The sequence below is a fragment of the Mustela putorius genome, unplaced genomic scaffold (genome assembly GCF_011764305.1).
Source record: "Mustela putorius furo isolate JIRA1106 unplaced genomic scaffold, ASM1176430v1.1 tig00000580_pilon_pilon_pilon, whole genome shotgun sequence".
In the NCBI taxonomy this organism is placed as follows: domain Eukaryota; kingdom Metazoa; phylum Chordata; class Mammalia; order Carnivora; family Mustelidae; genus Mustela; species Mustela putorius.
The window spans coordinates 7,916,840-7,988,928 of record NW_025421423.1 but is presented as its reverse complement, the minus strand read 5'-3'; the positions used below and the strand labels follow the sequence as shown (position 1 = coordinate 7,988,928).

Here is a 72,089-nt window from a genome sequence, read left to right as displayed (position 1 = left end):
AGGATTATTTGCTCCAGCTCTTTGAAAAATACTGGTGGAATTTTGATCAGAATGGCATTAAAAGTATAGATTGCTCTAGGCAGTATAGACATTTTAACAATGTTTATTTTTCCGATCCAAGAGCATGGAATGGTCTTCCACCTTTTTGTGTCTTCTTCAATTTCATTCATGAGTGTTCTGTAGCTCCTCAAGTACAGATCTTTTACCTCTTTGTTTAGGCTTATTCCCAGGTAGCCATAGATACCATTTTAAAGAATCAGGAACCAGGGTGCCTGGGTGGCTCAGTGGGTTAAGCCTCTGCCTTCAGCTCAGGTCATGATCCCAGTGTCCTGGGATCAAGCCTCACATTGGGCTCTTTGCTCAGCAGGGAGCCTGCTTCCCCCTCTTTCTCTGCCTACCTCTCTGCCTACTTGTGATCACTCTCTCACTCTCTGTTAAATAAATGAAGAACATCTTAAAAAAAAAAAAGAATCAAGAACCATTAAATATGTGTATATTAAGTTTTAATTATAGCAAAAATTATTAGATTTTTAAATCTGATAAAGATAGCTCTTACTTAATTGGGTAATAATTCATTAGTAGAGATAAAGTTTGGAAAGAAACTGGAACCAGACATATCTCAAGGAGACAATGTGTGTCAACAAAAATAAATGTTGAATTAAGGTAGAAAATGGACAAGGGGGTGCCTGGGTGGCTCAGTGGGTTAAAGCCTCTGTCTTCGGCTCAGGTCATGATCCCCAAGTCCTGGGATCGAGCCCGCATTGGGCTCTCTGCTCAGCAGGGAGCCTGCTTCCTCCTCTCTCTCTCTGCCTGCCTCTCTGCCTACTTGTGATCTCTGTCTGTCATATAAATAAATAAAGTCTTTAAAAAGAAAGAAAGAAAGAAAGAAAGAAAGAAAGAAAATGGACAAGGGAATCATGTGACATGATGTTTACAAAATCATACTGGATTGGGTTGATAACAAATTACTGGGAGAGATGTGTCTAAATTGTTGATATTGATTAACAGGATTTAATATGTACTATTGTAACAGGTGGCCAGACTGCAAAGGGGAAGAATCAGATTGCAGGGGATGGAGAATGCAAGGAAGATGATGGCTATCTATTGTACCTATTGGATAAATTTCCAATCAGGCAATCCCTCTTCAGTGAGTAGTGAGTGTGGTGCTACGGATATATTTAGGACCGAAGAATATATAATAGGTGAGAGGATTAGAGACTAAGGACAGAACCGAGATTATATATATACATACATGTGTACACACACACACACATATACACACCTATGTATATATTATATAAGATCAGAGTATGTATGTGTGTGTGTGTATATCCATATATATAAACACACACACATATATATATGTGTGTGTGTGTATGTCTGTGTGTGTGTGTGTGTAAGTGTATAATATGTATGTCCATTCTGAGGATGCTCAGTTGATCTATCAATGATTAAGGAATAATTTTTAAAAGGAGATATGAAGAATTAGGACAGAATTCACTTGTGAAATCTAAGGGAAGAGGAGTTTCAAAATGAAGAGGACTATTAATGGAGACAAATTATACATTGTCAAGTAAAAAGAAAAGCAAAAATGAGGTCTTTAGTGTTGAATTTAAAATCTGATTGGTTATCTCATCAAGCAGTGATAACTGAGGAAGTAAGTCTTCTTTAATATGTATTCCATCTTTCCGGATTCATTAGATCTCTTGTCCATTAATAGAGTATATTGCTTGGTGTAGAAAGACGTTTCCTTAGCAACTGACCATATTAGCTACTAAAATGTGTTTGACAGGCCTTTGCAACTTTGTCAGAAGGGGAATGCCTGATAATCACAGAAAGGAATAAAATATAACCAGGGGAATATTACATTTTGGTACTATGCTTTTTTATGTGGTATTCATGAATAGCAGGTAAAATGTGTGTTATGTGTGTGTGTGTGTGTGTGTTCTGTAACCACACAAGTGTATAGCTTGCAGTATGTAATGGCAGTAGTGATGTTACCTTGACCTTTCATAAGTTTCCATATAATTTCCAAATAAAAGAAGTTTAACACCCAACATTTTGGGAGTATTTGTCCAAAATAATGGTGTCTTTTAATAGAGGCCATAAGCTGAATGCTCATTAGTAAAGCCCATATTTTATAAGTAATTAGAAAACTTCATCAGGGTAAGTTAGTTGATGAAATATCAGGGCTAAATACTGGTATCTTTTTCACTTTTATTTCATTGCTTTTTATTTTAATTATGTTAAATAAAGCCTAAGAGGAAGGCAATTGAATCCCTGATGTCATTCCAAATATTTTTCTGATAAACTAAACACTGCTAAGTGGTATTTGAAAACATATTTAAAATGATATTTATGTTTCCTAAGTGACATCTGAGATCAGATAATTTGTTGCAAGCAGAGCAGATTAGCCTAGGGGATAGTAGATATTTGTCTCCGAGGACATATTAGCTACAGAAATGAAGTTAAAGAATCAAACTATGATTTTAATTGAAAGAGAAACAAGAGCACGTAGCTTTTTTAAAAAATGAGCTATGTTATTGAATACGATTGAGCAATCTTGTTAGGGTTTTATTTTGGTCCCATAACTGTATCTTTATTGTATAATTTCAAAAACATATTCTAAGGCAATTAGATTAAGAATTATATGTTAGAGATTACTACCTGGATATTTTAGGATGTTAAACACATATGAACAAAACTATTTTTTTTCCCTCAAAACATCTAATGTATGCATTTCTTGGGTATTTCTGTTTAAATATAAGCATACATTAAATGATGATACTTTATGCATTTAATATCATTTTAACTTCCGGCAATTATCAGATTCTAGTTTCAACACTATAATTTTAAAATTTTAAAAATTTAAAAATTTTAAATTTTAAAAATTAACAATTTTAAAAATTGTTTATTTTAAAGAAAGGGCAGTTGTGGATATTAAAATTGTATTTTGTATCATACACGAAATTGATGGCCTCTTATCTGGTTAATTCACTTTGCTTCTGTTGCACCAAATTTTTCAAGAAGCTGTATTTAGGGTAGCTTACATTAGAGGAGATGGAGCAATAACATGAAAAAATGTTTAATGCAAAAAAAAAAAGAAAATAATAAATGAAGCATAGGAAGAGTGAAATGGGTGGCAAATAATACTGAGGTATAGTAGCGGACGATGGCTATGCAAATCTGTAAAATTTTAGTAAGAATAAAGGCATTAATATTTTTAATACAGATGTTTCATTTATACATCTCTTCCTGTTTTACAGACAATAAATGTAGGTACCCTGTGGCAGTGGTGATGAGAAAGGATTTAAATCAGTTAACCTGACACCAGAGTCAACTGCTCCTTCCACTGCAATGTGATGATTGTTCTCTCCTTTACTCATCTCAATAGGCTTAATTTGGCTTGCTTTAATATATAATGCCAGATAATTAATAGAGTTCCATGGTTGATAAAAACTTCACAGTTGCTGAAGAAATTTCTGGAAGCTTATTTCAACCTCTCAATTACCTTAGAGTATCAGGACCTCAGAAAATTGAAGCTCAGAGAACTCGAAAGTGACATGAATGTCACATGTGTAGATAGTGACTGAAGAACAGTTCTTGAATTTCTGATCCTCAGGAAAGTAGCTTATTAATAGGAATAAAAACTCAAATGGAATAAACCTGACAATCAGCTGGCATATTCTTCATCAGGCTATTTGATGCTGTATGTTGGTGTTCAGTGAAAGAACATGCAGGCATGTAGTTCAAAAAAAAATGACTACTTTTAAATGCCTAGAGGAAATGTTTATTGCATGAAATGATGACAGAGGAAGCAGGAAGATAAAGGATAAAGAATAAAGGTGATTTCTAAAGTTAAATATAGGTAAGTTTAATTGTGTGCAGAATATCTGAAACTTAATGTGAAAAGAATTTGGTTATCTATGACTATGTAACAATTCTCTACTTCCCTCAGCACACCTTTTTTCCTTGTCATTGCCTAGAAAATCATCAGACAGAGCTCAGAACTTTTCACCAAGTCCTCAGGTTTATAAAAGCCAAAGAAATTGATTTAGTATTCAGACGTATAAACTGGTATCTCTCCAAATCCCCTGTAAAAGATCAGCTAGATAATTCATGGGGCCCAGGACAAAGTGAAAATGCAGGATTCCTTTGTCAAAAATTATTAATAATTTCAAAAAGTGACAAAAAGACTCTACTATTCACAGGGCTCTGAGTGACTAGACAGGTTGCATGCCCATGTAGTTGGCCCTGTTCTTACATGAAGTTTTCCTTATTAACCAGGTTTTACATTTCCATTACACACAAACACACACACGACTTTCCTTACACATTACCCACCCTATAAAAGAGACATCTTTAGTGTTGGAAGATTGTTCATTTTACTGATGAAAGAAAGCAAAGCTGCATTCAAATTTATCATGTAAAGGGCACAGAATTTCAGAAAGTGATTACAGATCTTTATTCTCTCTTCATTCTAATTCAATCTCACACCTAGGTTCTTTAAGTTGTCATCTTTTTACAACACAGGCACTGAAATTTCCTTCATTTGGATCTATCTTTTCCTTTGTCTAAGGTCACTGTTTTAGTTGTAGAGCTCTTTTAATTCATAGTCAGCAGAAATTACCACTATGTTCAAATCTACTGTTTCTAGGAACACACGTCTTACTAATATCCTCTTCAAGACAGCTTTTCTTTTCAGTGACTGCATTTTTGTGTATTTTTGAGTTAACTTCTTGGGGAAGGAAATTGAAAGGGGCACACATTGATATTAATTACCGTTAATACTTTGTGAAATGGGGCACAGAACTACATGGAATCTGTAATAATCTCTTATGGTTTTCATTTTGATAGCTAATGGATATAGTCAGAGTAAATTATTCTAGTCTTTTAATGGGTTCTAATAAACCTAGAAAAATAAATAGCATATCAAAAGCAAAAAAAGGATTCCACTATCACCCTAGGGTGCAGAGAAAAATTGTTCCCATCATAATACCAAGATAAAGTAAAATTAAAACTATCTCTATTCAGTGCTCGCTTTGGCAGCACATGTACTAAAGCTATATTCATCATGACAGTGTGTTCTAAAGAGAAAAATCTCAAAAAATATAAACAGTCCTACTAGAGTGAGTAACTTTATCAAGTTAGTAGGAAAAGTAACTTTTATATTACTGATGAAAAGTTAGTAATTAAAAAAAAAGGCAAGATTTACTGCATTCCTAAAAGGCATGAAATAACTAGGTATAAACCCAAAAAATATGTACTATCTATGATGCTAAACTACAAAACACATATGAGTCACAGAAGACCTAAGCAAATGGAAGTACATAATCAGTTTATGGATTGCAGAGGATACCAAGAGTCAAATCTCCTCAAATGGATCTAAAAATTCAACTCTGATTTTGTTAATCTTCTCTTCTTTTCTATACACTTTTCATTTATCTTATATATATATAATTTCCTTTTCTCTACTTGCCTTGGGTTCAGTTTGCTCTTTATTTTCTAATTTCTAAGACTGAAAAGATAGGTTATTGATTTGAAATCCTTCTTTTTAATATAAGCATTTAGAGCTATAAATGTCAATTTGTACTCAGGTGTGTATATATCTATATAATCCAATACTACTTTATACTTTATAATATAATAAATATAATAATAAGTATTATAATATAATTAGTATAATTATTATACTATATAATCCAATAAAACTTTATTTTGTCTCTTAAGAAGTTGTATAAGGAAGGGGCACCTGGGTGGCTCAGTTGGTTACGCAATCGTCTTTGGCTCAGATTATGATCCCAGAGTCCCTTGTCTCCCCACTCAGCATGCAGTCTGCGTCTCCCTCTGTTCTTCACCTCTCTTGTGCTCCCTCTCTTTCATAATAAATATATATTTTTTAAAGTTGTAAAAGGCACTTACAGTAACAACACAGTATTGCCCATGTACATGAGGAAAACCAGAATCAATTGAAACTGTTCTTGTAGAAACCCACAAATTGAATTTATTAAACAAAAAGTTTAAATGAGCTCTTATAAATATGTTCAAATAAGTAAGAAAATATATAAATGATGTCTTATGAAATAGAGAATATCAACAAAGAGATATAAACTATAAAAATAGAAATCCCAGAGCTGGAAAGTGTAATAACAAGAATGAAATATTAACTAGAGAAGCATAGAAATGGTTAAAACAGAAGACAGAATCAGTGAACTTGAAAACTGGTTAACTGTGATTATTCAATCTGAGGAAGAGGGGAAAGGAAGGAAGAAAACTGAATCGAACCTCAAGGATCTGTGGGACACCATCAAGTGTCTGATCACATGCAGAACAGGACCTTCATATGGAGAGGAGAAAGAGAAAAGGAAAGAATATTTTAAGAAGTCATGCCTGAAAACTTCACAAATTTGAAGAAGATACAATCAACTACCCATCCATGAACTTGAATAAGATAATCCAAAGAGATCCACACTTAGACATATCATAATCAAATGGTTAAAAACTAAAGGCAAAGATACTGTCTTTTTTCCATTGGACATTCTTTCCTGCTTTATCAAAGACCAGTTGACCAGGGGGTTGAGGGTCCATTTCTGGGTTCTCTATTATGTTACACTGATCTATGTGTCTGTTTTTGTGCCAGTACCATACTGTTTTCGTGATTACAACTCTGTAATTAATACACCATGAAGTCCAGAATCATGATGCCTCCAGCTTTTTCTTTTTCAACATTACTTTGGTTATTAGGAGTCCTTTCTGGTTTCACACAAATTTTAGGATTATTTGTTCCAGCTCTGTAATTCAAAGGAGCACATACACCCCAATAATTATTGCAAAAATGTCCACAATCACCAAAATATGGAAAGAGCCCAGATGTCTCTCAACAGATGAATGGATAAAGAAGATGTGGTATATACATTCAATGGAATATTACTCAGCCATCAAAAAGAATGGAATCTTGCCATTTGTAATAGTGTGGATAGAACAAAAGGGTATTATATTAAGTGAAATATGTCAGTTAGAGAAAGAGAAATACTGTATGATTTCACTTATATGTGGAATTAAAAAAACAAAACAAATGAACTTAGGGGAAGGGAGAAAAAAACAAGATGAAAATAGAGAGGGAAGCAAAACACAAGAAACTCTTAACTCTAGGAAACAAATTGAGGATTGCTGGAGGAAAGGTGGGTGCGGGATGGGGTAACTGGGTAACAGGCATTAAGGAGGACACTTGATGTAATGAGCACTGGGTGTTATATGCAACTGATAAATCACTAAATTCTACCCTGAAACTAATAATACAGTGTATGTTAACTAAATTGAATTCAAATTAAAAATTTTTTAAAAACCCCTAAAGGCAAAGAGAGAATCTTGAAAGTAGAGATAAGTGACTCCTCATCTCACACATACAAATGACTCTTAATAACATTAACAGCTAATTTGTCATCAGAAATCTCTGATAATTTGTAGGACAGAAGCAGTGGGATGACATATGTAGAGTGTTGAGAGAAAAAGATGAACAATTCTATATCTGGCAGAACTCTCCTTCAAGGAGATATCAAGACATTCCTAAATAACCAAAACTGAGAGAGTTCACTGCTATCATACCTGTCTTATAAGAAACAGTAAAAGGAGTCCTTCAGGATGAAAGATAAATAAGTTAGACAAGGGCACCTGGGTAGTTCAGTCAGTTAAGCATCTGACTCTTGATTTTGGCTTAGGTCATGATCTTGCAGTTGTGGGATGGAGCCCTGGCTCAGCTCTGTGCTCAGTGTGGAGCCTGCTTGAGATTCATTCTCCTTGTCCCTCTACCCTGCCTACTTGTGTACTTTTCTCTCTCTAAAGCAAATAAATAAAATCTTTAAATTGTATATATACATATACATATATATACACACACATACATATACATACACATACACATATATAATTATATATATATATAATATCTATATTAGATAGAGGCACCTGGGTGGCTCAGTCAGTTAAGCCTCTCTGACTCTTGATTTTGGCTCAGGTCATGATCTCAGGCCTGTGAGATCCAGCACCATGTCAGGCTCCATGCTTAGTGTGGTTTGCTTGTTCTTCTCCCTACATTCCTTTCCTGCTCATGTGTGCTCTCTTGCTCTCATTTTCTCTCTCAAATAAATAAATAAATAGATAAAATCTTTTAAAAAAACTTTCTAAAAATATACTAGATAGTACCTTGAATCCACTTAAAAAAATAAAGAATAATAGTAAAGGTAAAACAGCAAATAGTAATAGGTAAATATAAAATATAGCACAAATTATTTTTGTGTGTAAATTTGTTTCAATCTGATTTAAAAGACAACAGCATGAAGCAATAATTACATATCTACATTGATGGACACACAATGTATAAAGGTGTAATTTGTGATCATATCAGCAGCATAAGGGAAGGGGGAATATGGAGCTATATAGGAGCAAAGATTTTACATACTATTGAAGTTAGGTTGGCATTAATCCTAACTAGAGTATCATAAATTAGGATGGTAATTTTATTCTCTAGGGAAATGACTAAGCATAAAAAAAACCCTCAATAATATATAATAAAATGAGGGAATTAAAAAGTACATTTAAAAATCTATTACAAAATAAGGAGCAATGGAAGAAGTGAACAAAAGTACATAGGATATATAGAAAAAGGGGGCACCTACGTGGCTCAGTCAGTTTAATGTCTGCCTTCAGCTCAGGTCATAATCCCAGGATCCTAGAATCAAGCCCTGCATCAGGCTTCCTGCCCAGAGGGGGAGTCTGCTTCTCCCTCTCCATTTGCTCCTGCTCATGTGCTCTCTCTCACTCACTCTATCTTAATAAATCTTTATATATATATATATATATATATATATATATATATATATATATATGCATGCATGCCTGGATGGCTCAGTGGGTTGGGCCTCTGCATTCGGTTCAGGTGGTGATCTTGGGGTCCTGGGATCAAGCCCCACATCGGGCTCTCTGTTCAGCGGGGAGACTGCTTCCCCTCTCTCTTTGCCTGTGCCTCTCTGCCTACTTGTGATTTCTGTCTGTGAAATAAATAAATAAAATAAAATCTTAAAATGTGTGTGTGTGTGTATAATGACAACAAAATGGCAGAACTAAGGCCTCATCAGAAATTATGATAAGTAAAATGATTATAAAAGTAGCATACTTTTAAAAAAATATACTGTTTATAACAGATTTGACTTACATTCAAGGACATAAGTTAATTGTATGTGAGACTCTTCCTAATGCCTCAATCTTCAGTCAAGTTATTGAACAACTGCCATCAAAAGCCTTATCAGCTTTCTATGAAAAACAATAAAAAGGGGATTTCCATTGGTGGGTAAGAACCTTCAGCTTGCAAATTGTCATAAGCATAGAAATATACAAAGCTGACTATGAGAATGCAAGTTCAGTGATCCAAACTTTTTTTTTTAAGATTTTCATTTCCCCAGATCATACCTTAAATTTCCAAGAATCAAGGAAGACCAAGACAGCTATATCACACTTTCCTTCTGTGTCTTAGAGAATTTTGAAGATTTTTATTAGGTGAGATGACCATTTTCTATTATCAGAGAAATATATCTTCAAGCATTTGTTTAAATTAATATTGATAAAACTTAAAATGTCTCAACTATTGTGGTTGCGATGACATGAGATGTTTTGGAAAATAATAAGGCACAGGTGTCAGCTCAGTCATATTCTATATTTGTTAGAGACAAAAAGCGAAAGACAAAGGAGAAACTGATTCTATTAGGTGACTGATAAAAAGTAGCATTGAGAAGGGCACAATGAAGTAAGCAATTATTAGAGGAAGTGTTCTCTCTATAATACAGTTTTATTTCAAAATGTCTATATTTTTCCATAAGGTCACACTGGCCTTGATAATTTATGAAAATATTAATGTAGTTTAAACCCAGAATCTAGATTTTGAAGTGAGAACCTGATAGAAACTTTAAAAAGGAAGGGACAGCTGTATGGCTCCGTCAATTAAACATCCAACTCTTGATTTCAGAATTGGTCATGATCTCAGGGTAGTGAGACTGAGCCTCACATTGGGTTCTGAGCTGGTCATGGAGCCTGCTTTGGGTTATCTCTCTCCCTCTCCCTTTCCTCCATGCCTTAAAAATAAATAAATAAGAAACTTTAAAAGAGAAAAAGAAACAAGAGATAGTCTCTCTTTATAGGGCAGATGCTTGATAAGCTACGTACCTCAAGGTTCATTACATCTCATAAATACCAGAAGTAGTTTCAATTTTATTGGAAGTTTGGGGAAAACAGTTGAGGATAACAATTGGTCAACTGCAAGGGGCACACAAGAAATAGCAGGGATATTTAAGGAAAACAACTTATCTATTACGATAAGTAAGAGTCTATTCATTATCTTTCCATACATGTGGTCTACCATGACAAATTCATCATAAACTATCGTTGCCTTAGGAACAAAATGAAATCAATATTATTGATTTAGAAGGACTCAGTTTGAACTGTGGAACTGTGAAGCTTCTGGTGAGTTTCTTCCTACGTTGAGCCTTCTCAACGTAGCCTACATTGGTGGCAGTGAGGTTATTAAAGCAGGTGAGTAAATGCTCATCTTATTTAATAACTTGGCACTCAAAATGCTGCTTTATTAACATTTTCCTTCTCAAATCTGAGATATATCTTCAGGTCTCAGCTTATTTTGGAATCCCAAGGCTGAGATCCATAGTAATTTTAATTTTCTAATTCATGACGGTGCATGGACACAGAACAACATAAGCTTCTTCCTCAATACTGTGGATTCATAACCTGTCCTCTACTCATTTTCACCCTAAATGTACTCTTCCTAAAACATAATACTATACATTGTGCCTTTCACTTTTCCTAGTTCAGGAGTGACACTTCAGTAATTGTCTGTCATCCACCACAATTTATTTTTGACCATTGACATAAGGGCCACTTTAAAGACTGATCTCAGCAATTATTTATTGAGGATGTTCTATATGCCAGTCATGCTAGATACTGAAAAGTTTGAGCAGACATGACCTCCACAGTTCCCAAGCAATTACAATTTAGACAGAGATACAAGTACGTGCACTGGTAAGTTTAATGTGGTCAATAAATGCACCTGATATAGATAATACAGGGAGCACACAGAAAAGGCATTTAACTGAAACTACTGGGTGGGGTTGGAGAAATCTCAGCAGTTATGAAAGCTTCCTAGAGGAAATGCCATCTAAGTTGAAGCTTGAAGTATGAATTGCAATTAACCAGATGGAATAAGTTATAAAAAATGCATAAACACAGGAATTAACATGCCTGAATGCCTGGAAGTAAGAGAAAATGTTAGATGTTAGAGGAACTGAATATAATTTTATGTGATATAGCATGGTGTGTGTGTGTGTGTGTTTCATGTCTAGTCTGGGAAGTATAAAGGTAAATAGAGACCAAGTCAAAATCATTGTTTTATTAAAAAAATCACTGTTGAACATTGCAACAAAATGTCTTATTATTGCTCAGAGACTTCCTTATGCTACACATCCCAAAAGTTTTTTTATCAAATTTTAAGTACCACATTTAGTCTTGTTCCTTAACAACAGGATTCTAACACAGTCCCAGTCTCACCCTCTACAGGAAGCAAAACTTGAAAAAGGAAACACCCAGATGTTCATGTAAAAATAAAACAAAGAAAAGCAGAAAATTGGCAAGTACCTTCTGTTAACATACTATCTGCTCCTTACACATTACTAACTTGGCTTCTCTGAATACAGTATATTAAGAATAGAAAATGTTTTTGAAGGGTTTACTGTCAATTCAAATCATAGATTCAATTTCCAACAAGTTCAAGGACTAGAAAGTTCTGCTTAGTAGAAAAAGTTTAGTAAAACATATATACCTATATACATAATACATTATGAAATTATATGTGACATCTCTTATTTATTTTTTAAAAATCATTTTTAAGTACTATTATACTGTCAATTGGGTTATGGAACTAAATAAATGCTTGGATACACTTTTCTGGGTCCCCTTTATAAATCATTGTTTAAATGTCCCAACTTGCTTTTGGTGGGAAGAGTTACACTAATTTATTTGGATCTTTGTCTTCCTAAGAGGACTATGTCATTTTGACTTTATATATTCAAATAAGTATTTTTCTCCTTTTTGCAATCTGGGAAAAGTCACATTTCAAATCTTTTTGTGATTTATCAGCACTTTGGGATTTTCATTTATTTATTTGATAGAGAGAGAGAGAGAGAGAGAGAGCACAGAGTGAGAGTGCGAGGGAGAAGTAGACTCCACACTAAGCAGAGAGTCTAATGCAGAATTTGATCCCAGGACCCTGGAATCATGACGGGAGCCGAAGGCAGACAGTTAACTGACTGAGCCATCCAGGCACCCCAGGTTATTGCTGTTTCTTAAGGAAAACAAATCAACTATTTAGTAAACCTCTTAAAATGATAATACAGCTTTCAAAAAAGAGTCTAGCTATTCAATTTTGTAATTTAAGTTTATATTATAGAGGAATGTGGTAGGGACTAATAAAGTTGACTTATATTGTTTATTTAGTTCCCCAGACAAATTCAAGGTATAGGTTTACGGATATAAATTTTTTCTTTTTGCTCTATAGGATTGTTAGGAACTTAAATATGGGCTATTCTATTTTTAAACACTTCACTAAATATTTAATTATTATGGGTGGTTAAAAATGAAAGGATTTTTTTTTTTTTGCCAATTTCTAGCTTCTGTAGTAGAGAAATACATAGAGAATTAAAACCAAAACCAAAATCAAAACCAAAAAACAAATACTGTCAAAGCCCATAAGGTAATGCCCCTTACCTTAAAATCTTTAATAATTTATGGTCAACGTGGACCTACCTTTTATAGTTGCCCTTCTTCCTCTGAATCCTTCATTTCTCACATTCTCTTTATTGCAATCACTTTTACACAGGAAAAAAAAAAAGTCTGTACTCTAAAACAGTGCTCAGTATTTCAAGTCCTTTCCCTGAAGACTTAGAAGTACTCATGATTTCAGAAAAAGAGATCAGAGATCACTTCCCAAAGTATTCACTAGGCCAGTAATTTAAGTAGAACACATTTCTCCCCTAAAATAGCTGGGAGGCAGTGCACTTCAGTAGGAAAACACCAGGCTAGTTGGTCAAGGCACATGAGATCTTATTTCAGGTCAAGAATAATAGAATTTGTATCTTTGTTTCAACACTTTTTTTTTCTATTTTTACTCTCATGGGCTTTATTGGTGGAAGAGTATATTTCTAGCTTGTTAAAATGATTTGAAAATGGTTTAGTAGAAGTATCTATAAATATTATAGTTTTCTTATAGATGAATTTGAACACATAGATGCTGAGAGTTTTATTCTTGTCCTGATTAATCTTTGGGCTTCCAGAATAACTATTTTCTACTGTTCTGAAGCATTCGTTTCAGGCTTAGACTTTCTAACTTAATCAGTCATGAATATATGAGGGCTGTGGTTGACAAATGCATAGGCATTTTTATTTGCAAAGCACCAAAATGCATTCTTTCTTCATTAAGAAGGAATGTATTAATAGGACATTTAGAAAATCACTCAACTGATGGAGATATGGAAGTAAAGCTCAGAAGAAGGGCACTAGTACAGGGATGTAAAATTCATGCCATGAAATCAGTTCACCTAGGAAACCAGTGCCGCCAGTGGAGACTAAAACCAAGGGTTGTCTATTGTCACTGCTTTGCCTGGAAACTAGATGTGGCCACCACTGCTGCATCCTCCTGAATCCATTCTTTCTGCCTCTCTCATTACTGCCTCCTAATTTAGAGTCCTAGACAGTATAGACAAGTACTTGAGTCTGAGTGATGCTTGAAGACCTCTTGCTGAATTATGATGCCTGAAAATGAGGAAGCTGACATTTTTTCTCAATTAAGCAGCAGTCCTATTGCATAATTACAATTTAAAAACACATTGTGTCTTTAATTGTGGGCTGCTACTGACACGTTAGGGTACAAACTATGAAGGTATTGAAATGACAGTAGTTTGTAAGGCACTGAATGGCCTTGACATATGTCTATTGTATAATTTATATAATTAATATCAAGAAAATATGCAAATATGTAAGTTGTGTAAAGCAATGTGTTATAGAATATAAAATAGGAATGATATAATTTTAGCTCAATTAAGGTAACAAGTCCATAAGCTATAACACCTTTAGAAGAGAAAACACTGTTCATCCATTTTCCGTGTTAAATTGATAAGCATGGTATTCTTTCTCCTTCATTAATATTTGCCTTAATAACAAATCATTTTAATAGATATGATGGTTAAATATAAAAATAGATGTCTTAGTCTATGTCCTATGAATATAATTCTACCCTTTCACTTAGATGGTGAAATATCTAACTTTTAGTCAAAATTTATCTACTGCTGGTAGCTTTTAATCATTAGATCATGATATATGTTGAACGTAAGTAAAAATTAAGGTGTGACATGCAGTTAACGGTACTTCTCTAATAAAGAATATGGCATCTTTTCTACAGCAAAATACTAACGAAAGAAATGGAGAGCTGAGAGACAGGGAGGGCACTGAAAGATTCAGTAAGGATGAAAGGGATTTTTCTGTTTTCCCATACACAAGAGAATGGAAAGAGATACAGAAAAGAATTATGGACAAAGAAACTGAATTCCTTTCCTGCTGATTTAAAAAAGACAGTGTGAGTGAGGATTGTGCCTGAGTCAGAAACAGGCTAGATGAGTAATTGTAATCTGTGTTTTCCAAGATATATAAGTAAGGAAAACCAGCCAAAGACAGATCACCATCACCTGGAGGAGGAAAATGGAAGATAATGGTTCCTCAAGCACTGAGAAGAAAAAGAAGTCCCGATCATTTGATTTTTATCTATAGATTTCTAGGAAAGATAAGACACTATAAAGAGGAATAAGTTCTCATTGAGGTTATTTTTGCCCCTCTATGGAAATAAAGTCCTAACAGATTAGATAAATGGATTCTGTGGGATGGAGTTACTTAAAATTTTTGAATGTCCAGATACACAGTTGACTCTACCTTAAATACTTATTATACAAACTTTCTGTTACTTAGAATTTTAATATGTTTTTACAAACAAACAAACAGACAAACAAACAAATAGCACATTGCATTTTCAGCCCTTCCCAGAAAGGCCCAGAAAAAGGAAAAAGAAACCTAAGGTAACAGGAATTCCACAAAATTAATTTACTAGATCATTTATCAGAACTTTTAAGTATGATGTTGTGACCATACTTTGTGGGTTAAGAGGATACCTCAAACTGAAGTTACAGCTCATTCACAACCTAAGAATCGCGAATGAAAGGCAATCAAACATGACATATGTTATCAAAGACCAGGACTTCCCCCAAGTAGGAAAGCAGGGATAGTGAAAACAGAACAGGTGAACTACTGGAACCAGAATTAGGCCTTAACAAAATACTTGCTATGCCCTAACCTGCTGAGGTCTATTTTCTTGTAGTCTGCAGTAAGCAACAGTTCTATGTTTTTCCCTAGTATTCTTTGGCAGCCCTTATGGCTGGTATTCAAGCTGTGATTACCAATAGGTACGTACTAGCAAAGTTTTTGCCTTGAGGAAGCTCGCAGTAAAAACCAGATCAGATGAAAGATATATTATGTGATGTGAATTTCTTTTTTCTTTTCTATTCGTGTTTCTGTTAGACTCCATCCACTAACATTTTGGTTACTAAATAGCTTAAAACTACTCAGATATGAACCCCTCACAGTCTCATCATCAGGAGCTTTTCTTTGCCCCTTTGAAGTATGTTGCTATTAGCAGGTATTACCTTTGACTAAGGAGTGAGATGATACTCTCATTCAGCATTTTGAGTCCCAGGCCATACTTGGAATCTTCAACCATTAACAAACCAGAGAATTTTATTTTATCTAAAATTGTTTTATCTTGTACCCTTTTCTCGCACTTGAAAAAAAAAATTAAAAACAAGAACAGACTTGAACTCCAAACAAAATCAGATGGCCAAACTGAACTGCTGCATTTTAGAGGGGACCACAATTTTACAGAAGTATGGCATGTAAAAGAAAGTTTAGAGTTCATATAATGTGTTTCAAAATGACCACAGCTATGTAATCCCCATTTAGGTCAAGATACAGAACACGAGTAGCATCCCAGAAGTATTAAAGATGGATCATACCAATATCAACCATGCTTTGATTTCTACCATCATAAATTAGTTTTGACTAATCTTGAACTTATACCAAATGTTCACTTTGATATCGGTTTCTTTCACTTAAAGTTATAACTTTAAGCTTTGAAGTTATTCATTTATGTTTTATTTGTTGCAACAATTTGTTTTTGCCATTACATAGTATTTCAGTGAATGAATATGTGAATATGCCACATTTTAATTATCCTTTTTACTAGTGAAGAACATTTGGGTATGAATTACTACAGGAAATTATTCAATTAACATTCTATTTTTTTTTAAGATTTTATTTATTTATTTGACAGAGATCACAAATAGGAAGAGAGGCAGATGAGGGGGCGGGAAGCAGGCTCCCTGCTGAGCTGATTGCCGGATTGCTCAATCTCAGGACCCTGGGATCATGACCTGAGCGGAAGGCAGAGGCTTTAACCCACTGAGCCACCCAGGTGCCCCTCAATTAACATTTTTGTATATGTCTTTTGCTGCACATATGTAATTCACACAAAGTATGCAGATGTCAGTTTTAGTTGGCTTTGATAAACAGGTTTCCCAAGTAACTGCATTGATCATGCCAGAACAAGATGAGAGATCAGTTGTTTTCATTTTTATGTAAATTCTACTATTCTAATATTTTTTGTACTGCCCACTTTTACCAAACTTTTTTAAATAAAAGACATTTTTAAACAAACTGCACAGTTTGAATGTGTATGAGTGGATTACCAAAGGAAAAGTCTTTTAGATATGACTGAACAAAAATAGAGTAATTGTCGAACAGTAAATAAGTACTGTCAATCTTTGATGAACTTTGTAGCCAGAAATAGCCCTAGCTGAAAAGTAGGAAAAAACTCAGAGAGAAGAAGACAGCCCTGATGTAAGTCACAGTGTATTCTCCTTGTCTTATAGAAAATAATGGTCAGTAAGGGATTTAACATTTCATATGAAACTTAAGATAGTAATTATGGCCTTGGTTGCTGTTTGTAGTACAATGAGATGCCCAGAAATATAATCTATAATTCTACATTTACTCTATGACAGATATAAAAAATAGTTTCCTGTTATGTTTTTCCACGAAGCCTGACTATTGTCCTTCTAAGAAAAGACAAACAATGCCTATTCTATATTATCAATGAACATTCTGACTTTTTTAAATTATCAAAAGTGAGAAATAATTGAGAAAAGAGAAAATTTGAATTTATCTCAAATTTACAGAAGATGAACAGATGTTATAATAAAACTATAATAACAGGGAAAATCCTTGATATATTAAGAAATATTAGCATTTAATATTACATTACACTTTGGCAGTATATAACTAGGATTTACAAGAAATAAATCAACTATTGGTTTATAAAAAACTATTTTGAATATACATTAATATTTGTAAATATATATTTTTATTTGAAATCTATATAAAATTTTTACTTTTCTACATACAAAATTGAGATATCATATAACACCTCCTATTTAAGATATGACTAAGCTGAGAAAAAAGAGAAGATCCTCCATTTTTTTTAAATTTTTTATTTTTTATAAACATATATTTTTATCCCCAGGGGTACAGGTCTGTGAATCACCAGGTTTACACACTTCACAGCACTCACCAAAGCACATACCCAAGATCCTCCATTTTAAAGAGAATATATTTATGTTCTACCTAAGGATATTATTGATGCAACATAATAGCATAACAAGACTCTCCTTTGAGAGAACAGCAGTTATGAATAGTGAGAATAGTTAAAGGTTACAGTTTTATTAAAGGGGGTGCACATTAGGTAGACAAGTCTCTGGGCTGGGATTTGAAGCACTGACTTCTATTTGTATGTTAGAAATTATTTTATTTTGTGACCTTGAACAAGCTGCTTAAATTCACTGACTCATAATTTTCCATAAGCATAATGAGTTTAGTAGTACTTGTTCTTCCATTCTGAAGATTGATTGCAATGCTCTTTCAGAAGAGTGATTGTATATTAATCTCATTAGTAATATTTTTCATATTTCATGTCTTTTCCATGGAATACTTACATGAAAATAGTTCAAGAAGGCTTTTAAGGATAGATTTAATACTAATGTTCTTTGGTTATCATAAATGATAAGAGTTGATGTTCACCTTAGAACTTGTATAACTAATAATCGGATCAGCTATGAATGATTTAAATAGCAATTCTGCTCATTAAATTAAACAGTTCATTTCTCAAATTTTATGCTTCATAGTAATTGTTTTTCTGCCTAATCAATCCTGTCATCAACTGAGCAATTAACTTGCCTGTGGATATTTTGGGTGTTGATCTGACATGAGCATTAGGTTTCCTTCTAAAAGATTAAATATTATAGTTTTTTTAAAAATAATTTATATTTCTGCAATTATGATTCTTCATAAGGAATCAATAACAGCAACGACCTGACCACTTATTTGGAGAGATTTCCATAAAGTAGCCTATTTAATGCTATTCTCCTTTATAAAAGAATAAAATATTGCTTCATTAATATTATACTAAGTATCAATCTTAGAATATTCTTTTTTTTTTTTTAAAGATTTTATTTATTTATTTGACACAGAGAGAGAGAGAGACAGCGAGAGAGGAAACACAAGCAGAGGGAGTGGGAGAGGGAGAAGCAGGCAGGCTTCTTACTGAGCAGGGAGCCCAATGCAGGGCTGGATCCCAGGACTCTGGGATCAGGACCTGAGCTGAAGGCAGATGCTTAACAACTGAGCCACCCAAGCACCCCTAATCTTAGAATATTCTTAACACAAGTTAAACATTTAGGAAGTCATATGTTTTGCTGTAAAAAAGTGTGAGGCTGAAAGATAACAACCCTGGTTGGCTACAGGTTCAGTTATAATCTTGTTCACTGTTGCTTAAATTTGAAACATCGATAGAAACAGTAATAGAATATTTGAATATGAAATTTGAAACATTAATAGAAACAGTAATAGACTAGTAATAACAGTAACAAACTAATAGTAATAGACAGTTATAGTCTAGACTAACAATAGACTAACATTACTAACAGACTAACTAAGAATAATAGACTAACAGTAATAGACTAACAATAATAACAGTAATAGACTAACAATGCTTATTTCTCAGGACTCGACAATATTTATATACAAATTGTCCAAATTGGTCTAAGAGGAGAGTGTTTTCTTTACAATTCTAATTTCAAAATTTGAAGAATTATTTATGTAGAAGATAGAGTCTGAAATGAAATTCAGGTCTCTTTCTTTCTTTTTTTTAATTTAAAGAAACTATTTAGTTTCTGTCAATCTATTTCCATTTTGTTGCCTCTGTGGAAGAGAAGCTTAAGACCACTCAGTGGTTGTTTGCACCCATTCAGTGGCCAGAGCAGTGGGAGCTGCCGACCAGTCTTCAGTGGCAGGCTGAGCACTCCAGTCTTCAGGAGGGAACTGCTGAATAGGCATAGAGGTTACATGCATGCCTTCAGACCTGCCTTCAGGTTGGGTAGAATGGAACTCAGGAGCTGGAGCAGTCCATTCATCCTGAAATTCCTCCTTGGTCACAATCTTTTCAGCAGCAGCTTACTCTTCTTTTTCAAACTCTTCATGATTTCTGGCGTGACCGCCCATGGGTGTTCATGGGAAATGGTGCCAGGCATGCTCAGAACTTCTCAGGCCTCCATCAATATCAGATCCATTGAGTGAGCTCTGTTTTTGTTGCAAGGGATGGCAATACCCACACAGCACAGTCCATGTTACACAGAGCGATGGTAGGCAGGTTAACACAAAACACCCCTGTGAGAGGCCGGTGGTCAGCCCTGAGGTCAGTAACCACCAGAAGTCTTGGCTCCCAGACAGCTGTCTAAATCTGGCTAGGGAAGGTTCCAGAAGTGAAGCAGCCAGCAATGTGAGTGGCTCCAGTAGCAGCAGGAAACTTCAGCACAGCTGGCTGGCCAGTATTCCTGGATGATATGACACTGGCATCAGCTGGATTTCCAATGTCAACAATGGCATGAACTTCCAGCAGAAGCATCTCCTGCATTCTCTTTAGATTTATGATGCAGGTACCATCACTTTTCCTTTTGCAGATGCGCTGTTCCATTTGAAAGTCAAGGTTCATGCCACCTAAGTGGGTTCCTGCTGCAAGTAATTTGAGGGCATCCTTCTCCTTCATTTGCAGGACATCAAAGGCTCCCGATATTGTGAATGCTGTAACTTAAAATTACAACAGGAAATGCAGAGCGCTGCGTGGACCCCTCTCTGGGTAGCACAGAAAGTTCAGGTCTATTATGGATTTTTTGTACATTGTTAATGGTATTTAATCACATTCATTTAACTTTCTTTTGAAGAGGAGTATCACCTAGTTTATTTCTCTAATGTGTTGCACACTATGTGAGAATAAATAACTAAAACTTTTTGAATGGAAAATGAATAGATGGATGTATTTATAGGTTTGCTTACAGCAGATATATTCTCAAGTCACAAAGAACCAACTTTATCATTTATTTCATATTACCATCATATTTTGAATTTTCTAATATGCCTTCAATTAGCATATTCTATTAAATTAAGAAAGAAAAGGAGTCACAATCTTTAAAATAAGATATCCACAGGAGAATTATTTCTTAATTTCCACTTCACACCTCCTAATTTCAGGTACTCATATATTAAGCACTTACTATATTCTACATATTTTAAAAAGTTATTTCATTTAATCCTCAAAGCAACTGAGGATATTATACAAAAGCTTTTTGTTGTTGTTGTTGAGAAGAAAGAGGGAATTAAGCCAAATCACAAATCACATGACAGGCAAGTGGCATAGACCAAATTAAACTTCAAAGTCATTTTATTTCAAAATATGTAAGGCTATTTTTATTTTCCTTAACTATCTTTCTATTTCTTCCCTCTATTTTTTAGGATTGTGAAATAGTCTCCAATTTTGGATTGACAATCTCAGCAAATTTGCTATATCATTTGTCTTTTAAAAATCAGGAGAAAGACAAGAAAGAGATAAGACTGCAAAGGAATATGGATAGAGCTAAATGGAATTATAATAAATTTGCACATTAATCTCGGCACATTGACAAAGGACATTGTTCCCTGTCATTATTCAGGTCTTTGGCTAAATGTTCCATAGAGTCTTTCTGGGTTATTCTATGCAACACATGTCCTCTCACTCTGTCTTGATTAAATATATTTATTCTCTTCATAGTATTACTAATATTTGAAATGTTATTATTGACATGTTTGTTTATTGTCTGTCTTGCCTCCAAAAAGTGGCTCTTGAGGGCTTGATTTTTGTGTCTTTTGTTCACCATTATTTCTCCAGTGCCTTGGACAATATTTGATAGAATTAAGTTGGACCAGTAATACTTGTTTAGTCATATTAAATGAATGATTACTTACTTACTTTCAGAATCAAGCTATGTGTTTTAAGGAAGCTGCATAAGGTCTCTCTGGTGGTTTTCCCTTTTATTAAAAAAGGGAGTAACTACCTCACAGTGAGTTGTAAGGATTACATAAAATATAGTAAACTATTGTGAACTGTAGTATTTGTCCCTCAGGAGACCTCAAAAAAATGTTTGTTGCTATGGTCACGTAAAACATTTGATAAAACAATTCAGTGAAATAGATGATTTATTTATGAAAAACATGCATATTTATGCACAAATTTAAATAGTGGAGAATTAAGGACAAAAGAAGGCAAACTAGTTGTTGATAACTATATAGTCAAAAAAGTGATTGCATCTCAGTCTTGAACTCATATTTCTTAACTGAATCTCTCAACATGCTTATTGAGGCATGGGTGTGACTAGAGACTATTTATACACAAACTTTTTGGTAAAGGTAGTAGGTAATACAAATCACTATGGAACTCGGCTAAACTCACCAGTTCATTTCACTTTAAACAGCCAATAGTCATTAAGCAGAATGGATTTAAAGCAATGACCTAGAAATCAAAGGCAGTGTATAACCTATTACAAATCCCTTGAGCTATCCAGCCTGCCAACAATTTTTAAACACTCTTCTGATTTTGAAGTTGCTATGTCATAAAATAACATTTGGGAAATTGAAGAAGAAAATAATGTAGAGTGTATATACACTGTGAAACTTTAAATTTCACTATTTCACTGTAATTACCAGAGAGGAGCAATGGTAACTTAGTAAAATCCAATTACATTTTTTTCCCCCAGCCAGGAGATTAGAGAGAGAGAAGTTGTAGAGAGAAAATGGTCTGTGTTTTCCCTATGACTAAAATTTTCCTTTTTCTATATCCTATTTAGGTCCTTCTCCTTCTCTATTTTTCAGTGCTACCATGTATCCTTACAGTTGATTATCAATTAACATGTAAGTAATTGTATGATGATGATAACGATACTGCGGCTTTCCCTCTCTTTCTCAGGCAGCCCTTTAGATAAATTATAAGCGATCAATTCTTGCTGAAGTGAATAGATGGCCTAGTTTTGCTGCAATATCCAAGTTTTTTTTTCCCCTGCAGTCAATTCCCAGTGTCCTAGTGATTTATCTACCTTTGCTAAATTTCGTGTTCATGTTCTTTTTACCAGTGGTATGGAATTTTAATTAGCTTTTGATAAAATATATAAGGATACCTTCTAAACTAGGAATGGAGAAAAACTGCATTTTTTCTACCTCTGTATGTCAAGATTTCTGCAAGCTAGTAGAAGCTAAAAGGCATTAATAGTTTGTGCTTTTTTAACTAACGATATATAGGACTCAATGTATGACAGGGCCTTGGTTATATCGTGGGAAATCCCAAGTCCTGTTAGGTTTCTCAGTGGAATACAATGTGTTCAGGAACAACTGAATGTCTGTTTATCATTATTTTTACCATTTCATTTTAAAATAATTTTAAACTTAGAGAAAATTTATAAAAATTGTAAAAAATAACTGATTTATTTTACAGACTTATTAATTTTCTACACTTGTCCACATTTGCTTTACCTTCTCTGTAGGAAATCATACTGTAGTTTTATAAGCCCACAATACTTCAGCATGCATTTCCTAAGACCAAATTATTTAATCACGTAGCCAAAGCCATAATACAGTAACCAAATTCAAGAAACATAGCATGGACATACCTTTTGCATACTTTGCGTTGTATAGTCTAATTTCATCAATTGTCACAGTGTTTTGCTTTATAGCTATTTATTTTCTAGTATAAGATTTGGTCTAGGATCAGAAACTGTATTTAGCTATCATGTCTATTTAGTTTCCTTCAACCTGGAGCAGTTCGTTACGTTTTCTTTCTTTCGTGTCATTAAAGAATATAACCAATAATTTTATAGAATATTCCTCAACTTAGGTATTACTGTCTTCCTATGAATAGGTTCACCAGTATGTATTATGGGCTGTGACACTACATAAGTGATGTTATATATGTTTCAGAATACCATATCTAGTAGCATATAATCTCTGTTTGTCTTGTATTGATGATGTTAATTTTGATAGTTTGGTGAATTAATCTATTATTACCTAATGGTGAGGCACAAAATTAGCAGCTTAAAGAATACCCAAATTTACTGTATGATGGTTTCACTAGGTCAGAGAAACAGGGGTGGCTCAGCGGGTGTTCTAGTTCATAACCAAGATGGGAACCACAGTTGAAGCTGTGGTATCATTTCAAGGTTTAACTATAAAAGGATCTGCTTCAAATCTCATATGACTCTAGGCAGAATTCAGACCCTTACACGCCATAGGACTGTCCCTTCTGCCTATTGGTCTGAAGCTTCCCTCAATTCCATGGGCTTCTCAATAGGGCAGCTCAGAATATAGCTGCTTGCTTCCTCAAAACCAGCACGGGAGAAAGTCTACTAGCAAGATGGGTTACAGACTTACATAGTATTATCTTGCAAGGGGCATCTCGTTATCTTTGCTGTATTCTATTGATTTAAGTAACAGTTCCTGCCCATATTCAATGAAACGAGTTTAGAGCAGACCAACTACCAGAAAGAGGAAGCCATCTAAGAGTCTGCCCTCCTCACTGTAAGAATTACTATGGTATTTTCTGATTCCTTTACCACTCACTTAGTTACTGGTTTTTATTTTGTTACTTCTACATTTATGGGGGGGGGGTTGAGATGATGTAATATACTATTCCACAACAACCCTTCTACTCCATAGTTCTAGTACCCATCAAGAATTCCTACCAGAATGTAACTTACTACATTAATTCTGAAATAGGAATTTTCTAATTCATAATCCATTCTATATTTATTAGAATTCTATTATCAGGAAAGGACTTATTCTATCACATATTTATTTGTTTGTCTACTATAATCAACGTGTCATTTTTCTTTAACTGTCTTTAATATTTTCCCTTTATATGATTTTCTGATATTTAATTATGATGTCCCTTTATTTGATTTTCTAAATTCTATATTCACTGTGTTTTCTTGAATTGCTTGAGTTTGTCAGACTTTATTTTATTCAAATTTGGAAAATTCTGGCCATCATTTTACTTCAATGCTTTTTCTGCCCCCACCTCAAGCATCAGTGGCTCTCATTAATTTATTATTTTAGGTTATTGGAATAAAAGGATTAAAGTATGACAGCATATACATAAACATGGTGAAGAGAATAGGTTCAAACTTAAATTATCATCAGCTTAATGTAGACTGTTACATGCAGAAGAGGTTATATAAAAACTTAATGATAACTATATATTGAAAACCATTAACAAGTATGCAAAGAATAAATACAAAGAAATGTATCACTAAAGAAAATCAGCAAACCATGAAAGAAAGAAAGAAAAGAAAGGATAAGAAAAATAATCTTCAGAAACCATATAATTCACCATCAACAAATAATAAAATGACAATAAATACATATCTATCAATAATTACTAATAGACTAAATGCTCCAATCAAAAGACAGGGTGACAGAAAATAAAAAAAACAAGACCTATCTGTATGCTAGCTTCAGGAGACTCATTTTAGACCTAAAGATACCTGCAGATTGAAAGTGAGGGGCTGGAGAAACATCTAAAATGCTAATGGATATCAAATATAAGCTGGAGTAGCAATACTTCTATCAGACAAAGTAGACTTTAAAATAAAGACTGTAACAAGAGGCAAAGGAAGACACTATATAATCATAGAGGGGACAATCCAACAGGAAGATATAACAATTGTAACTAAGCACTCAACATGGAAGCATCAAAATACATAAAACAGTTAATAATGGACATATAGTATTTAATCAATAATAATAAAATAACAGTAGGGGACTTTAACACTCCACACGTCAATGGACAGATCACATAAACAGAAAATCAGCAAAGAAACAAAACCTTTGAATGAAACACTGGAACAGACGGACTTAGTTAAGATATAGTCAGAACATTCCATCCTAAAACAACAGAATATGCATTCTTTTCAAGTGCAAACAAAACATTCCCCAGAATAGATCACATATTAAGCCCATAAAAATAAGCCTCAAGCAAATAAGAAGATAAGTGATACTATGCATATTTTCTGACCACAATGCTGAAGTCAACCACACACACACACACACACACACACACACACACACACCACAAAAAAAATTTTAAATGAATAATAAAAAGAAAAAAAAAATAAAAACGCCCCCAAATCTGGGAAAATCACAAATACATGAAGGTTAAATAACATGCTATTAAAGAATGAATAGGTCAACCAAGAAATAAGAGAAGAAGAGAAGAAATTATGAAAATGAAAACATAACAGTCCAAAACCCCTGGGATACAACAAATGTGGTTCTAAGAAGGGAGTTTATAGCAATACAGACCTACCTCAAGAAGCAGGAAAAATCTCAAATAAACAACCTTACTTTATATCTAAAGGAGCTAGAAAAATAATAACAGAAAAAACCTAAAACCAGCAGAAGAAAGGAAATAATAAAGATTAGAGCAGAAAGAAGTGATATAGAAAGTAAAAAAACCCAATAAAACAATGAAACCAGGAACTGGTTCTTAGAAAAAAAAATCACTAAAATTGTTAAACTTCTAGTGAGACTTCTCAAGAAAAAAGAGAAAGGACTCAAATAAATAAAATCACAAAAGAGAGAGGAGAAATAACAACCAAACCCACAGAAATACAATTATAAGAGAATATTCTGAAAAACTACATGCCAACAAATTAGACAGCTTGGAAGAAATGCATAAATTCTTAGAAACATAAACTACCAAAACTGAAACAGGAAGAGATGGAAACTTGAAGAGACCTATAAAAAGAAAAGAAATTGAATCAGTAGTGATGCCTGGGTGGCTCAGTCAGTTAAGCAGCTGTCCTCAGCTCAGGTTATGATCCTAGGGTCCTGGGATCGAGTACCACATTGGGCTCACTGCTCGGTGGAAGTCTGCTTCCCCCCCACCCTTCCCCTTGCTTGTGTTCTCTCTCTCTCTCTCTAATAAATTAATACATAAAATCTTTAATAAAAAGAAATCGAATCAGTAATTTAGAAAATTGCCAATAAATGAAAGTCCAGGACCAAATGGCTTAACAGATAAATTCCGCCAAATGTTAAAAAAGAAATAAACTTACTCTCCTCAAACTATTCCAAAAAAAAAAAAAAACCAAAACAAAACAGAAAAGGTAGGAAAACACCAAAGTTCATTCTATGAGGCCAGAATTACTGTCATACCAAAATCAGATGGAGACTACTAAAAACAAACAAACAAACAAACAAACAAAAAAACTATAGGTCAATATCCCTGAGGAACAGGATGCGAAAAAAAAAATACTAACAAACCCAATCCAACAATACATTAAAAAAAAAAAAAAATCATGGTAAGTGTGATTTATTTCTGAGAGGGGAACTACCAAGCACTGATCAAAGAAAGTGAAGTCAGAAAATATTATATCTAAGGGTGCTGGGTGGCTCAATTGGTTAACCATCCCACTCTTGTTTTGGGCTCAGGTCATGATCTCAGGGTTTTAGAAAGGAGCTCCACGTTAAGAGTCTTCTTGAGAGTCTCTTTCCCACTCCCTCAAACAAATAAACAAACAAACAAAATAAGTAAAATCTTTAAAATGTTATATCTATGTTGTGAATTTTGGCTCAACATTACTAAATTAAGTATTATTGTGGATTTTTCTGGGTCAATTTTCCCAAGTTCATTTTTTTTAATGTAAGAACATTTTTCATGTGTTGTAATTTAAAACATTTGTTTTCTTTTTTCTTATCTTCTAATTATACATATAATCTGTACATACAGATAGGTGTATACACACACACACATATATATCAGGGGTTTTGTTTGCTTTGTTTTTTTCTTACTGTTCATTTTAGTCACTTTTGATCTTATCCTTTTAAGGATGTAATTTTTATTCTCTTGGCTATTTTTCCCATCATCCTTCAAAGCCCCTTACTAAATTATTTCAATCTATATTCTCTTGGACATTTTGTAATTTATTTTTCATTTTAATAGTGAGATTGGCTTATTTAAATCAATTTTTCTCTTAAGTTCAATCAACTCTCCTTAAATTGCATTCTGCATTTTTTAAACCAAATTCATTCTTAATTTTGGAATTCAGATTTCATCATTTGTTTAATATTTGTCTGTACTTGCTTGAGGATTTGGAGTGTTTTTTTTTTATAATTCTCTTTCATTTTGAAATCATTCTGTTGTGAGAAAGGATAATCAGCTGATTTACATTCTCTGTATGCTTAACACAGTAGCTTCATATCTGGTTGGTCAGACTTTTTCCTATTTCTGGTATCCCATCATGTCTTCTATCTACTCTCGCCTTTTCTCTATGAAGAACCAATTGTCTCTATATATCTGCTTTTCTCCTAGGGAAAAAAAAAAATGCTTCTTTGAGGGTGTCACTTCTGGTCCATGTCTCTTTGAACCCCCTTTTATATAGTTAATATTGTGACTTGTTAAGACCTAGATGTGTGATCAGTACTTTGAAGTTACAGACTTTCTCTTCCTATGGGTGATTTTATCTGTGCTTTGTCTAAGACCTCCAATTCCCTTCTCTTTTGCAGAGTCTCTTGAGTCTCCTCTCTCTCATTCCTTTCATGCACAGTATCTGTACTAATGATATCTGGTTGTTTATTTCTTTATGAATAATTTCACCTGTGAAAATCTCTGGCTCCTAGTACTGTTAAGTTGTGAAGCAAGTGCTTTTATTTCATGTTTCTTTTGTTTTATCTTGTTTCTTCATATTATGCTTATCTGGGAGGATGTGTTGAGAAATTGAGGTTTAGGCAGCTGCTATTATCCTAGAGCAACCCTATTTATTCTTCAAGTAATTCAGCAGTGCTAACTGGTGGGATAAAAGTGCAATCATAAAATAATATAAGCTAACATGATTGATGATATACCTTGTTCCAAATAATATTATGAGAACTTTCCATGTTTTTTTTCCACTTAATTCTTGTGATACTCTAAGATAAACATAATTTATTTTTTCATTTTAAAGATAAGAAAACTAAGGTTTTAATAGTAAGTGGCAGGGCTGATATTTCAACTAAGCTCTATTTTTCTACAATGCAGATACTCTTTTCACAATATATCAACGTATAGATTTTGTTCTCAGTTCCACTATGCGAGTATGTTGAGCAAACTTCTTCTTTTTTTTTTTAAGATTTTATTTATTTATTTGAGATAGAGAGGGAGAGGGGGGAAAAAGAGAAGAGAGCAAGAATAGGGGGTAGGGGCAGACAGAGAGGAAGAAGCTTGGAGCCTGATGTGGGGTTTAATCCTAGGACTCTGGTATTAAGAAATGAGCTGAAGGCAGACACTTAATAGACTAAGCCATGCAGGCAGCCCCTTGAGCAAACTTCTTAAACTATCTCAGTGTCTCAGCTTTCTAAAAATAATAGTTATATCATAAAGTAAGAGATTCTACCTCACTGGGATTGTTGAAATTATTACATTTATATAAATCATCTAGTTTGTTGCCTGGTAAACCATAGGAACTTAAAGAATAGCAGCTTGCTATTACTCAGCCATTGGGTGTAATTCAGAATGCAGTGATTTATGCCACTGGAAGGAAGTCAGATGTGTACACTGACTATGGTGGGTTTAGCTAAAGGGTTTGGAAAAAGCTTAAAATCTAAGACAAAGGAAGGCAGACTGTTAAAGAAGGGTGAAATTGAGAAGTGCTCTCACAACATAAAACACAGGAAAACCAAGCAAGAATGAGGATCACAAGCAGAAGAAAAAAACAGGGGTCTCACTGCTTCATCTTCATGGGACATATGAGCATATGACAGTGGCTAGGAGGTCAATACTCAGAAGGTCTACCCGGTTCCAGTATTGAAGAGTAACTGAAAATTTTTCCTCTTTTATTTCATTTATTTATTTATTTATTTTCAGAAAAACAGTATTCATTATTTTTTCACCATACCCAGTGCTCCATGCCATCCAGAGAACGGTGTGGAGATTCCTCTTTTATTTTTTAACTGATCCTGATGGAATTCATTGCTTCAGTTGAGGGACCTCATATATTTCTGAAATTCCATTTAATATATTTACAATTATAATAACTCAGTGGCTAGTGCACATCACATGTTAAAAATTTGTGAGTAACTTTGGGGCCAATGTAATCTGTATTCTCTTTACAGTACTTGGTCTAAACTGTAGCTTATAATTTTTAAAGATGGAGGATTACTTTTGACAATTCGATTTTAAAACTACATTATGTCCAGATTTCACAATAAACACTAGGTTAGAACTGGGTACACAGTGTGCATCTGTAGCAATTGTTTCATAATAAGGTTTCCAATTTAAAAAATTCTAAGAGGAATCTTTAAGAAATTAAGATTTTTAAAAGATACAATTTAATGGACTATTTATTCAATCTCACATTAATAAGCCCAGTGCGTTTTTAAATACACATTATCTATGTTCCTGCACATACTCATTTTGATCATTCTAATTAAATATAATTAAATTGAATGATGTGTATAGCTAGGCACCATCTGCCAATTCCTGATGTTGATTCACAACTTATTAACACTTCTTGAATTAAATGCAGAGGCAGCTTTATTAGAAAGAGTGTTAAAGTCAGCAAAACTAGGATCAGATCCTGACACTGCACTTCTTCCTAAATAAAAAAATGCAGTTGATTAAATCTCTCTGTGCTTTGCCTTCCTGTTTGGAAATAGTAATAATAATATGAACCCATGCTATTGATGTGAGAAACAGAAACAAAGTATCTATCATGAAATCTGGGTAAGGCAGTTTAGATTTATAAATTTTTTTAATATGAACACATTATTTCACCAAGATATTTGCAAAAACAAAACAAAAAAAACAACACTGAATTGTGTCCCTCCTAAATTCTATGTTGAAGTCCCAACCCTCAGTATTTCAGAATGTAACCACATTTAGATATAAGGTCTTTAAAGAGGTGACTGAGATAAATGAGACAATTAGGGTGGGGCCCTAATACAATATGGCTCGTGTCTTTAGAAGAAGAGGAAGAAACATTGAGGGCAAAAGTGCAAACCTGGAGGACCATGTGAACATGTTGCAAGAGAAAGGCCATTTGCAAGTTAAAAGAGAAATCTCAGGAGAAACAAAACTTGCAGACAACTTGATCTTGGATTTCAGCCTCAAGAACCATGAAAAACAAATTTCTATTGGTTTAGTCACCCTGTTTGTAGTATTGTGTAATGGCAGCCCTAGCAAACTAATTTGATATTTCATTTTTTCCCATTTACTTCCATATAATAAAACAAAAATGCACAGAGCAAACAGTATAGAACACATCTTTTTTAGACTGTAATATTTTTAGTTACATAAAGAAGTGTTATCCCACTGATAAAGCTTCTCTTACCAATATTTCCTGAGTTCCTTTGCCCCATCTTTCCCAGAGCAATCGCTGTGAGTAATTGCTCATTAAGAGTTGTGCAAAGGGCAAATCAAAGCATCACTATTAAAAGAAGCTCTTGCTTTAGCTGAACACTGACCTGATGTAAAGTTCACATGTGCATCTGGGAAAGAATTAATGGGAAGAAAAGCTGACAAAATGCAAGCAACAAATCACTTTTTATTTTTTTGCTACTCTCACTTGTTTAGAATCATATGGATGAATGCAACATACTACAAAGAGTAAAGGCCAGTACCCTCTTTTAAGATGTATTTGTTCACTGCAATGCTTTTGCAGCATCTGCTTCCACTGTGGCTTTCCTGAGTATCTTATTTCTTAAACCATCTTTTGCTATCTCAGAGTCTGCTGGACTTCAAGTTGTAACGGGTTAAAAGCATGAGTAGGCAAAATCAATCATTGTCTTTTTTACTTTATTCTGCTCTTCCATCAAGTATCTAGTTCTTTTCCTAAGACCCTGTACTAATCATTTTATACATTAAAATAACTTATATCATCATTTCAAAGTACCCATTTTGATACATGGAAATAATTTCCATTTTCTGTTTATTAAATTAGTCATGGGATTGCAAACTTCAGAAAATAACACAAAACTATTTCTCTAAAACTCAATGCTTAAAATCTAAGTTGTTGGCAGGAAGTAAATTCTATATTAAGTTTCTCTTCCAGAAATTGCAAAGGCTTAAATTCAAGAATGAATCAAGGACCAGAGTTTCTTATTCCCTACACCCCCCACCCCCATGTACCCTATATTGCCATTGTCCCATAACCTAGGGCTTCTTTTTGTTCATTTTATTACCATCACCTAGTGCTTCTTTCTCAAATTCCAACAGCTCCTTATCCTCCTGTCTTACTTTGTTTTACGTCCCCATACAGTATGCTTATGTGATGCATCATCATTTATCAAATCTCTGATTATCTTCCAACCCTGTTATCTGAATGGCAGACAACTTTTTCCTTCAGATTTTCTATTTCTGGGGCACTTGGGTGGCTCAGTGGGTTAAAGCTTCTGCCTTTGGCTCAGGTCATGATCCCAGGGTTCTGGGATCGAGCCCTGCTCTCAGGCTCTCTACTCAGTGGGGAGCCTGCTTCCCCCTCTCTCTCTGCCTGCCTCTCTACTTGTGATCTCTGTCTGTCAAATAGATAAATAAAATCTTAAATTTTTTTTTTTATTTCTTTAATGCCTGGAACATAACTAGAGATGGCTTTTTTTTTTAAGATTTTATTTATTTATTTGAGAGAAAGTAAGAGAGCATGAAAGAGCACAAGGGAGAGCACAAGTGGCGGAGGTGGGGCGCAGAAGAAGAGGGAGAAGCAGACTCCCCACTGAGCAGGGAGCCCCATGTAGGGCTCCATTTAAGTCCAGGATCATGAACTAAGTTGAAGGCAGATGCTTAGCTAACTGAGCCACCCAGGTACCTCAAGATGGGTTTTTTTGCCTGAAAGAAATTGTACTTATGTGAAAACAAGGGCAACAAGTATTAGCAAATGTTGATCACTTGAGCTTGTACAAGTATTGCAGTCTTGTCTGTGTTAGCTGAGCTAAGCTAATGTCAACTTGACTAAGTTGGTACCGCTTCTCTTTATGGTTCCCTTGTGTTTTGAACTATATTAACTTGGCTCAGGTAAAACATAATTTCTGAGAATACCTACTCTGATTCTAGGTTAACATTAGTCAAATTTAAAAAAAAAAGAAAAGAAAATGAAAACCAAAGAAAATAATGAGATTTGGGATATGTTAAGTGAATTAGGCACTATACTTAGAATGTGTCATTGTTAGAGGCAGAGTGAGATATCCCAGCAGCTTCCAGCTTATCCTTGTTTTTATCTAATACAGGTCTATCTATTCTTCCCAATTTTTGGCCATGATGGCCAACAGAAACCCAAAGCCCAAATACTTGGCTATGAAATTATGGAAGCTATAATAGCTTATAGCAAGGCAAAAATCCCCCCCCCCCAAAAAAAGAAAAAGAAAATAAGAAATATTGGGATGGACACAAACTTGCTACAAGAGTGAAAATAATGACATAAGCGAGCATAAGGAATATAAAGTGTTTCATATATTACTTTTAATTCCATTGAAGAATTTGGAGAAATAAGATGGTAAGCTTAGGCTTTTAATTCTCTACTCAGATTCTGGCAATAATCCACAACACTTTCATGACTTCTCTGAAAGATACCATTGTCTCCTACAACCACAAATCTCAAACAGATTTGTAGGTATGGTTTCTAATTTTCTCAAAACTAAACACATGAACTTTAATCCTACAGGTCTCTGTAGGATTAATCCACAACATATAGTCACAGTCTTACAGAATCTAATGTTAAATTTAAGCCTTTGACTAGGAGGGAACCCCTGTAACTTGTTATGCAGTCATTCAGGCATTTTCCAGGAAAGCTGAGGATTCTGAAGACTTACATCATTTGACCCTCCTTTGACAGTACAAGTAACATTTTTACCACATCAGAGGTGAATAAAGAATGTATGATGAACTCTACTAAGGTAATCCTTTATGGGTTGCTGACCCTTCTAATCTGTACTACCCATATCACTTCTTATTGCTTCTAAGCTGGAAAAAAAAAGTTTCTAGTTTTATGTAGTGGTGAAAAGTTAAGCCCCACTGATACTTACAGGAATGTGGAAGTGAATAAGATACCTAATGGGATTGAGTATTTGGGTAAGAAGATTTCTGGGCAGAAGCTCAAAAGTGTCCACTGGATTCAGGAAGGCTATCTCTTTATCTATCTACCATCTGATATAGAAAAATGAACAATTAAGAAATAAAAATTTCTGATAGAATCTAGAGAATATATTTTCATGTAAGGACCCGCTGGGTTTGAAACTGTTTGTTTTCACATGGGTTTCAAAATAAGAAATGGCCTGAGAGAAAAGATCAAATCCAGGGCTCTGTCAGTAAAAGATGGTCTGGGGGTTAACATCCCAAGGGTGTGGCTATAATACTCAATTGTAAGACTTCGGGAAGATTTATTATGGTGCCTCATAAATGCTCTCAGCTAGACACAAAGATTTCTGTGAGCATTCTTCACAGACCTTTTCTTTTAGAAGGTTTCTAAAAATCTTTTGAAGTATTATCACTTTGCATCTTTACTGTCAGCTCAAGGGAGAGGGGAACTTGTCTCAAAGAGATTTGTAGGTATGGTTTCTGTCTATTGGAGTGGATTGTAATCTGATACACAGAAAGTCTGCAAGGATTTCAGAGAAGTTATGCACTTCGCAAAGTATACAGTTCAAAATGCAAAGAGGTCTTGGAGTCTCCAGCTTCCTATATGAACAATCAGGCTGGGAAAACTAAAGCATTAGGAAAAATGGATTATTTTTCAGAGAAAATGGTTACAGTTAAGAGTGCAGTGGGCAGAACTCAGTTGAGGAGTACCAAGGAGTAGACATAGAGCCTCATCAGTGGAGCAAGAGTGACTGCCAACCCATACTTGCCTGTATTTTATCTTTGCTATGGCCAGGGACTGCTATGTGCCTCGCATTTGACATTCCCCCGCCCTTTGTTGTTGTTGTTTGTTTGTTCAGTTCTCCTGAGCCAGTTTCACAATTTTATCCTGTGTATGTGGATTACAAATAATTTGTCATTTTAGTTCACAGGTTTTCAGAATAAGAGAAACTCAGGAAACCACATCTATACCCTGGCCTTGTTCAAATGAAAATACATTAAGCCTTAAGATTGGGACCAGATGTCACTGTAGAATAAGGCTTTTAGGACTCTTGGGTCTGAGTGTATTTTCATGTGAGAAGACTATTACTCCTCAGGGGTCAGAAGGTCGATTGTGGTTGCCAATTTCCAAAGACAGTCTGTAGCTTGCAATAACAAATAGAATATGATAGAATTGGCATTGTGTAATTTCCAGTCCTTGCCTTTAGGAGGACTGACAGCTTCTGCTTCTCCTCCCGTGGAATTCTGGCTTTTGGGAACCCGGATTTTCCACGCAGAAAGTATAACTACTCTGCTGAAGAGATCATGTGTAGAGACCTATGTAAAAGCTATGTGGAAAGGATAGGCACTGTGATTACATGATCATGAAGAAAGACTCAATCATTCTAGCATCTTAGCTGAGCCTAAGAAGATTCCAGCACGAGCTGGGGCCTTCATTCAACTTCAGAAAAAACTTTAACTGAAGCGCCCAAAAGAACTGCCAAGTTGAACCCATCAACCAACAAAGCAGATAATAAAATGAATGACGTGTTAATCCACTAAGTTTATATAAAACTAGATACAAAAATAGATAAAAATACATAAAACACATAAAGGAGAGTTATGTAAAATATTAGATAAAATATATATATAAATAGATAGCTGTGTCTTTTTATCTGCTGAGATAGTAAATAGAAGTGTCTGCATTTATATTTTATTTCTGAGCATACATCAACACTCTTCCCTGACCCTAACTTATCCTGCATAATAGATAACATTTTCATCATGGTGGTCAAAATTTTCAGTATTAAAGTGAAATTCAGTCATAAATAATGCCTCTAATCTCCACCGAGTATGCTGAGCCTTTGAGATTCATGCAAAACCAGTTCAATAGGTTAGAGATTTGCTCTAAGGTCATTGCCCTTAGATATTAATGCATAAAAGGTTTAAGGTTTTACAGCTTCTTGAACATAAAGAGCTTTTTTATTTCTTTCCCCATCAAAAACTATTTCTTTAGCATATGTTTTAAAAGTGTGAAATATTTGGAACATTTCAAAGCTTTTAATTAATCTAGTTTCAAATTTTCCTCCAAATGTTTATCATTAATGCTAAACACTGAAACAAGGATGGAAAAGAGGTATTATTTTGTTCCATTATTTTGTTTCTCCAATAACAGACATTGTTAACTAACCATGGTATTGTTTTCCATGGAGCTCAGATATGACTGTAGAAACCTTCATAACATATTTCTCAAAGCAACTACTATTAGTATATTGGATTCAGTATTGTAATATAAAACATATTTGCCATACTTATACCAAAGATATTTCCACTGATATCAGAAAAAAGAAAATTATGTATGTTTCAACAGTATTATCTCATACTGTTCTTGAAATACCAGCAAATGCAACAGAGTAAAAATTATCACGAGACAAAGAGAATGCTAAAGAATCAAAACTTAGAGGCAATATGATTGTATACTTTGTACTCCAATATGTTAATTGAGAAAAAATGAAATTTGGGAAGGAATTCAAGTTAGAAGACACCATGCAAATAAATCTTTAGATACCAACAGTTTCCTATATTCCTTTAATAAAAAGAAGTATATTAAAATGATCTCAATTTATAAAAATACTAACAGGAAATGGATAAGAACCAAGGAAGAAAAATTTTAAATTTTATTCTGAGATATAGAAGAACAGAATGAAGTAAAAGCATATTAAAGAGCTAGATGGAAAGATCAATATCACAAAAATAATAATACTTCAAATCAGTTTATTATATTAATGTGATTATCATAAAGTAATAATGAAAATTATTTTTAGTACCTAAAACATAATTCAAATTAAGTTCTGGGATAATCAAGAATTTTTAATGTTTTAACAAGCTACATAAATTAAGATTGTGTAATACAGACACAAAAACAGTCAGGCAGAGAAAAAAGCAGAATAGAAAATCTGAAAACAAAGCCAAGGATAATGAACATGGCAGTTCATATTTATAGGGAAAGTATGGATTATCTCACAGTTGGTACAGGGATAACCAGTTAAGTACTAGAAAAATAAAGTTATATTTATACTAACATTATGTACAAAAACAATGCCACTTGAAATCTATGTAAAAGAAACAAAGCCCCATGAAAAACAGACATTTCTTTGTATGGGAAAATGTATAGATGGTCTTAAGGTGATCTCAAAAATTTATAAGTAAAAGCAGAGGAAAACATTTAGATATTTTATTTCTGAAGTAAGCACACCTTCTTAAGTCTACTAGCTCTCAACAACTCCCCTTTCTCTTTTAAGTACCTCTTTCTGTGCTAGGTTCACAGAGATGGGAACCTAATCATCATATTGAATAAGCATGCTGTATTTTGTTGTTGTTTCTGTCAGTTTCTAGAATAATGCTCTGCAAATATAGATACTTGATGGATATTTGTTAATTAAGGTCTGTCTAAGCAGGATTGTGCATCTTATTTCTCCCAGGAATCTAGAAATTCAACTTGGAACATGTAAAGAAAATGATAAGATGTCATATACTTCTCTGAAAACACAAGAGGCACTTAATCCCCAGAAGTAAGGAAAACATAGAGAGAAGATTCAGAGTCCAGATGTTTAATATCCCAAAGTGGAGAAATTATCAAAAAACTATAGTGCATTCATACAATATATAACTCTGCATTCAATAAAGAACACATTTTCAAATCATACTTAAGAACAAGGTAGAAAAAGTACACTATATGAAAGCTAAGGACAAAAGACTACAGTAACATTTACTTTTTGAACAAAAATAAAATCTTCAATTTTTTACCATTATTAATCTACTAGATAAAAGTTCAAAATAGTAATAGTAACAACGTACTTCTGATTATAGAATAAGAATAGGTGAGATGAATGACAGAAATTTTTTAAAGGATAGGAGGGAGTAATTGGGAATATTTTTACAAAATAACTGTACTATTAGTGAAATACTAGTGTTAATTGAAAATGGATTTTTTTTAATGACTCATTTAGTAACTCCAAATTTTAGTTTTATCCCATCCTAAAGTAATACATGGCTCTACCTCACAGTTTTCATAAAACCATGTACAAGAATGTGTTATTTTAAGCTATAACTGTTCTGTCAATTTAAGTTCTTCTTATCAATTGATATAGTAATATACATAGTCAGCACCTAGATTCATTTTTTAAAACATTTACTACCCCCTTCACCCATTCTCCACCCCCAACACACTCTAATTCCTGCCTCTGGCAACTATCAATCTTTTTTGTTATCTATTAAGCTTTTTTATTTTTTTAAGATTTTATTTATTTATTTGACAGACAGAGATCACAAGTAGGCAGAGAGGCAGGCAGAGAGAGAGAAAGGAAAGCAGGCTCTCTGCTGAGCAAAGATCCTGATGCGGGGCTTGATCCGAGGACCCTGGGATCATGACCCGAGCTGAAGGCAGTGGCTTAACCCACTGAGCCACCCACGTGCTTTTTTTTTTTTTTTTAAGATTTTATTTTTTTATTCAAGGGCTAAGTTCTTTTCTTTCAGAGGGCTGATTAGAATTCCATATACTCCCACCTACCTAACGTTCAATTAGAATACATCACCTATGGCAGAAAATGTCTTTAAAATATAATATTAAATTAAAAACTCTTGCAAAGTTATCTGAAAAAAGAATCACCTAGATTTTTATGGCTATTTTTCCTAATCATTTCCCAAAATTAATGCTATAGGATTTTTAAAACAAAGTTTTCTTAAAACACCTCATTGAGCTTTCATAGAAATCATTCCTTATTTTCACAGATATATTTTAGTTTTTCCATAATAGTTAATGAAACCATATATTTGTATTAAGAAGTGTAATAAAAAAATAACACCTACTCTGTAATCAAACTTAACTAGTTTTGTATACTTTTATAACTCAACTGGTGGAATAGAAATGTCCAGGTTAGTGAAAAGTAGCCCACTAGCCATGAGTGTTTGGTGTTTGGCATAGCAGAGAAGTCTTTATGTGTAGTAACTGATAGAATCAGTTAACCTTTCTCTCAGGTAAGGGCAGAACTGAAAGAAAAACTATACACTGTGAAGCTATATTCGGTTTATGGCCTATCAAATGTACCCAGTTCGGGTATGCAGAGTTTTAAATATGTGTAACACTAAGTTACTGAATAAACTCAGTAGAGTACAAACAAGAAGTTGCTTTATTCCTAGCTTTTTCTTTTTTTTTTTTTTTAAGATTTTATTAATTTATTTGACAGAGAGATCACAAGTAGGCAGAGAGGCAGGCAGAGAGAGAGGAAGAAGCAGGCTCCCCATGGAGCAGAGAGCCTGATGTGGGGCTTGATCCCAGGACCCTGGGATCATGACCTGAGCTGAAGGCAGAGGCCTTAACCCACTAACCCAGGCGCCCCTATTCCTAGCTTTTTAAAAATTTTATATCCTAAAAATAATGTACATACAAAAATATATAAAACATAATTGCACAATTTCACAAATATTATAAAGAGAAACCCATATAACCATCACCTGGGGCAAGAAATTCCTAGCTTATCTTACCAATCACAAGACCTCCTGTCCCACAAAGGTAACCACTGCCCTTTCATGATCACCATTTGTTTTCTTTAGTTTTTACAACTTTTTATGACTAATTTTCCTTTATTAAGAAACATAGTTTACTTTTGCTTGTTTTTAAAATTTATAAACATGGAATCTGTCCTCCTTTTTTCTTTAACTATATATGTGTTAGGTATAACCAGATGGTTGCATGTAGTGCCAGAGCCCTATCTTTTCTTAATATTCTCTCCAGTAAATATATATATATATATACATATACATAATAAATATGTATATATAAATATACATACATATATATATACATATATATATACATAAATAAATATGTATATATATATATATATACACACACTTAGTGATTATTATCCTTATATTTGGTACTATGGTCACAACATGGAATAGAAGTCCCCTTCAACATTTGGTTTCATCTGCCTCTTTAAGTGTGTTCAAATACATATAAAGAGACACACTAGTTAAACAAAATAAACCTTAAGATTCTGTGAATGTACTTACCGTCTCATTTCAATCATTTGTAACTAAATTTTGAAATATAAATTGTTTGGTGTTCATAGCAACATAATAATTCAGTAATAAGTAACTGAAGAATAACATTACATGGCAAATAGGCAACTATTTGCCTATTTCAATTATTCAATTAACTATTCAATTATTCAACTATTCAATTACTATTCAGTTATTTCAATAAGCAATGTAGGGTCTAGAAGGAAGAATAAAAGCATTAATATAACCTTGATATTAATGTTAACTTTCTTGGCTTTTGTAGCTCAGGTGTACTCATATCTCCAATTATTTTGAAGATTTTACTTTCTCACTATAAACTAACACACTAAAAGCAAAAAAATAAAAAAGTTTACTTTTTGTTTTTAGTCTTAAGATTAAAAATTCACTAATGTTAAACTATAGATAAAATCATAATATTAATTAATATTGGAACTTCTACAACAATACTTATAAATGTTTCTGATTTTTAATTTCACATATTAGAAGCTTTTTTGAAATATGCACCATTATTGAGAGTTATTTAATAAAGTTATTTGCCTAAAGATTTTATAAGCCAAGCTTGAATTTAACCTTTACTTAATTATAAAATATTTAAGTGTTCTATATTTAATGTTATGACAAGCATATATAATTCTGAGTTTAAAACCCATCAAACTTCAATGTAGATCGCTGACCCCTTAATTTATGTCAGAGATGAAATTAATATTAATACAATCTATTGAGGATTTTTATGCTAATATACTCCTATTAATATTTATTAGTTACCTAAATTGAAGGATTATCTCATTAATTGGCTACCTCTGTAGTATACAGCAACTAGTTTCATCTACTGACCCAAGTTATCCAAATAGAAAAAAATATATATCTTAAAGTCTTTCTCTAAACTATATCTCTACACTCTAAGTATTTCTTGATAACTTATTATATACTAGTTTTGGTGAAATTACAAGTTTTTGAGATTGGAACTGGAGCAATTTAGCATATTCTGCTTGAATTCCACAATCAACAATTGATACGAACCTAGAAAGTTAATTTTAAAAAATGCATTATAAGCTGCTTAATGAAGTGCAAAAATGGCAGGTTTAGAGAATCTTTAATTTCAAAACTAAAGTACTCCAGAACTTTAGAATCACTCCACTTTCACCTCACTTATAGCTCTCATTTTCAAAAGTAGTTTAATAAGGCAGTCCCTGCATTTCTCAGGAAAATGAAATAGTGTCTAATCAGTTATTTTGAAAAAAAGTGATTATAATTACATCAGGATAAAATGGCTCTCCAGGAAGTAAATTTTGAAATGATTGCAACTGAACACATTTGAAATTATCATTTTTACTAAATCTAAGAAATAGAGCTTCTTAGGCACGGGTAAGTCACATAGAATGATTAGCTCTAAGTTGTGGAATTTTCCTAGTTAGAGTACAATTTATCATTTTGCAAAACTAAGGGAAGGTGATTATGCTTACTTATTACGCACTGCACAAATACATATTTGCCCCCACAACAGAAGTACTAAAGTAATTTACACAAATAAATCATATGAGAACTTAAAACAAGAAGAAAATACATGAAAAAAAATGGCACACTTACGTGAAAATAAATTGGGAAATAATTATACCCGAGATTACACTGATGTGAGTCAGAGTTTCAGGATTTTTTAATATTGTTCAGTTTTTTAGCAGGTAATCTTTCGCTATTTGGTTGAAACTTATTTTTCTACATTTGTTGAATGTACCCTCATCCTATATTCCATAAAGCTTCAAATAAATTTATGTACACTGTACATATTACCCACCATTCCTCAATACCATGGAGGTTTGCTACTTTACATATTCTCCACTGCACAATATAGTACTGTTCAAGATGGCAAAAAATGCAAATGACTATGATCTACCTGTTAAAAGACTATTAAACACTGTGATATTACTTCCTTAAGTTATTAAAATAGAAACATGTTCACGATGTTTGATAATTTAAAAATAGCTCAAGGAATGTGTTAACTATTATCCTAATTTGGTGTGTATTAGAGAATACATCAGAATATACAGACACTACAAGATTAGAAATTTTTGGAAGAAAATTGTATTTTTTGTTTATAATTTTCTGTACTGTTGACTTGTTAATAACACATTTTAGTTTTAAAATAAAAAATAAAACTAACTTAATTTTAAAAATTTCTCAGACAGGTATTTTTAATTATATTTACTGGTATATTGATTAAAACAGTTAAGTTTTATCAAAAAGGTTATTTTAATATAAATGAAAATTATATATAACATGTTTTATAGAGGCTTCAAATCCATTTGCTTTCAGACTTTCTTAAAGAACAAAAATACTTTAAATTTTGTATCTGTATTTGCATATCTTGTAAGAAATCCCTTCTCTCTTAATTTTTATTGGTTTGCTTTTTTATTCTGAAATTTTTTCATGCTTTCCCTCTATAAAACTGATTGATTTTATGGCTCTATTTTTTTTCTTTCATAGATAAGAAGTAAATTTCCTGCACTCAGTTTTTAAAATGATTTTGTTATAATTTCTCTTTTTTTTCTGGCATAAATCTACGTAACGGGGCAAATCTTAGAGATGGATTCACTAACTCTGAAATGTTCTACACATTATTAAAATTGGTTGTATTAATTATAATAAAATTTAAAAATCAATACTTACTGAGTCAAAATTACAAGTTAATAAAGTACAAATTCTATAACAAATACACATTAAGTAAGCAAAACTTCTGACAGTAAACCTATAAAAAATTACAGCAAGGAGAGCCCTGAAGTAAGTATCATTCATAGGAAATAACAGGAAACCATTCTAATTAAGTAAAGTTCTATATGCTATCTACTGAAAAGCAGACTACCAGAAAATTCAACTTTATGGTGAAAATTTGCAGATTATACATTTCCCTAACAGAATTGTACTTTACTGGATATTGTTTATATGATAAATATTTATAAATAATTATTCATCTTCTATGTATTTGGTCCAAAATTTTTGTTTGTTAATCTCTTGATTCAAATTCTCAATATGTTCTGTTGAAATGTAACAACCTGTAGTTTGAACTACAATTTGGGAAAGGCTTATGATTTGTGATCTTTAATTTTTGCCTTCAACATAAACTTTAAATTGATGATATATTCTTAGGTATTTTGCAATTCTTTTCTACACAATTTGCTTCATCTCTCCTTCTCTTCCTGTTATTTGTACACTTGTCATCTCATTCGGTTCACCTCTTTGAGTTTTTTGTTTCTATTTGTAGAAATCATATCTTTTTGCATTCTATTGAGGATGGGAATAGTTTAAGGGAATATTCTACTGGATGCTACAGTAGGTAAGTTTTAGAAGTATGCTTTTGCATAAAGGTCTTAAGGTATTTTTCATTTCCCATTGTTGCAATTTTTAATGGCCTATTTTTATTTATTTATTTATTTTCTTACTCAAAGCCAGTATATGACGAAAGGCAGGGGTGTGGTTTGACTTTGATGTCCCTCTGAATCTCTTTCATAGATCTGGAATTAAAAACATATTAATGAAACTGCTTACTTTTCAATTCCAATTTAGAATGGGCTTTTACCAAAGGCAGTTATGTTATTTCCTAGCAGTGAGTTCAGAATTTCTGTATTTTGGAGCAATTATTTGAAAATTCTCAAATTCTCGTATTTGTTTAGGATGTTTTATTTCTCTTTCACTGCTTAAAAAGTAATCTACTTCACATAATGCAACTATTAACATTCCAGCTTTGTTTTTGGAGATCTGCATTACTTAAGTGAGTGTGGAGAAAAAGGTAGTGAAGACAAAAAGAACACTTCGGTTTTCTCAAAGAAGTAACAGCCTCGGACTACAGTGAAGGCCTAGAAATGATCTGTTCTGCTCAAATCTTGAATTTATAATGCAGGGAAGAGCAAAGGTAAGAATGAGGATAGGTGGGGTGGGGGAGCAGATCTGGTAGAAATAACAATAATTTTTTAGCAAGGCATTTTCTCTTTTTCGGGAGGTTCCAAGATAGAGGGCTTTCTGCCTGATTCTATCAGTCCCTTTTTAGCAATTGATTCAGAAACAGGTTTTACAACCGTTTCATGTCTTTATAAGTATTTAAGGGGATACTTGGCAAATCAGAAACTATTAGGGACTACTAGTCTTTTAAAAAAGCATTTCAGAAGTTTCAGAAGTTTCAGAAGTTTCAGAATTATTGTAAAGAGAGCACACAGAGTTGCTGTATGCTCCACATCCAGTAGTCCCATCAATTACATCTTTCATAGGATGGTACATTAGTTACAGTTAATTAACAAAAATTAATACTTTATTTTTTTAAAAGATTTTATTTATTTATTTGAGAGAGAATGAGTGAGAGAGAGCATGAGAGAGGAGAAGGTCAGAGGAAGAAGCAGACTTCCCAAGGAGCTGGGAGCCCGATTCAGGACTTGATCCTGGAGGTCCAGCATCATGACCTGAACCCAAGGCAGTCGCTCAATCAACTGAGCCACCAAGGCGCCCCAAATTAATACTTTATTATTAACAAAAGTTTGCATTTTACTCAGATTTCCTTGGATTTTCATTAATGTCATTTTTATGTCCTAGAATCTCATCCAGGAAATCGTATTTCTTTGTCATGTCTCCTAAACCTCCTCTTAGCTGTGATAGTATCTCAGATTTTCCTTGTCTGTCTTTCTTTTCTCTTCTCTTCTCTCTTCTCTTCTCTTCTCTTTTCTTTCTTTCTTTCTTTCTTTCTTTCTTTCTTTCTTTCTTTCTTTCTTTCTTTCTTTCTTTCCTTCTTTCAAATGACCTTGACAGTTCTAAGGAGTACTCGTCAGGTAATTTGTAAACATGTCTTGCATTGAGTTTTGTCTGCTATTCGTCTCATGATTAGACTGGAGTAATGTTTTGGGAAAGAAGATCACAGAGATCGAGTGCCATCCTCATCACATGTCAAGAGTGTCAATATGACTTTCGCTGTTGATGTTAACCTTGATCACCTGGTCTGACTAGTACTCACATTTCTCTCTTGTCAGATTTACAGCTAATTTCCCCTCTCCCTTTTCATCCTGTATTCTTTGGAAGAAAGTCATTATTCCCACTTAAAAAGTAAGAAATTATACTTCACCTCCTTAAGAATGGAATACCTACATAGATTATTTAGAAAGTTTCTGCATGGGAGATTGGTCTTCTCCATTTATCTACTTATGTCAGTAAGGACTCATGGATATTTATTTTAAATTTTCAGTTTAAAATTCAATACCATTTTTCTTATTTACTGTTTAGATTGGTCCAGCTTTTCCTTTGGGAGCTCTTTCAGTTGGCTCTTGGATACCACTGACACATGCTCATTGTAACTATTATTTTTAGTGCATTCTTACTTTCTGTCACTACCAGATGCTGCAGGCTCATCTTGTGTAATTCCTGCCCCACTATCCATTGTAAAATCAATGATTTCTCTAAGGGGCCCTTGGAGAATATGTTGGAGTATAGTGTTTGAATCCAAGATCCAGATTCTGTGTATGTTCATTGTTTTGAAACATCCTGCATTCCATCCTGAGATTCCCCAACCTTCTTTTCTTTTTAATGGTGATTTTTAAAAAAATTTTACTTATTTATTTGACAGAGAGGAAGAGAGCAGAGAAGAGGCCGTGGCAGACAGAGGGAAAGGGAGAAGCAGGTTGTGGGGCTCAATCCCAGGACCTTGGGGTCCAGACCTGAGCTGAAGGCAGCCACTTAACTGACTAAGCCACCCAGGTGCTCCAAGACTCACAGTATTTTTATTGATTTTTAAAATTTACACACATCAAGGTTTATTTAAAGTTGTAAAATTACGTGTAAAGTTCTATGGTTCTTGACAAGTGTCTAATGTCTTGTAATCACTACTACAGTATCATACAGTATGATTTCACCATTTAAAAATCCCTGGGCTTTACCTCTTCAGCCTCCTTACCACCTCTAACTCCCTGGAAATAAGTCTCATATCTCTTTTACTCCTCTATTTCTTCCTTACTGATTTATTTTGCGTTAAATGAGTATATTCTGATGTAGCATTCTAAATCTGTAGTGATTTTTCACTGAATCTTTTGAGTCCTTATTGGTTGCTATAGGGTTTATCATATATAATTTAACTTAGCAGAATCAGCTTCAGGTCTATATAGTTCAGATATGCTATTTATTTAGTCAGTTGTGGCAGTTTCATGTTTTTAGGAATTTCATCTATGTTATCTAATGTGTTGTCATAAAATCTATTTTTTGTTTCAGTTAGGCCTGTAGTGATATTCTTTCATTCCTGGTTTGTAATTATGATTGAATCATTAATAGAAGGCAAGTTTGAGTTAATATTGATTTTTTTTTTCCTGCAAATGTCTTAAAGATGTAAACTAGGATTACTGAATGATGGGGCAACAAGCAGTGTATTGGTTAGACTCTGCTTTCAACACTGAGAGGCAAGCATCAGTTGTCTGAGCCAGGTTAAAAAAATGCTCTTTTCAATGAATTAATACTGAAAACCTCTATTTTACTATAAAATTAGAGTCAGGTAAAGCAACATTGTTATATCTCTAAGGCAAATATTAAGAAATATTATTGATACTTAGGTAATGAATTTTTAATAAAATGATAATAACTGCTTTCTAACAAATGAAATCATTTAAAAATCATTGTATCTATGACTTCTGCTGCAATGAATTACAATGAATTTTATCAGAGTATCCAAGGTAGAGAAATAAACATAAAGAAAATGTAACCTTCTTCAAAGCTTCAAGAAAAATGTGAGGTTTTGTGAAGATGTATACATGCCTCTCCACATACATGGATACACACACACACACACACACACACCCTCTGACTAAGTAGTTAGCTTGGCAGAGCTGCTGGTAGAAGTAGTTGTGATGTGTTCCACCTATCTGTGTCTCTCTGATTTGCTTGTCTTAGGGTTGCAAAATGGCCTAGAGTTGGAATATTTAACACAGATGTCAGAAAGCACAAAGAACTTAAAGGTGGTGGCACAGACAGAGTGAATATGTTACCTTAAGTATACAAAACAGGATTACATTAGATTATCCAGATTCTTTTAAAAGTTACCAATTTTATTAGAGATACAAAGAATATTTTTGGAAGATAAAGATTATAAGGAGTATTATGGATATCTAGTCCATTTCTTGACTGCAATCAGAAACAGTTGGAAATATTATTTAAACTGAAAGTTAATTTAGTTTATATAAGCAATTTTAATATTGTAGAGAATGAACAAAGTCAAAATCAATGTCATTGCAAGGTCAGAGTTGTTTTAGATCAGGTACCAACTGCTTCTGTACACAAAAATAACTAATAACATGTGATGTTCCAACCACCAGAGATTCTACCACAAAGCATTTAAAATTGTATGTTTAGTTATCCCCTAGACTGGAGTGACTAAAAATTGATGTTAATATCCCTATTTAATATTCCCTCTTTAAAAGCTAAGAGTATAATATAACTTAGCAGAATCAAGTACTACAAGTTAAGAATTATGAGTTAGGAAAGCAAATAGCACATCATTTTCTATATGGAATTAAATCAACTAGTTAAAGTAGAAGTCTAAATGAAAAGATAAGGTCAAACTATAAAAGGGGAAAAGCATGGTATCTATAATCAATTTGATCCAGATTCAGTAAGCTTTAGTTTCTCTACCTGTAAAATTGTATAATAATAACTACCTTATGGTTATTACAAGGACCAAATCAGGTATTTGCTAAGTCCCTAGCATCTAATATTCAGTGTATGAAACATATCATTGTTTTTTCAAACTACCTAATATTCCAGTTCTTTCTTTATAATGATGATGATGATACTGATGATGATGACAATGGCAATACTGTAATGCACCTTAACATTTACTGAGTGCTATTATACATCTTATACTACTAATTATATACATGACATACACTATTGGTATTATATACCAGATGGAGGGGAAAGTGATTCTTTTATTACACATCATTGTAATACCTTACTTTATAAGTAAGGAAATTTAAGTTCCAAAAAGCTAAGTAAGTCACCTAAGGTAATGCAGCTAGTAAGAAGTAAAGCCAAAATGTGAACCGAGGCAGACTGACAACCACTTATAGCCTCTCTTTGAAGGGCATGCAATAGAGAATGCTTTATAATAACCATTGTCCTAGAAATACAAACTTAAAATATGGTGGTTCTATGCACTGTTATACTCCATATATGCCACAATAAAGAAACAGAATTTGTGAATTAAGTTAATGTGTAAATTAAATCAATTCAATCATACCTCTGAGAATCTGAAAAGGCCAATTACATCTTTTCTATGTGGTATGACAAGTATATCAGCAGCTTAAATCACACTGTTTTATTAATTAATTAATTAATTAATTATGAGCAGAGTTGGTATGTACCATTAAGATAATGCATAGTACTAACAACCCCATCCCCACCTCTTACCTTGAAAAAATATCTATAGGTGTTTAAAATGTATTAATAATTTCCTATATCCTATTATTCAGATTATGAACTTTGCCAATGTCATTGTGCATTATGAAATTAAAGTGCTATTGGGTGACACTCTAAAAGAGATGTACACTTGATATGGATTACCACCAATTATATTTAGTATACACTCATTCTTTTTTTATGTTACCTTGGCAGTTCCACAATACAGTTAAAATGCCCCTAAGGAAAAAAAAAATCACTTTATTAATAAAAGGTAGACCACCTGATACTCTACTTTATGATGAAACCCACAATTATATTACGCTTCCATATACTGTGCACCTATAACTTCAGTGATACTAATATTATTGTGTACTTGACAGACTCTTCAACATATGTTTCCCTCGTCACTTGAATATGAGAAGTATTGGGGGCTTATGGTCTCCAGAAGTACTTTCTAAATTGTCTCTCTTGCTGCCACCTGATGTCCTACAATTTATTCTTGTTTCCAGTTCTCAGTTTACGTTTTTTTTTAAATTAATTTTTTATTTTTTATAAACATATATTTTTATCCCCAGGGGCACAGGTCTGTGATTCACCAGGTTTACACACTTCACAGCACTCACCAAAGCACATACCCTCCCCAATGTCCATAATCCCACCCCCTTCTCCCAAACCCCCTCCCCCCAGCAACCCTCAGTTTGTTTTGTGAGATTAAGAGTCACTTATGGTTTGTCTCCCTCCCAATCCCATCTTGTTTCATTGATTCTTCTCCTACCCCCTTAAGCCCCCATGTTGCATCACCACTTCCTCATATCAGGAAGATCATATGATAGTTGTCTTTCTCTGCTTGACTTATTTCGCTAAGCATGATACGCTCTAGTTCCATCCATGTTGTCGCAAATGGCAAGATTTCATTTCTTTTGATGGCTGCATAGTATTCCATTGTGTATATATACCACATCTTCTTGATCCATTCATCTGTTGATGGACATCTAGGTTCTTTCCATAGTTTGGCTATTGTGGACATTGCTACAACTTATACAGGAATTCAGTAAAGTGTCAGGATATAAAATCAATGCACAGAAATCAGTTGCATTTCTCTACACCAACAGCAAGACAGAAGAAAGAGAAATTAAGGAGTCAATCCCATTTACAATTGCACCCAAAACCATAAGATACCTAGGAATAAACCTAACCAAAGAGACACAGAATCTATACTCAGAAAACTATAAAGTACTCATGAAAGAAATTGAGGAAGACACAAAGAAATGGAAAAATGTTCCATGCTCCTGGATTGGAAGAATAAGTATTGTGAAAATGTCTATGCTACCTAAAGCAATCTACACATTTAATGCAATTCCTATCAAAGTACCATCCATCTTTTTCAAAGAAATGGAACAAATAATTCTAAAATTTATATGGAACCAGAAAAGACCTCGAATAGCCAAAGGGATATTGAAAAAGAAAGCCAACGTCGGAGGCATCACAATTCCGGACTTCAAGCTCTATTACAAAGCTGTCATCATCAAGACAGCATGGTACTGGCACAAAAACAGACCCATAGATCAATGGAACAGAATAGAGAGCCCAGAAATAGACCCTCAACTCTATGGTCAACTCATCTTCGACAAAGCAGGAAACAATGTCCAATGGAAAAAAGACAGCCTCTTCAATAAATGGTGCTGGGAAAATTGGATAGCCACATGCAGAAAAATGAAATTGGACCATTTCCTTACACTACACACAAAAATAGACTCAAAATGGATGAAGGACCTCAATGTGCGAAAGAAATCCATCAAAATCCTTGAGGAGAACACGGGCAGCAACCTCTTCGACCTCTGCCGCAGCAACATCTTCCTAGGAACAACTCAGTTTACCTTTGACGTTAGTTCTTTTTGCAGTATCTTCAGTGACCTCAAGGCTAGCCTATCTGCATTTGATTCTCTGGCTTTCTTGTTCTCAATTCTATTGAGCTTCACCTCCAATCTTAAGTCATCTCCTCGTACAGTTTACTTGGTAAGTCATCATAACCTGTAAGTTTTCCATGAATTAATTCTTCAATACTACCTTAATATCTTACTATCCTACTATCTAACAATACTGTAAACTTTCAATTTGATTTCTGTTATTCCCTCCACTGATTCATCAAATCCTTTGAGAGAATGCTCTTTTTATCCTATGACAGTAACTTTTAAATAGAATTTCTACTTACTAAATCTTAACTAACATATTTCCTGGATTTTATGCTGGAATTTTTTTAAGTGCTTCAGGCACTTTGCTGTTTTTTGTTCTAAAATTTACTTCTCCTTAAATAAACAGAGCATTTTATGACTCTGATATCTTTCCAAAAGCAAGGGAAATGAGATTCTTTGCCAATATCAGAGTGCACCTGGTTACCATCAGACCCTACTGAATGTATGTTAGATTAAATGGTTAGTTGATATAAACTTACATTACCAGCTCAGTACTGTACCAACTCCAACGGATTTGGAGCCATAGATGGTCTTAACACAAGATATTTGATAAGGGTTCTATGCTTGATGATGGTTTTGTATGTAATATATAAGGAGTCAATTTTGCACATCCTGGAATTTCTGGACCAGGCATTACATCAGTTACAAATTCTGTCTATGCTTCACTTCATTTCCATTGTTATAGGATAGCAATACTGCCAAATCAAAGACAATCTCTTTACTGCTGTTTGCCTTAGATTAGCTGTTGCTGCATTACATTTAGCCTCCTAAGAAAAACTGTTTTTAAATGTTGGTGCTCTAGGCAGGTAATAGAGAACTTCTATTGGCTTACTGTCTCCTTCAGTACTTAGTCCTTACAATCTGGGACATTAATGAGGCTTTGTATATCTAGCATTTTCTCTCCTTCTTTAGAAGTAACTACAAGTCAGCACATTTTGTACTTTTATTTTCTATAAGTAAAAGATTCTGGCATATGGATGAATAGTCTTCTAAGTTTAAGGGTAATTTGTGATCTTCCTTGATTCTTATATTTCTGATATTAATTTCAATACTGATAGGGTATGGTAGGAATGAATTAGTTTCCTATCAATATTGTATGCAGAAGTTTCTTAAATATTTTGGTAAAGATAACCTTACAATTAATTCCAATTTCTACAATTATCTTTGCTTCTGACTTTAACAAAGAAGTAAATCCTGAAACAATCTATGGCTTACCAAGTTTAATTAAATGAAAATATTCATTGTGATGATATATTTGTTGAAAAGAACTAAAGTTCTTATTCAATAAATGTTTTTAATTTTTCACAATAAAATATCATTTCATTCAAGTGCTTTTTTCTAGCAGCCTTCAATTTTCATGTTGAATTTAGTCTAATGGCAACTAAGAATTGGCAAGAAAGCCCTGTAGCAATTCTGATATTTAAATTCAGATATACACATATATACAAGTATAATTAAATTAGGGAAACTGGAATAAGATGTGGATTGTATCAATATGAATATCCTGGTTGTGATCCTGCACTACATTTTTTCAATTTGTTACTACTAGGAGAAACTAGGTAAAGGATACATAGAATACTCTCTGTATTATTGCTTATAAGTGTATGGGGATTTATACATATAATTTATAGTTATCTTAAATAAAAAAAATTAAGTTTTAGAAGTCAAAATAAAACTTGTTCTAATATGAAAAAGTAACACTCATTTAAACTACAATTTTGTTTATAAAGATTTATATACATATATAAATATATAATGTTCTAGAAATGGCTCACTTTTATATCATCTTTTAATATCATTTCTGATATTCTAAACTAAGTACTAAACTTCCCAAAATGATTTCCCTTAAAATTAAGAAAAGATTTTTATTTCTATAAATAAATTCATAACATTTATAAATTTACAAATTTATAAATTTCTATTTTTATGTATTTGAAGACATAAAACTTGAAAACAGTGAGCTTGAATGTTATGAATCATATCCTTATTGGATCTAGAATAGTTTAGACTTGTTCTCTCTATTAAACTCATTCATAAATGTCTACTTATGAAGCTCAATGGCATTACTTTCACAGTTATTTCTATCTAGGTATTTTTTCTATTCTTAGCAACAAACATCATTGATTTCTCACATAATCCCTACTAAGATTATATGTTTCTATATTTTTTGATAAATTGTCAGCCATTAAATGAGGAATTTAAATAGATGAATGAGACTAGATTCTAAAAGTTAAAACTACCATAGCTTTAATAGTTCTCTTTGTGTATGTTTTAAAAGAGATCAATTATAGACATATTGACTATCTTACCAAATTAATACCAAATTAGATGTATTAGATTAATATTGATTACCACATGTATCCACCAAGAAATAAATACCAAAGTAGAACTGAATAATTTGCAGAGAGTATAATAAAGCATTCCTGTAGGGTGTAAAGAAATCATAAGGTATTGCAGTAATTTGGGCTGCAGTAGTGAGGCTGAGGCTCCCTGTTAGGCAGTAAAGACAGAAGGTAGGGCAGCCCCCTAACTGGAAAGCAGCCAGTCCTAGATGAGCTGCCAGAGAAGTGCCAGAGGCACATGAACTGTGATCTTATCCCCTTCCCCTTATTGACATTTTTTAATGGTGCTCCCCTTTGGCCAAATCCAATAGGGAGTCAGAAGACAAGAGAACCAGCCAATTCAATCAATGCAGGTCAGTTTTCTGGGGCAGTCAAATGAGAAAGATGAAGAATGAATCTTAAAGGGCAAATGAAAGATAGCATAGCATATTTTGTACATAAGGGAACAGTAATACCTTATTCTCTAGAGTTCTAAAGCCATCTGCTAATGACCATTTTAAACTTGTGTGCAATACTTAAAACAACAACAACAACAACAAAAAAAAACAAACTATACTAACCAGGTTGGGCAAATCCAATTTCAGTAAACTTGTGGTATCTAGTCTCCCTATCTTTCCCCTCTTGCCCAACACAATAAAATAATGCAATCATAGTATGTGCATAGAATGTTCCCAATTCACTGATTCAAGGAAACTTTGTTAAACACCTTCTATGTGCCTGGAATCATGTTAGGCATTGAAATACAAAGATGAATAGGCCTAGGTTTCTGAGTCCATATATCCTAACTATTACAGTATTTCAAATTCTTTCAGTTTCTGTATCTTCCCCTTCCCATGGCAGTCAATCTACTTTTATAAGGGTACCAGTCTACACCCTTGATCCATATATTGCACTTTTAATCTACTCCCTTTCTAAACTATGTTTGTATTAAGTACTGTCCTCTTGGCTATTTCGGCAAATTAGACAGTGACAGAGGAACGTGTAGAAACAAATTCATGTGGTAGACCGGTGAATTCCAGATAAATCTTTGTGTATTTTCTTTGAAGTCTAAAAATAAGAGAGAGTAGAAATCTAAGGTCTTCCTGATTTTGTCAATATAAGTAAGCTTCTCTGGGTCCTCCTTTCTACTTCTTTTAGTTTTTTCCTTTTCGGACTGCAGTCACTGCTTATGGTCACCCTATTTGTGTCACCTTTTCTCTATGTTTGTCCTTGTTATTTCTGTTATTTCCATGTAATTTTGTTATTTTTAAAGTCACTTATTCCTTCATGTGGCATTTGTTCAACTACTCATAGGGGTCCCAGAGAAACTAGCATAGAGATGGAAATCGTTTCTAGACAGTAGGAATTAGGTGGGGGTGCTGGCATCTAGTAATATCCCTTTCTATGAACCTGTCTATTGTGTGCAGGGGTACATAAACTGTTTTCTTAAAATATTTTATTTATTTATTTGACAGAGATCACGAGTAGGCAGAGAGAGAGAGGCAGAGAGCCCGACGTGGGGCTCGATCCCAGGACTCTGGGATCATGACCCCAGCCGAAGGCAGAAGCCTTAACCCACAGAGCCACCCCATAAACTGTTTTAATTGCAGCATCAGTAGGATAATTTCAGATGACAGAATTGATCATTTTGGACTTGTTAAGCCTACGAAATGAATTGGGAAGATGAGCTCTAAATTTTAATTTCCATGGTAATTTACCAGTCTGTTTATTATTCCTGCTGCCTTCGTTACTCACTGGCTATAGTGATTTTACTAAAATTCCGAATAAACACATTATACTTCTGCATAATCATATCCCCATCTTCTTCAGGGTAAAATCCAGACTGGTCACAGACAATCCTTCTAAACTCATTTCCTTGTTTGTCCCTAGATTTATGCATCATGATATACCAAATTAACTGTAAGATCCTATGATTTCCATCCATGTTCATAATCTTGTGACTTTTCACATGTCCTCTGGCTTAGCTAGAATATCTTCTCTAAGACCAGTTGCCTAAAACCAACATAAATTTCAAGGATGAGTTAAGCCTTCCCCGCTAAGAACAGCCTCTATTTTCTAAACATGTTGCAATGGCTTTTTCCTTTCATGTCCTCATTGTAGTCCACACATACATCTTTTTGCAATACTTCATCTTTCTGCACAGATCTTTGTATACCTTATACTACACTCTATACTACCTGTACAGAATTCTTTTGGCTTGGTTTCATTTTTTTTTCCTTAAAGATGGGAATTCTCTTTTTATCTTTGTGGCTCTCATAGAACCTTGAAATTACTAGGCACCAAATAAATATTTGCTGAATAATTATATTTGCTAGGAAGTTTCTGGAACATCCAGAAAAATGGTATCGATAAAAAGGATAATAATTCTGCCTCCCAATCACTATTCACAGGGAAATTATGTGCATAGTTTATATATTCCAGTTATTTTATTGAAAAATTAGCTGAGGTAGAAGAAGCATGAATAATTTAGATTCAATTATTCTAGCATATTATGCCTTCTCAAGGAAGGAAATGAAAGAGAATGTAGAAGAAACAAAGCAAACCTCATTGGGAATTTTGTATTGATTCTTCTTTTTGTATAAGATTATTAACATGACTATTTCATGTAGTTTATATAAAACTATATCTGGTCATAGAAAGAATAATAATTTAAACACAAAGTTTCACATCTTGTTCTAATTCTAAAAGCATAATGAAAGTCATAAATCAGTAATTTGCCAGCTATGAGATATATGCCCTTATTTCCCCTGTTAAAATATTTTCTGTCTCTTGCTTAAATTAATAACACCTGCTTTCAAAGCTCATAGAACTTCTATTTCAGAGATATTTCTAGTTTTCTCTTAAGAATTATAATGATTGGGAAAACGGATGTACAGCCATCAGATTAAGGAGCACAGTTCTCGAAGTAAAGTAGAAGAGTCTATTTTTATGAATAATTTTCCCATAGTTGATTCTTGGAGAAATCACAATAATGTCGAGCTAAAAATAGATAAAGATAAAAGAAATAATGTACAACTTTCTATGTTGAACTGTCTAATATAATTGTGGAATTATAAAAACTTGTTATAAATCATATTATCTATTCCCCACTATGTTCCACTATATCCCAAAGATGAATAGTGAATTAACTCAATAAAAATGTGAACAGTATATATAAAACATTAAGGAATAAAAGAAAATTAAATTATTTTTTACACCATCTTGGTAATGGAAACATAAAAGGCAAACTGCAGAGTGGGAGAAAATATCTGAAAATTCTTATTCAAAATACACAAATAACAAAAGGTAAAATTGACATGCTAATTTATAATTGGTTAAAAACCTTAAATAGACACTACACAAATGAGAATATTCACATGGACAATAAGTATATCCAAAAATGCTTAATATAATTATGCAGCTGAGAAATATAATTTAAAACCACAGTGAGATAAAACTATGTACCTGCACCCTGGTCTATATATCTAATCTTCAGTGTATATATAATCGTGAATATATACATTAGTAAAATTAATTCAGTTATATCTTTAAAATGCAGGCATTTTGGGGCACCAGGGTGTCAGAGTGGGTTAATCCTCTACCTTTGGCTCAGGTCATGTACTCCGGGTCCTGGGATGGAGTCCCTCATCGGGCTCTCTGCTCAGTGGGGAGCCTGCTTTCCCCTTTCTTTCTGCTTGCCTCTCTGTCTACTTGGATCTCTCTTTCTCTCTGTCAAGTAAATAAGTAAAATCTTAATAAATAAATAAATAAATAAATAAAATGCAGACATTTTAATAGTCAAAATTATACCTCAGTATAAAAAGGTAAAAGATGTAAATCAGAAGGACTTGGGTCATCAGAGAAATAAATGTATGCTGAAGATCTCGGACTCTCATTCTGGAAGGTTTTGTGATAATTTGTAGGGGGCAGCAAGCCATTTGTATTAAAATTCATTTTATTCATTTGCCCTTCAATGCCTCCCTTGTATTTTCCAGTTTTAAACAAAAGTTTTCCTTTTGATGTTAAGGAAGTGTGCTTGGGTACAGGTTGGGCATGGAATTAAAGGAAACAGAATGACAGTTTGGCAGATTGTCTTGAGCAAGGCAGGAAGAAAGCAAGTAGGACGGAAGGAAGGAAGGCACAAGGAGGAAATGGAGAGAAAGAGGGGAGGAAAAGAAAACAGAAAATGTTAACTTATTTATTCTTTCTACTTTGGCAAATTTATGTTAATGAGTGCTTTGAATTTGGACTTAATTGTCTATAATACATGGTTTGGACACAAAATCAAACTTAGTTACTACCTGTCTGTTTGGAGCTATGGGACATTCTGCACATTTGGTTCTCTATTTTGATACTAATATATCAATTTTATAATGTCCATGTTAATTCTAAGATCTGTTCACTATTTTTTTTTAAGATTTTTATTTATTTATTTATTTGAGAGAGAGAGGGAGAGCATGAACAGGGTGGGGGGCCAGAGAGAGAGAGGGAGAAGCAGACTCCCTGCTGAGCAGAGTGTCCAATGTGGGACTTTGATCCCTGGACCACCAAGGCACCCTTAAGATCTCTTCATTAATATAAGATTTGGGGATAAGAAAGTTATCCCCAAATATCTATATTTCATTAAAGAAAATAGAGCAGACTCTGTTTTAATGTCTAAGGTCTTCATATTTCATCTTTAGGCATATATTTAAACTAACAATAAAGTGAAATACAATTTAATAATTATTACACAAATAAAAATAAAAAGCAATGTTAGATAAACTTTAGAAAGTAAAATATTACCAAAACACCACATACTATATTTTATTCCTATCCTTTCTGATAGTTCACTAGTTGGACACTAAATGAGAATCAAAAACACACTGGACCACAAAAGAACATGCATTTACATACTGTGTTTAGTTTCTGTGGTGACTACGTTATAAAATAATTATACCACAACCACCTAAAATCAAGAGCCAAAATATGCACATGAAAACTAGCATTACGCTACAAAAAAATCACATGCATTTGAACTATTAAAAGTTCTCTTTAACTATGGATAACTTTGAAATATCATCAGTAACTTCAACTACTGTATTATAAATTTTTTTAAAAATAAGAGATATGTTAACTGTTTCATGACATTAGTGGATGTCAATATTGAGATTGCCCTTCTTTCAAAGTGCTCTAATCATCCTTAATCTTTGATTAACATTATACCATCTGCTCCATGTAGTTAGCCTTTCTTTCCCTTTGTTTTCTTGCTCTTAAACTAATGAGAAAGCAGTCTTCTCTGGGTTTTCAGAATATATTGCAATCCTCTGGTGTGAGCCTTATCCTTCCAGACACTATTATTGTAAATTCATGGCATCCTGTGCTGTTTGTCACATGACCATGGGAACTGGGCTGTTTAGAGATTTCTGAGAATATCCAAGATTCTCCTTTTAACTATACCCCACCTCCTTGTTTTCACATTTGGATTAGTTTTGACTGCAGCCAAAATCAGGCAGTTTAAAGCCTCTCTCATCTTTCTGGAGCTGTCATCTTTCAAGTTCTACAGGATAGATCTTTTCCTGGAACTACTGAACTCTGCTCTTTTCAGATACCCTATTTGACCCAGGCTTTTACCATATCATCAGCACAAAGTTGATTTATCAATTTCTCTGAGGATTCCTGTCATTTTTGTTTAACCCACTTTATCTATTTTGGTTTCAATTAAGATACAAGATATGAACACCTCTGCTGGGTTTCTGTATCATCTGAGATATACCTTTATTTTAACGAATTTTCTCGGCTAGTTTTTTTTTTCTTTCTTTTTTTCTTTTCCCCTTCTGTCTTTTTCCCCAGATCTTGACAATAAATTCCAACTTATATACCACTGACATTAATTTTCCAACATGAATTCCCCCTCCATTTTTCTTCTTCTACCTCACTTATAATACTTAGTCTCTAGTGTAGTGACCTATTTAGAAACTGTCCCTGCTCCTCTTCCCCCAGTGGATTTACTTGGAGACAAGTCCCAGAAACCAGCTTCAGGTAACAAAGCCCAGATACAAAGGTGGGTCAGGCCAGGTGGAGATATCAGATCAGTGCCTCCCTGGTTACCAAGGAGTATGGGCCCTGCCCTTGGGGAGCCTTTTTGGCGCCAATCCCAACCAAGGTGAAACAGGCTGGTTCAAATGTCTACTAGGGTAAGTTGTAACTCAATTGGTCACCTAGCATCACTGTGGAGTTTCCTGTGTGTGTTACAATCTCATTGGCCACCAGTGTGTGGCCAGGCCTGGCCACAGGGCCTTTGCCCTTAAAAGCTAGTCTGTGAAATAGAGAAGGGTCGTCCTCTCTTGTAAGAGGTGTGGCCCCGAACTTTCGGTTAGTTTCTTGATGCTTGGCGTGAAATAAAGCTTTGCTTGACCTTCGCCTTGTATCAGTCTCGCTCCTTTAATCACGGACCCATTATTGGGGCATAACATCTAGCAGCTTATCAAAACTACCACTGAAAATGTTCCTACTAGTTTATGGCTCTAGTGGTTTCTGTTCCAGAGAAGATTTTGGTTCCCATTTCTCTGATGCATCTCAGTGTCCAGATCTCAGAGTGAGTTTGCTATGAAACTTAAGTTCTTTTATGGTCCCAAGTGAGGTCAGTGATTTCAGTTTGTTCAGCTTTGTCTTGTAAAAATGGGAGCGACATTTTCTAACCTCTTTACATTTCAAGTTTAAACCTGAGATCTTTGCTTTGATTTTTAATATGCTTGGTTAATTTTGAGACCTTCTGTACCTCACTTATTTTTTCAGTCATTCTTTTGCTTAAACATTTAATATACAGTTATTTCATACATAGTACTTGGATTACTTGGTGTCTAAATATGTTTTTATGGAATTTAATTTTAGAGAATTAAGTATAGAGTTACGTTAAAGTTGCTTTCCTCTGGAACCACCTTGCTGTTCCTTGTTCCATCTTGAGGTGCAAGCTTGCACCTCAGATTTTTGGAGTTGCTTTCTTTACCTTCTAATTTTTCCTCACGTTAAAATGGTTCTCTTCTCTATCATCTTTTCTGGTCTTTATCCTCATTTTTTAAATTACCTCTTTATATGTACAATGTGGAGGGGAGAGTAGTAAAGAATAGGTTCAAACTTAAGCAGTCATCAACTCATATAGACTGTTATATGCATAATGGTAATCACATATCAAAAACCAGTAACAGATATGCAAAAAACAAAGAGAAAGGAATCTAAATATATACAAAAGAAAGCAAACAGACCATCAGAGAAGAGTGTAAGAGAAGGGAATAGATAATTACAAAAACAACCATAAAACAAGTAACAAAATGGCAATAAGTACATACAGATCAATAATTACTTTGAAAGTAAAATAGATTAAACACTCCAATCAAAAGACATAGGGTGAAGAATGGATAAAAAAGTAACACCTATCTATATGCTACCTACAAGAGACTCATCTGAGACCTAAAGACACATGCAGATTGAAAATGACAGGAGAGAGAAGCATTTATCACGCTAATGAAAGTGAAAAGAAACTTGGGATAGCAATATTTTTAACAGACAAAATAGGCTTTAAAACAAAGACTGTAACAAGAGACAAAGAAAGATACTGTATAATCATAAAGGGAACAATCTAACAAGAAGATACAATTGTAAATATTTATGCACCCAACACTGGAGCACTCAAATGCATAAAGTAGCTATTAACAAATGGAAGTAATCAATAGTAATACAATAATAATACGGGACTTTAAAATCCTACTTACATCAATGGGAAGGTCATCCAAATAGGAAATCTATGAGGAATCAGTGGCTTTGAATAATACATTGGACCAGATGGATCTAACAGATACATTCAGAGCATTCATCCTAAAGCAGCAGAATACACATTGTTTTCAAGAGCACAAAGCATTCTCCAGAATAGATCACGTTAGACCAGAATAGATCACATGTTAGAAGTTGTTAGTCTCAACAACTTCAAAAAGATCAAATTCATACCATGTATCTTTTCTCACCACAAACTAAAAATCAACCACAAGAAAAAATCTGGAAAGGACACAAATACATGGAGATTAAATGACGTGATACTGAATAATGAATGGGTCAACCAAGAAATCAGAGGAAATTAGAAAAATACATGAAGATAAATGAAAATTAAAACACAATTGTCCAAAATCTGTTAAGATGAAGAAAAGCTGCTCTAAGAGGGAAGTTCATACCAATACAAACCTACCTTAAAAAGCGAGAAAAATAGGGCGCCTGGGTGGCTCAGTGGGTTAAGCCGCTGCCTTTGGCTCAGGTCATGATCTCAGGGTCCTGAGATCGAGTCCCGCATCGGGCTCTCTGCTCAGCAGGGAGCCTGCTTCCCTCTCTCTCTCTCTGCCTGCCTCACCATCTACTTGTGATTTCTCTCTGTCAAATAAATAAATAAAATCTTAAAAAAAAAAACGAGAAAAATTTCACATTAAACAACCTAAACTTACACATAAAGAAGCTAGAAAAAGAACAAACCTCAAAACCAGTAGAAGAAAATACTAAAGATTACAGCAACAATAAATAAAATAGAAACTAAAAAAATTAGAACAGATCAATGAAACCATTTTTTCTCTGATATTTTATCTGAAAATATCAATAAAATTGATAGGCCCCTGGCCAGGCTCATTAAAAAAAAAAAAAAGAGAGAGAGAGAGAGAAGAGAGAAAAAAAGAGGACTCAAATTCAAAAATGAAAGAGGAGAAATGACAACTGACATAACAGAAATACAAAGGATTATAAGAGAATATTATGAATAATTATAGGCCAAAAAACTGGATAACCTAGAAGAAATGGATAAATTCCTAGAAACACATAACCTTCCAAAATTGAATTAGGAAAAAAATAGAAAATTTGAACAGACTAATCATCAGTAATGAAATTCAAGCAGTAATAAAAAAAAAACTCCAACAAACAGAAGTCTAGGACCAGATAGCTTCACCGGTGAATTCTACTTAACATTTAAAGAAGAGTTAATACTTATTCTTCTCAAACTATTCGAAAAAGCAGAAGAGAAAAAACGAGCTGTCAGATTCATTCTATGAGGCCATCATTACCTTGATGCCAAAACAATATAATGACACCACAAAAAAGGAGAACTATACACCAATATCTCTGATGAACAGATAGAAAAATCTTCAACAAAATATTAGCAAACTGAATCCAACAATACATTTAAAAATCATTCACCATGATCAAGTATGATTTATTCCTGAGATGCAAGGGTAGTTCAATATTCACAAATCAATCAAATGTGATACATGAACAAGAGAAAAAATACAAACTATACAATCATTTCAATAGAAGCAGGAAAAAAAAGCATTTGACAAAGTATGACATCCATTCATTATAAAAACCCTCGACAAAGTAGGTTTAGTGGGAACATAACTCAATGTCTTAAAGGCCATAAAAAAACCCACACAGCTAGCATTATATTCAATGGTGAAAAGTTGAGAACTTTTCCCCTAAGATCAGGAACAAGACAAGGATGTCTACTCTCACCATTTTTATATGGTGAGAAGCCCTAGTCCAGAGTTTACATTAGGGTACACTCCTAGTGTTTTATATTCTATGGGTTTGACAAATATATAATGACATGTATCTACCATACAGTATTATACAAAATAGTTTCACTGCCCTAAAATTCTTCTGTTCATTACATGAACTTTTAATTTGACCTTTTCTCCTGACTCACAATGTTATAAATGTTTTGGATTATTGAGCTAAAGGAGCAAAACAAGGCTCAAATTCAGACTCTGCTCTCCAACCTAAATTGAGCATCCTGTCACTAGCCTGTATCTATGAAGGCAACACCTTTTTCCACGATGGAAAGGTAGTGCTTTCCTGTCCAACTTGAATGCACAATTTTAAGAAAAGCACTTACAATGTGCTTTACCATAAAAAGATAACCCTATATCACAGTACAATAGAATTATCTAAAATACTATATTGTTGAATTTATTGCAAAATTTGTCTTCAAATAATTGCAATATATTTGTTATGGGACAACATTTGATATTGCCTATGTGAGCAAAGAAAGAATTACGAAACCTGTGTCAGTTATATTTTGACACAGTAATTGTAATAACAAAAACCATAAAACATCAGAGGTATACAGTTGGTACATACATACTCCTCCTGTATATAGAGGCCGAGGCTGGGCTTTGCAGATTCAAACTGGCCCTGCAACATGAGTCTTTCATTCCCCTTCTGGGCTGGTAAACAAGTCCAGGTGTTTTCTTATCAAGAGATTGCAAAGGTGTAAGAAGGCATATAGGAACACACAAGTGATCTTCACATTACAACTGCAGTGCCTCCACTGGCCAAAGCAAGTCATGAAAAAATCCAATGGGAGGGTGCTGTAAAGTTGCATGACAAATGGCACAGGTACAGGGAAAGGAGAAGGACTGAGGCGATAATGCATACTTAATAGTATGAATCTGGCATACATGCATACTTAAGTCGCATAAGTGTATGTCAAAAGATTTAAGTAGTACATCCAAGGGTATGCAGAATTCAGTCTATAGATGCATTTACAAGGCTTTGAAATAATGATCGCCTGTAAAAATGCTTTGTCCAGCCCTGGGAAGTTTGTCCAATTGTCTACTTCATTTCCTTCTTGTGAAGGGATAACCTGACTCTCCCCCGGCCCCATAAAAAGGATTTCAAAAGTATCCACAACAGTAACAAAAAGGTTTTGATGTTGAGGCATAATTTTATTCCCCTGAATAATGTAGGCCAAGCCATGCAGAAACTAATCTTTCTCTGAAAGTGAGTTTTCATTTTCTCTCAAACAAAAGAAAACAAAACACCCATTCTAAATCTAATCAAGTATTTAAAGACAGAGTTTGTGGAAAGGAAAAAAAAATATTTGTTTAGTAGAGGACAAGTGCATATTCTCTTTTCATTTCTTTACAAAACTTCTTAAAAATGCTTGGGCTCTGGTGGTAAAATTTTCATTTCAACAAATAAGATGGTTTGAGTATCTCTCAGTTAACACTTGTCAGTATCAAAGCATAAAATTTACAGAGATATTTGGGCTTACTTCTGTATAAAAACAGCAAAATCATATGTATTGAAAAGCATCCCTGGGGCTACATCTGTGGTCAGAGAACCAAGATTTTCATTCCAGGTTGTTTTTCTAAGAAAAATATATTTACCCCTTTTTAAATTTTTTTTAAAAGATTTTATTTACTTATTAGAGAGACATCACAAGTAGGCAGAGAGGGGGAAGCAGGCTCCTTGCTGAGCAGAGAGCCCAATGTGGGGCTCCATCCCAGGACCCTGAGATCATGACCTGAGCTGAAGGCAGAAGCTTTAACCACTGAGCCACCCAGATGCCCCTGTTTACCTTCTCTAAAGAGGAGCTGTCCATTAACAATTCTTAAGTGGCTCAACAATTAGGAAATCTACTCTGCTGGTATCAGCAAGTGTATACAACAGTACACAATCAAATTAGCTCCTGGCTGAACTGAAAACTAATAGTAAAATTATTCAATTGCATGGTGAAAGTAAAGGTAAGAGATGAACTTTTTTTTTTTTTTAACCCCATAGGTCGCTTCAAAATATGAAATATAAGGCAGATGTGGTATAGGGTTGATAGAATCACTGCTGAAAGAATCTGTTTCAACTATCTTCCCCTGCTTCAAGTCATAAAACAGCTCAACCATTCCCAGAAAACTTGTCTCATCAATATGCCACCAATTGTGTCTAATTTCTTTTGCTTGGCAATACAATGATAATACTTTTCAAGTAACTATGGAGGCAATGCTTTTAGTTTTATGTTATTGTTTGATCAGTTTCATATGATTCTACCCTTTTATATTTCAACATTCCTCATAATAAAACACTCAGCAGGGAAATAAAACGATATATAGGATGGAAACACTTAAGGCAGTTCTGTAGTTTTTTTGGCTTCTTGCTCTCATTAGCAAGAGGTTTGACACAAGAAGCATTGTGACTTTTGTGACCTAATAACATTGGTATTAAAAATAAAACTGGGGCGACTGGGTGGCTCAGTGGGTTAAAGCCTCTGCCTTCGGCTGGGGTCATGGTCCTGGGGTCCTGGGATCAAGCCCCGCGTTGGGTTTTCTGCTCTGCAGAAAGTCTGCTTCCTCCGTTCTCTCCCTGCCTGCCTGACTACTTATGATCTCTGTCAAATAAATAAATAAAATCTTTAAAAAAAAATAAAACCAAAGTTTTGTAAATTATGGCATTCATATATCTTCTTAGAAACTTTCTGCTAAAGCTAGACTTGTTGTAAAAGTAAATAAAGATATTCATAGTCTTAATAGCAAGGCACAGTCCCTTTGATTTCATTTAAGGGAAAGCATAGGATTCATACATGATACTGATAATGATAATCTGTTACATGACAGCATGATCCTAAATTGTTACTTTATTTATGATGCAAATCACCCATCATTTATTTAGAGTGAAGCTCTGGAATATTAACATATCTTTACAAAAAACTGATAATATTTTTCAAAGGATAAGAGAAAATTATGGATCTAAAAATAATGTGTTTTCAATTGCATTGGGCTTATGGGAGACTGGAAGCCTTAACCTAATAGTTATCTACTTCTCCAACCTCATTTTACCAACCAGATATATCACATTGAATGCTGGCCCAACAACTTACTGAGTGGACATCTTAGGCTATTACTTAACTATTTGGAAAATCAGTTTTCTCACATTTAAAATGGGAATGAATTCTGTTATTATGAATTAAACGATATGATATATGTCATATATAAATATATATGAATCCTAATTATTTGTTACATTAATTAAATGGCATGATATATATACATAGTATGCATAATATATATAGCGCGCTATATAGCATATATGTATATATAGTATATATACTCTTTCAAATCACATGCAAACACATGAACACACTGCTTTAAATGGTATCAGATACCTAGAAAGCATGCAATAAATTATATCTATCCCCTACAATAAGACCATGACATAGTATGGAAATTCTAGAAAGATTTGGTATATAATTACTATCATTATTTTATTATGTCCTCCTGTACTTCAGTGATATTAATCCACTTTCAGTTTTATGAGCACATGGTACTCATTTTGGTTTCTGACACTTTCTACACCTTTTTTTTTTTTTTCTTTTTGGAATGTCTTTTCTATTTTTTTTTTCTACCTAGTAATTAGCTCTTCTGCTGCAATAACTCTTATCTACTGTCATCTAACTTAACTTTCCTTGATCAATCTCTGAAACCTGAGTTGTTTTTAAAATACTGACTTTATTTCTAAAGTAATGTGTTTGACCACTACTATAGGTGCTTTAAATGTTGTCTACTGTGGCTATCCTTCACTAGAGTATCAGCTCACTGAAGGAAAGTGTTGGGGATTGTTCATCTATTTTTCTCAAAGAAATAGCAAGCTGTATTATGATTTAAAAATGGCTGTTTTCATTACTTCTTTTTGCAAATCAACACTATTGTCTCTAATGCATTCAATATTCTCTGTCCAGCATCTAATATTTATCTTGAAGCCATACTAGAATTAATGAGATGCACAGGGAAGAGCATGGCCTCTGACCCTACATTTCAAGCTTCATTTCTCGGTATCTATAATATTTAATGGTAGATGAGGAAATAATTTGACTGAATATCACTGCTTGAATAGCAATTCAAGCTATTGTGCATTATATGTTTCTCTGAAAGTAAAAGACACATTATATTCCATTTAGGACTATTAGGATGATTGTCTCTCTTTGGAGAGATTATGAATGTTCTGTCACACATATAATTTGAATAGCTTAAAGTGCAATTTGTTTTCAGGCTGGGGATTTAATACTATGGTGATCCTTAGAAAACCAACTGATATTCCTAAACAATTTTTGGTTGTAAATCATACATTTTTATAAAGTTGCTAATTATATGATTACTATTCATTTTCACACCCAATATACAGACAAATTCCTTTTAATCCTGAAGAAGATACATGAAAACAAATCACTTAATTGACAATGAGTTTGGTGAAAATTTGAATAATCTGGAGAGACAAATATTCATTCTATTTTCAAAGATCTCCCCCAAAACATGTATTTTGCTTTACTCTTTCCTTACTAAATGTGGCTAATCATATTACATATATACCCATGAAATTATAATCCTTCATGTCCCTCATATTGAGGACAGGGCTTTTATGTCATCTTCACTCATCTTTCACTACTAAATCCGTTCTTCCCACTGGTGGGTCATAAAAGTCTTCACACTGGTTTAACATACCCTTATATGAAGATGGAATGCAGAAAAACCAAAGATCCTAATTGCCTTAGAGATATGTATTGATTTGGTTGAGCTTGTTTTTCCAGATTCAAGATGAATCATTGGATGTAATTTCTGAGCATGAATTCTAAGCTTTATTTTACCCTAAGTTGTATGAAGAAGTCAGTATTGGAATTTTTAGTAAGTGAAAACATTTCTGAAACATATCTTTCAAGAACTAATATTCTTTCTTTCTTACTTTCTTTTATTTTTTAAAGATTTTACTTATTTATTTGACATAGAGAGAGAGATCACAAGTAGGCAGAGAGGTAGGCAGAAGAGAGAGAGAAGGAGAAGCAGGCTCCCTGCTGAGCAGAGAGCCCAATGCAGGGGCTCGATCCCAGGACCCTTACTTAGATCATGACCTGAGCTGAAGGCAGAGGCTTAACCCACTGAGCTACCCAGGCGCCCCACTAATATTCTTTCTGATAATGGGATTGATTTAGATTTACAATGGAAAGATGCTCATTGTTAGCTTTTCTTATGTGTTTCTACATTTTACTTTAATTTTTAAATTATGTTAAAATATACATAACATAAAATGTACCATCATAACTATTTATAAGTGCACAGTTCCATGACACTAAGTTCAACATTGACATTGTTGAACAACCATCATCAACATCCACCTTCAGAACTCTTTTCATATTGCAAAACTTAAGTTCTATAGCCATTAAACAAAAATTTCCATTCACTCCTCCCTCCAGCCCATTCTATTTTCTGCCTCTATAAATCTGACTACACTTGATGCCTCATATAAGTGGAATCATACAGTATTTGTCCTTTTGTAACTGGTTTATTGTACTTAGCATAATGTCCTTAAGATCCGTCCATGTTACAGTATGTGTGATTCTGTGATTATAGATTATTCTATATTTGCACTGTGCAATATGATAGGCATTAGTCACATGTGGCTGTTGAACATCTGAAATATGGCTAGTGTGACTTAGGACCTGAAATTTAAATTTAAAAATTTTTAAATTAATTTAAGTTTGAATTGTCACATAGCGACTAATAGCTACTTTGTTAGTACAATCTATATAATCTGCACCAATTATTTCCCTGGCTTATCGATTATAGATATGATTTTTATTGCTTTGATATATTATGGTTTAGCTCATATATATCCTTCTATTTAGCCACTATCACTTTTTTAACCACTATTACTTTTTCAAATTAAATTTTCTCTCAGTTATCTTTGTGATTTTAAAATAATGCACCAATGAAACAAGATGGGATTGGGAGGGAGACAAACCATAAGAGACTCTTAATTTCAGGAAACCGAGGGTTGCTGGAGGGGAGGGGGGTGAAAGGGATGAGGTGGTTGGGTGATGGACATTGGGGAGGGTATGTGCTATCGTGAGTGCTGTGAATTGTTTAAGACTGATGAATTCACAGTCCTGCACCCCTGAAGCAAATAATACATTATATGTTAATTAAAAAAATAATGCATCAATTCTTTACATCCTTTTTTAACAATTATAAAAAAAACCTATGGAATGGTATCCCCACTTTGCCTTTTCTTAGAACTTTCTGCCTTTTCATTTTTAATCTCATCAAAGTTTATAACAATTATACTTGCTTCTGTAATTATAATTCACATTTCATTTTTTGGACCTACCAAATATTATTGACTATAAATCCTAACGATCACTGTGTTTGTCTCTCTCTCTCTCTTTTTTTTTTTTTATACTGACCTTTATTTGATTTCTCTAGAGTTTTTAAATCAGTTTATTTCTTCCTGGAACTATTTAAATGTATTATTTTGTAGTTTTTCCAAATTCTTCATTTAATCAAATCTCCTGTAAGGTTTTTGTTTCAGAGACCTCCCTGCAATAGCTTCAGTCTAGACTCATTGTTCTCTAGATATGTTGAGCAGTATTGAATTGGCCTTTCCATTTTCCTCTTTCCAGAATTCTTTACATTGCCTTCTATATCCTATGTTTCTACTTCTTTCTTTTTAATTTGAAGTGGTTTATCAAGTACCTTCCCAAGAAAGAATGGGTATGCCATAGGCAAACCTTCTAAGTCACTGCTTATTTTAAAATGTCTTCTTTTTGGGGTGCCTGGGTGACTCTTTCAGTTGAGTATCAGACTCTTGATTGCAGCTCAGGTCATGATTCATGATCCTAACTAGGTCCTGAGATCAAGCCCTACTTTGGGCTCTGTCCTCAGTGGGGAGTCTATTTGAGGATTCTCTCTCTTCTCCCTCTGTCCCTTCCCCCAAGTGCATGCTCTCTCTCCCTCTCTCTCTCAAATAAATAAATCTTGAAAAATAAAATATTTGAAATAAAATGTCATCTTTTTTATGCTAAAACATATACACTGAATTACAAATTTGGCTTGATATAGAATTCTGGGCCAAAAAAATTTTCCCCACAGAACACTGAAGCCATTGCTTGCTTGTAGTCTTGTGGGACTATACTTTTGGGAAGCTATGTGCTTCCCATATGTGTCCTCTCTTTTTAGGTGACCATTGGTTTTACCTGAAATATTTTAGTGTCTACTTTTTTTATACTTTGTTTTTCTGAATGATGTAGACTTTATATTAGAAGTCCTTCATTTTGGAGATGAGTATTTGGGAAGAAATAAACACTTCTTTGGGATATATATTTTTTGTTTTTGTTTGGGATGCTTTGTCCCATTTGTTTGGAATCCCCTTCACACTCAACTAGAGACCCCATTTTTTCTTGTAAGTCATGCTAGCTACATCACACCAAACTTCTTTAAAACATCCATTCATAAGCTGTGGTACTTTTTGGACATTTCATTGAGACTATGGTCAATTTCACTATATGATGTATCTATTTCTAAAGAGTACAGTCCTTTTAAAAATCTATTTCTGATAATAAAATGGTAATAACTTTTCTGAGATTATTTCAATAAATAAATATGCATACCAAAGGAAGCTAAGTTGAATTCAACATTGCTGTATACTTTAATCACCTTGTTAATTATATAGTCCACTCTTTCTTTTTTTTTTCTCTCTTTTTTTTTTTAAAGATTTTATTTATTTATTTGACAGACAGAGATCACAAGCAGGCAGAGAGACAGGCAGAGAGAGAGGAGGAAGCAGGCTCCCTGCTGAGCAGAGAGCCCTATATGGGACTCTATCCCAAGACCCTGAGATCATGACCTGAGCCGAAGGCAGCGGCTTAACCCACTGAGCCACCCAGGCGCCCCTAGTCCACTCTTTCTTATTTTTTTCTTAGGAGTAGCACTCCTTGGGGTATGGTAATGTCTAATATTCACAAAGGAATATAGCAATGAAAAGTATTTAAATTTTGGATCCTGGAATAATGGAATTTAGGACTTATGGGCCAAACCACGCCCTAAGCAATATTTCTCTCATACATTAAATTGAAATTCCCATCAGTTACTGAAGATATTTTATGGATATTCAGATTAATTATCTTGACTACTTAATGGTATCTGATAGTTCCTTTCTCCCATGGTTTAGCTCAGTAGGGGCTATCTCCTGTTATACCAACTCCCAAAGTGGCAATTCACTGTTAATATTCATCAGTGATTATGCAAAAGATATTTAATTATTTAACTCTTTTTTAAAAATTGCAATGTCTTCACCTTTGGACCCAGGCATATTTTCTTGAGGTGAAGTTTATAACAATTCATGATTAATAAGTGGCTCTATGCTCAAAATAACCTCAGAAAATAACCTAATTATCTTATTTGGTATTTAGTAAATAATTAGGAAATTTACCCAAAGAATAGAATCTAGGCCTACTAAGTCCCAATTTTTATTTTTACTTCCTCAACTAAAATGTCCTATGATAAAGAGGATATAGGTTCTTTCATAAACTAAATGAGCAAAAGGATCCTAGAGAGGTAAGAAAATTGAGATATTTTTCTTAAGTTAGAAAATTACTCAAGTCTTGGTTTAGGAAAGAAAGGTCAATGAAGATCAACTACATCATCATTCTCCCTAAGGTATAATGTCAAGTTCTTAAAAACAGTGAGTTTAAAGTTTCTTGGGTAATTTCAAACTTCTAATGTAATATTTTTCTTCACTTATGGTAATTTATTCCAGTTATTTCTACTTCATCTCATCAGCAGCTCCAACCGATTCAAAACTGAAATGCTCTTCTAGATGTGTCTCTTTTGATTTTAGTGTCTGTCAATAGAATTTTCATAAGGTAAAAATCCTGGTGGGAAGGGAAGCACACATGACAATAATCTGATAGTCTAGCTAGATTTGAATTTGCTCAAAACAAAATCAGTGTCAACTAATTTTTCACTTGACCTGGAGGATTTTAGCAATTTATTTTCCCCTTAGGTTTGGGTCTTACTAAGATTCAACATATCAAGTATCATTTAGTTCCTTTAATTTTTATCTTGAAATTTTTCAGTATAAGGCATAAAATTAGGCCCTTATCTAAGAGGCTATATTTTCCTTAAACTCTTAGGTTCAAGTTCCCACTGAAAGGATAGATTTTTCAAAAAATGAGAAACCTAACTTGTATTCAAGAAAAAAAAAAAAAAAGAATGTGTTCTGAATGTTTAGCCTATCAAGTTTTTTCCTGTCCACCCATTTGTCACTAAAAATCACTGTATTTCTATTCTTTATATTGATTAGGTTTCTTTATGTTTCATTCTGATGGCAAATAAGGCCTGACTTTTCATCTTTTCATTATTTTCTCAGTAAAGTATTCCCTTGTGATTAATTAGCTCTGAATTATGTTTGAATCTCTTTCCATGTGCATCACATTGATGGAATTTCTTTCCTGTAGGAAGCTTCTGTTGGGAAACAAGAACTGAGCTCAGAATAAAACTTCAAAATTAATTAAAATGTATGGCTTGTCTCAGGGGCAATAGCAGCATGGTATACCCAAGAAGAGTTCATTATTATAGTTTCTATTTTTCTTTTTCTAGACTGTTCATGGTCAAATAGGATTAAGAAAGATATAAATAATTCTGCCAGTTTTTAAGATACTAAAATAGATTAGTTTTCATTATAAAAAGAAATAAATAATGGCATGTTTTCCCACTTGTTTTGGAAGATGTAATTTTGTTATCCATTTAGCTGTTGTCACTTTTTTTTTTCTAAAACAAAGGAAAACATTGCGATAATAGTTAGCTAATGACAAATAGTTAACTAACAAGTACCCCCAGAGTATTTTCAATAAAGTGGGGGGTAAGGAAGGGAAAAATGAAACAAGATGGGATCAGAAGGGAGACAACCATAAGAGACCCTTAATCTTAAAACACAAACTGAGGATTGCTGGGGGTGGGGAGATAGAGATAGGGTGGTTGGGTTATGGATATTGGGGAGGGTATGTGCTATGGCGAGTGCTGTGAAATGTGTAAGCCTGATGATTCATAG

General features: G+C 33.7%; 1 pseudogene; it reads right to left on the bottom strand.

Annotated features, from left to right (window-relative positions):
* Positions 1–19,482: 19,482 nt before the first annotated feature.
* LOC101671995 lies at positions 19,483–54,378 on the bottom strand (annotated as a pseudogene).
* Positions 54,379–72,089: the final 17,711 nt, after the last annotated feature.